Consider the following 62,839-nt stretch of genomic DNA (forward strand, 5'->3'; position numbering starts at 1 on the left):
CAGCAGAAATCGAGACTCATCAGACCAGGCAACGTTTTTCCAATCTTCTACTGTCCAATTTCGATGAGCTTGTGCAAATTGTAGCCTCAGTTTCCTTAGCTGAAAGGAGTGGCACCCGGTGTGGTCTTCTGCTGCTGTAGCCCATCTGCCTCAAAGTTCGACGTACTGTGCGTTCAGAGATGCTCTTCTGCCTACCTTGGTTGTAACGGGTGGCGATTTGCGTCACTGTTGCTTTTCTATCAGCTCGAACCAGTCTGCCCATTCTCCTCTGACCTCTGGCATCAACAAGGCATTTCCGCCCACAGAACTGCCGCTCACTGGATGTTTTTTCTTTTTCGGACCATTCTCTGTAAACCCTAGAGATGGTTGTGCGTGAAAATCCCAGTAGATCAGCAGTTTCTGAAATACTTAGACCAGCCCTTCTGGCACCAACAACCATGCCACGTTCAAAGGCAGTCAAATCACCTTTCTTCCCCATACTGATGCTCGGTTTGAACTGCAGGAGATTGTCTTGACCATGTCTACATGCCTAAATGCACTGAGTTGTTGCCATGTGATTGGCTGATTAGAAATTAAGTGTTAACGAGCAGTTGGACAGGTGTACCTAATAAAGTGGCCGGTGAGTGTACAAACCTACACTGTCAGTATGTGTTTTTGAATAGAGCGCAACTTTATGTACTCACTTTTTTCATTTAATTTTTGACACAATAAGAGTTACATTTTAGTGGGATAGTGTAGGTGCAACTACTGTTTTTTTTACTTTTCACATTTTCTTTCAGTAAAGCTAACAATTAATGAATTATTAATAGACTATATACATTGTTAATGTGGTAAATGACTATGCTAACTGCAAATGTCTATTTTTTAGTGCAATATCTACATAGGTTTATATGGTCCACATCTAACAACGACCACTCCAGTACTTTAATGGTACATTGCTAACTGGCTAATGGATGATTAGAAAACCCTTGTTCAAGTATACTAGTACAGCTGAAAACTGTTTGGCTGATTAGAGAAGCTATAAAACTGACCTTCCTTTGAGCTGGTTGAGAATCTGAGAATCACATTTGTTTGTTCTATGAAACTCTCACAATGGCCAGAAAAAAGTACTTTCATGTAAAACTCGACAGTCTATTCTTGTTCTTAGAAATTATGGACATTCCATGCAACCAATTGCCAAGAAATTGAAGATTTCCTACAAAGGTGTGTACTACTTCCTTCACAGGCTCTAACCACAGTAGAAATAGAAGTGGGAGGCCCTGCTGCACAACAAAGTAACAAGAGTCTCTAGTTTGAGGTCTTCAACTGGCAGCTTTATTAAATAGTACTACCATGACAAGGCGACTCTAGGATGCTGGCCTTCAGGGTAGGGTGGAGGAAGATTGGAAAATAGTGTTATGGACAGACTAATCTAAGTTTGAAGTGTTTGGTTCACACGGAAAAACATTTGTGAGACGCAGAACAGCTCAAAAGATGCTGGAAGTTGCCTAACACCAACTGTCAAGCATCCCAGAGGTAATGTGATGGAGGTTGCTTTGGTGCTGGTAAAGTGGGAGATTTGTACAAGGTTTGAACAAGGAAGGCTATCACTCCATTTTGGAACACCATGCCAAACCCTGTGGACAGCACTTGAGTGAAGCCAATTTCATCCTACAACCAGACAATGGCCCAAAGCACACCTCCAAATTATGCATGAACTATTTAGAGAAGAAGCAGGCAGATGGTATTTTATCTGTAATGGAGTAGCAGTCCGGTCAGCAGATCTTAACCCCATTGGGCTATTGTGGGAGCAGCTTGACCGTGTGGTAAGCAAAAAGTGCCCATCAAGCCGATCCAACATAAGGGAGGGGCTTCTAAAAGCATGTGGTGAAATTTCTTCAGATTCTCGCATCAAATTAATAGAATGACAAAGGTCTGCAATGCTGTAATTGCTGCAAAGGGAGCATTCTTCAATGAAAGCAAAGTTTGAAGGAGAAAATTATAATTTCATATGAAAAAAAATATTTCCAACCTTGTCAATGTCTGGACTATATTTTCTATTCATTTTGCAACTCATTTTAAAAATAACAGTATGAGTTTTAATGAAAAAAATTAAATACTGATTCTATGTCCTCTAATATTCAGATATCTGGCAGGATAATAAGAGAAAAACTGTACCTTTGTTGCTCTTATTCAGAGCACACGAGTAGGAGTAATCTCCTGTTGCGATCTCACTTCTCTTGGGTGGCGTCCATCTTGCTGGAATCTTTGGTCTTGCAGGTGGTTCCGGTGTGGGTACAAGATCTCTCGACCCAGGTAATACACCTCTCCACTCCTGGTTCCGGGACCAAAGAAAAAGGAAGACCACAATAGTGCAACAGGGTTTTCAGACGTTAAACGTTTAATTATTATAAATACTCACAAAACTTGCATGTTAAAAAGGCCTTGTATATTAAAAGTTTTTGCATGCTCGGTGTCACGACTGAGCTCTATGATTCTACGGCTGCTATCCAGGCAAAATGCCAGAACTTTGTTGCAAGACCTGGAGATCAGGTTACGGCATAGAAAATAATGGCTCATATCCCTGCAATTAGTTATTGCTGGAGGGATGCTCATGAGTATTTACAAGGTAGATCTACCATATGCTCTTGGCCTCGGTTTGAGGAGAATGGTGGAAAGAGCCCACCGCATTGATTCTCTTCGACAACCGGAACCTGGTGAGAAGGTTGAAAATCACAAAGTCCTTTTCTTTGCTGATTTTTTGAAAGATGTCACACGTAGGCCTTCCTTATTTAGATATGCTCTTAATTATCTGTCTGCAATATACACTTCCAACTAGCCCACTCAAAATTGTTGTGTATCCCACTGTAGGATGGCTCACTTTTGAGACCGTCAGGAGGCACGTTCATTTTTGGAGAGTGCTCTGGAAGAATCTTTGCCATACTGTGATAGCAGCTCTGGTATTTTTACTCAGCTGGATAAGTCTGAGTTGTGAGGAAAAGGCATTAATCTACCAGGCACCAATAGATCAAAGACACCCCTGAGATGGCTGGCAGGTTATGATACAACTTGGAGATTTATAACTGTTTGATGTTCCTCCATTCGAAGCTGCCTGTTCCTGTGAGATACCAGTGTCACCTAGTGGATTTCTCTTGACAGACATTTGTGTTTGTCCCTTAGGGCTTAGTTAGCTGATATCTCTTTGTGGTCGCTTTATGTTTTTGTGATGGTTGCCACAAAAATCTTCCAGTCAGGGGCCTCATAATTCCTAGTATTGGCCCTGGTGGCGATAATATTTAAGATGTATATTGGGGGAGATTTATCATCAAGTTTCTGAGGTAAAAATGTTCAAGTTGCCCATGGAAACCAATCAGAGCTCAGCTTTCATTTTATAAACAGCTGTGGGAAAATGAAAGCTGAGCTCTGATTAGTTGCCATGGGCAACTAGAACAGTTCTGCTCAAAGAGACTTATCATACATTTACCTCATTGTGTGGTCTTAGTATTCTGCGTTGTACTCCAGTGGAAGGGCTCAAAACCTTAGATATAATCCTCTGTTTTCAGATCCTAATTTTAAATGCGTTGAAATTATCAGAAAAATACTATCAAATGTGAAGGATAGCCCTAGTGAAGCCCATAAAGGGATACAGTAATTAACACTGGCAGTTCCTATTATGTATCCCTGTTGCCCTTTTTCAAAATGGCGCGTATGGAGTGAGGGCGTAAGATACCCGGCTACATGCCTAGTCACTTCCGGTCCTATAGTGACGTTTAGTGTGCGCCGGAAATCGCTTATTGATACAGGGCTTTGCCGGGAGCAATTCACCGGGATACCGAAGAAGAAAGGGGATCAGACACAGAACACCATGATCACCTCGGCGGGTGAGTGGCGGATGCTGGACGGAGGGGGGAAGAGATGTTCAGGTCACAGAGTTCGGAGTTCCGTTCCGCTGACTCATTGTGCGGTGTGGCGGCCTCGGGTCATGTTGTTAGCTGTTCCCGTGTGCTGCGGACCGGGGGCAGGCTATTGTCTTAGGGCTTGGGGGCTACGTGACGAGGGCGGATCGGATGGTGGAGGCTGCGGGCACATGCTGAGTCACCCCCCGGGAAGGCCCGGCCTTCGGCTCATTGTACACAGCGGGTGGGGGGACTGGAGCTATACATCCATGATGTGATCTGTTACTTGTCCGCACATTCCCAGAGTATGACAATTGGAGTTTCAAATTTTTTTTGCTGTAATGGGACCAAGGGTTATCAATAAAGCTTCATTACAGACACTTTACAGCTGATTATTGCAATCTGGGACTATAATAAAGCTTCCAGAGAGCTTAACTGGAGGTCACAGGGGGCAGAGGGGTCCGTCTTTAACTAGGGGTCATCTGTAAGTGTGGTGTCCTTAAATATATCCGACTTACAGATGACCCCTAGTTACAATCGGACCTCTGGATGTTAGCAATTTACCATACTTTAGTCCCAGGCTACAATAAACAACTATAACAGTTAGAAACACATTTTTAAAATCCAATTGTCAGAGAGACCCAAAATAATTTGGCTGGGACTACAATTATAAAATATACAGTTCCGACTTGCATACAAATTCAACTTGAGAACAAACCTACAGAACCTATCTTGTACGTAACCCGGGGACTGCCTGTATACAGACCAAGTAAATGATCTGTCACATCAAATATCTGCTTACTCATGGCATGTCCCCATGTCTGTATTTCACCAATTGGGTTAACCCCCTTCCACACCCCATAGACATGTGAATTAACTTCAAGAGAGGACTGACAAGTTCTTCTTCAGATAAGATATTTTACAGTGTCTCCTATATTTACCTGAACCTCTCATTGTTTACCAACAATTATTTTTCACCATTTCTTTTTAAGTAAAGTATCCAACGTTATGATCCTTCTAAGGATGCACATAATTAAAAAAAACAGGAACCTATCGTTTTAAGTGAAATAAGTTTTCTGCAGTTTTTCATTATTTTTTTTCATCCATCCTAAGTGAAACCTTTTTAAGAGGTTGACTGCTTAAATTTGTAGGGAATGTTTTTTTTTTTTCTCATAGCTACTATTATTCTTTAGAATGCCAACAAATAGAAAATATTTTTTTTTGTTATAATCATAGAACTTTTTCCTACGCACATTATTAATGTTTAGGGGGTGTAAAAATAAAATATACTTACCCTGCTTTGACTCCATGTTTGTGTAGCTTGACCCACATTCACTTTGTCTACACTAGTGATTGCAGCTGATGTGCAGGGTATCTAGTAACTTCGGCAGCCAATCAGGCTGCATTCACACATGACACTTACTTTGGAAATGCTATTTTCACGTGCATTTTATTAAAATGCTTTATCTTGATCTGAGCGCTGTCTGTCGCTAGTCTTGAAACGCCAGGATCACCTAGAAAAGAAACTTTATAATTAGCAGCATGGAGCGAAAATTATGCACCCCCTAGCCAGCTCCCCCTCCCATGCTGGGAAAATGGGAGAGCGAGGAGACGTCACCTGAGAGGCGTTGGGAGAGGGTGGTGTGGGGGTGTGCACAATTAGCAGCCCCGGTGTGCTGGACATCTTGTGCCTACGCTCCGTGCTGTTAATTACAACTTTCTTTTCTAAGTGATCTTGTTTCAAAATGCATGCGATAACGTCACATGACAGCCTTGCTGTCATCCGCGATCCCAAGAACGCAAACCTACATTAGCGATGTCAGAGTTTCTTTAACTGTATCTGCTTTGAACACTGCTTGCAGGTCCATCACTATTTTTCCTCCAGCAAAAATTGTCCATGGAAACGCATGTGCGTTTGGGCCGAGGACCGCACCCTGTGCGCTAGCATTGCTTTATGAATGGACACCTAGCGCAACTTGTGACCGCGGCCTAATAGGGAAAAGATAGTAGGAAATGCCACACAGGACCTTATATCACAATGTAATATTGGAAATTGTGTAAAGAAATGCTTGTTACTGAAGGTCTAACCCAAACAAAGCAAAATATTTCTAACACGTACCATAGAGCGTTCATAGTCACTTTTATCTAAACATGCACCAAAATATCCCCTATCCTGCAGCTCAGCTTTCCTGTATGCCGAGTTGCTAGACAAGAAAAATGTGTGTTAGATGAATTATCAGTTTTCTGGGCACTGATTGACACTTTCCTTCCATTTTGTGTTATTGATTTGTAATGCTCCATTATTGTGTTACTTCTTGTATTTGTGGGTGTTGAGACTCTGCTAAACTCTTCTTCATTCTGACATGAAGTCATCTTTGCTTTGTTTTTCAACAGCTGGTATACTCTCCCTTCTCGATGAAGAGGAACCCCAGCTTAAGGTAAAGAAATCTTTTACAATCTGTTTTCTTGTTCGTTTGGGGTGGGGATAGTATTAAAGTGTTTTTTTTTTTTCTGGACGTAAAGATGACAAATAGAGGCCTTTGAACCTAATAAAGGATTACCCTTAATGCTTTGGTTGAAAGACTGCCTGGCTCCATGAGGATGTTTTTTGTGTGTGTATATAATTGTTGTTTTTATTATGACTAATAATAGAATGATTTATATAATCTTCCCCAATGCTATATAAGTGTTTGCAGTTCTGTGGAGATGGTAAGCCAAACTATTGACTCCTCAATTTCTGTAACTCCAACTCTAATTCCACCAAAAAGGTCACTGATTCCACATCCCAGTTTTTTCTGGATACCGTATCAGTTCTAAGATGGGTGCAGGCATTGCTTCCCAGTGTCTTATTCCTCTGATGTGTAGCGGAGGTGCTTCACTACTGAGCATGTACTTAAAGAACAACACACATTCATCTCAACTAAAAGCTTAGAGGGATGCGCAATCTGCAGCACATCCATACTGACAGTCAAATGAGCACCCCCGTATCTGCTGGAAGCATTCATTGCTGTAGGAGGCCGGGTAGTGGTAAATACAGCTGAGAAGTCCTGACTCATGACCCTGGTTGCATGCGCTGTGGTCTTGACTCGGAGCGCATCCTGGAGCAGTAAGTACTTGCCAGCTGTCTGTGCTGCTCCCGGGGAACCTCCTTTTTCTAGTGCAGCTCTGTGTTCTGATTCCGACACAGAACAGCGCAGCACATGGAGAAGAATAGGAACAAGGAAAGGGGAGGGATTTATTTGTCTCTACTCTGAGTGTTTCCAGTATGGCTCTGCTCTGAATGTAGTTTGGTTTCTTGGTTGGTATTTATTGCTGTACTGTGGCATTTATGGTTTCTATGGTGGCATTTTGTGCTGTAATATGGTGCAGCTCATACAACATTGATCAAACTTAGGACTCTAGGTATTTTATAGTAATGGAAATTTGATTTGCTTTTGTTTTATTTACTTTAGGAATTTGCTCTACACAAGTTGAATGCAGTAGTCAATGATTTCTGGGCAGAGATTTCAGAATCTGTGGATAAAATGTAAGTTTGACAAAATACATTGGGGGATATTTTACATGCATTTTATTTGAGGGTGAGAGTGACATGATACAAGACACCAGCCAAATTTACTATAACCTGTACCTGGATGCCGGTGCAGGCAATAACTGATACCTGTGTTGTGCCAGAATTACCGAGCATTTTAGTAATTCTGGTGTGCCATGGGCCTGCTGCAGCATTATTAAGCCTTACTAAATCTTCCCCATAGTTTCTATAACCACTTTATCCACTGAAATTCAATATGACATTTTGGCTTCTTTTTTCTTTCAGTGAAGTGCTATATGAAGATGAGTCTTTTAGAAGCAGGCAGTTTGCTGCCCTTGTGGCATCCAAAGTGTTTTACCACCTGGGAGCATTTGAAGAGTCCCTGAACTATGCCTTGGGTGCTGGAGATCTGTTTAATGTAAATGACAATTCTGAGTATGTGGAGACTATCATAGGTAAGTTAGGTTATAGGAAGACACTAGTGAGTTTACTTTCTCTTTGTACATATTAATTTTGGCGGTTGTTTCATTGTTTGCTGTAAGGATGTTCTCTCCTGAATAATCACTCAATCACTTTTGACCAGTCGATCCCATGATGGATAAACTGATCAGCAATTCATACCAAATCTATATATTCACTGTGAAGCAGTGCACATTGATAACCAGAATCAGGGTTTGTAAACCAAGCACACTGGCATACTGGTGTGTGTCCCCTGTGGAAGGTTCTTTAATCTTTTTATGACCTTGTTTTTAAGGGAAAAAAAAGCTTTAAAAAGTATGCAAATAAGCCTGAGGAGCTTCAGTCTCCATTAACACCTATGAAGCATGGAGCCCCTCAGACTCATTTGCATAATTTGAAAAGCTTTATTAAAAAAAAACAAAAAAAAACAGGGCGTAAGAAGTTAAAGAGAAGAACAGATCCTGCCATAGGGGGGACACGTCAGTATGTCAGTGTGCTTGGTTTATAATCATTGATTCTGGTGCTAGATTTTGTTTAATTTACACGTGGTGGATTTTCACTATAGATTTGAACTACTGTAATTGCAGATTTCTCTTTTGGGTTTGGGAAAATCTGTGTTTAGATTTTTTTGCACACATGTAGAATCGTAGATTATGTGCAACAATTTGGAAGTCCCAGGGTCTCAAGTGTGGCTTTATTGACCCAAACTCCCTGCAGCTTCTATCTCTATTATAATGAGAATCTGCGTTTAGTATGCATAGATGAACTGAACATATTTGTTAGTAATTCAGGTGCAAAATTTGGAATGTGCTTCTCTGAATTTTGCCTTGGATTGTGGAGAGGGGGCAAAATCACCGGCAACCAACCTGCTGTGTTTTACAGTCTCCACATAGAAAAGGGGATCTATACCTAAATTTCCACATGCTGCATTTAAAGCTACAGCAGGTAGGCCCCTCCCCAAAGCCTTTGAATTGTGTTGGTGTTAATGCTGCCTGAGGTTGCGTTTACACATGGCCTTTACATTGCGTTTTGAAACGTAATATAACAGCTGAGAGAAATTGATTGAGAGATTGCTTAGTTTGGCAGAAACTCTAAATACACCCGTTTTTGACCGTTGTTGTCAGTTTTTCCAATTATCTTAATAGATAAACAGGTTACAAGAATCCAAATGTATGGTAAACGGTCAATTTGTGTAGTTCTGTTAATTTAACAGGTCAAAGACATGAACTGAACAGGTGAATTTGATTTTGAGGGTTTCATTCACACGTTCAGCTTTTCAGATGCAGTTTTTGTTGTCCAAAGAGGGAGTGGAGTGAAAAAAGAGGAGCAGCTTCTCCCAATCAGGCCGGTGGCACACGTGGCGTTTTGAACCCGTTTTTGGGCTGTTATTAAGCAGTCCGTTAAAAAAAAGTATGCATTTTTTGAAAACGCATCCGTTTTTGACCGTCTTACCAATTATCTTAATTAAAAAACTGATTGCTTAAAAACGGCCTAAAACCGGGTTCATCTTCAATTCTAGAAGTGTAGGCAGCTGTAAAACAGATTAAAACCAGCCAAACACATTTTAAAAAGGTCCAAAAACACGACATTACCCTGAAGGGGAAACCGAAAGTTACCACGTTGCTTTTCAACGCACAATGCCAACGCTACGTGTGGACGCACCATTAGGCAGGAAAACACGTCAAAAGTTAGTGTATAAAGTAGAAATGTCTTTTATGGGATAACCCTTTTATCTTCTATTTAAAATCTTCTTGATTTTGATAGCAACAGTGCTGTATTATTGTGTTGGTTTTTAATTGTAATAGTTACTGCATAGTTTGATTATCTTATTTTATGACTTGTTAGATTGTCATACATTGCCACTTAATTGTTGGGTTTTTTTTTTGTAGCCAAATGCATTGACTATTATACCAAGCAGTGTGTAGAAAATGCAGACCTTCCAGAAGGTGAGAAGAAGCCAGTGGATGAGCGCCTCGAAGGGATTGTAAACAAGATGTTCCAACGCTGTCTGGATGACCACAAGTATAAGCAGGCAATAGGGATAGCTTTAGAGACACGAAGACTGGATGTTTTCCAGAAAACCATTTTAGAATCGGTGAGACCAATGTTTACTTCTCTGATTTTGTGTGGATTTGTTCACTTCTCGAATTTTGTGTGGTTCTGTTTTTTTTTTTTTTTTTTTTTTTTTTTGGAGGAGGGGGGGTGAAAGACAGACTTTGTTTTTAAATTTTTGTTTTCTCTCCCATTGCTTTAGAATGATGTCCCTGGGATGTTGGCCTACAGCTTAAAGGTCTGCATGTCTTTAATGCAAAACAAGCATTTTAGAAATGAAGTTCTCAGAGTCTTGGTTAAAATCTATATGAATTTGGAGAAACCGGACTTCATCAATGTGTGCCAGGTAACGCTACCACCATGTTCATTATATTTATATAATTTCTGGTGCAGCATGTTTTTACATTCAAAACTAATTTTTTTTTTTATTTCTGTTTTCAGTGCCTCATCTTTTTGGATGATCCACAAGCTGTTAGTGACATTTTAGAGAAGCTAGTGAAGGAGGATAACCTGCTCATGGCATATCAGATATGCTTTGATTTGTATGAGAGTGCTAGCCAGCAGTTTTTGTCTTCTGTAATTCAAAATCTCCGGACAGTCGGAGCCCCAATTCCATCAGTTCCGGGATCAACAAACACTGGCACAATACCAGGGGCTGCAAAAGACAGGTAGGTTTTACAGCTTTTTTTTTTTTATCCCAGAAAGACCTACCAATCAAGTCCTTACATCAGCAGGGATGGATGTCCTGTCGTCTAAACTTGGATCCACACTTTTGATGACACATAAATGGCTGTACTGGCCCAAATTATTAATAAACGAACAGATCGTTTAATATGTTGAGAATAGCAGGGTTTCTACACACTGGGCAGAGCTGGCGGCGCGTTCACATGATGCGTTACTTTTTTGATGCGTTTTTAACACATTCCGAAGGCTTCAGCCTTGATCACATGATAAGGTTACACTGCATTTCCACTGCATTTGCTAAAATGTTGCAGTAAGTGTCATAAGTCACTACACTATGGACTAAACTTTCTGAATCTGGCTCTTACAATAATTACAAATTAGTATAGAATATTCCAATCCATTTTGTCTTTTCTTTTTTACTCTAGACATATGTAATGGTGTAGCCTACAATGATGCCATATCATTGTGTTCTTTAGTATACCATTGTATACAGGTCCTCTGAAGACCACACAAGGCCACAGTTTTGACCACTGTTAGGTGAATTGAGCAGTAATGTGAACTGAGCACTGCCAAGAAGCTGTTTTCTGCTTGACCATTTCCTGATCTCAATCTTGACTTTTGAGGGCATGGGTTGGTGCAGCTGCTACAGTCATTGTGTAATGATGTGCATTGGAAGCACAAAGTCACCACAGGAGACAGGGAGTGCACTGTATTTGTACATAAAATTTCTTCTATTACCCCCCCCCCCCCAATAAATACCCCTTTAAGCATATATTAAGTAATGTGTTTGTATTCCAAAATAATATATAATTTCTTTTGATTCAGCTAATAATTATTACAGAACTTTGTTAAATTCTTCTGCTTTATGTTTTATCTTGCAGTGAAGCAATGGAGACTGAGGACAAACCCACAAGCACAACCGGCAGCAAATCAACAGACTCGGTTAGTTTTCCTGTATTAACCATTGTCAGGTCTGGAAAAGAATGAAAGAAATATTGTGCAGCCCCAACAGATAATCAGTGGCCATGCCATGAGTGAGACACTATGATCATCTAACATTGGTGGTCTGTATTAAAGATAGATGAATACTTTAAAGTGACCAGAAAACCCCTATGACCTTCTAATTCGCCCATCGTCTCTGGACATCGGTGAATTTTCTAAAGCTGCTGCAGTTAATGCCCCCCCCCCTTCCTCTTTTTTTTTTTTTTACGGGTTATACGAGGGTATAAAAAAAAAACCCATTGATGGACGGGATGGGGAGGGTTAAGAAAAATAAACATAGGCTTGGGCTCCAGTGCTACGATCTCTCTGGTCTGTGCCCCATGAAAAACAAGGGGCTGCACTCAGCTTCCGGACAGCCACGCTCACCCATCCCGCATAATACTACGCTGGGAATAGGGACGGTTGGGTGTGGCCATCCACCTTGGCTTCTATGCCCTTGTTTGTTTACATGGACCGCAGCGCTGGAGGACGCCGGGAGGTAAATGCATGCATTTGTTTTAAACTGCCCTGGCCACCAATGGATTTTTTTAATACCCACAGATAACCTTTTTTAAAATAAATTGCTACCATATTAACACTTGAATGATGTGATTCAGAAAACTTTTGCAAAGACATATGTGTACAGCTTGCACTATTCGGCTATGTGCACATACCTTATTAAATGACTATGATCAAGATATTGTTTGGTTACCCACTACTGTAGTTTGTCTAAATGTCAATTTTCCTACTCCTATTCTCTATAGAGTCCAGAACCAAAAGACCAGATTTCAAAAATGATAAAGATCCTAAGTGGTGAGATGGCGATAGAGTTGCACCTACAATTTTTGATCCGGAATAATAATACAGACTTAATGATTCTTAAAAACACTAAGGTTTGTATATATATTAGTAATACCTTGCTGCTTCACTATGTTTCACCAAATGTTCTTTGTGCAGTTTACTTATTTTGCTGCAGATTTTTTTTCTGATGATTATTTTTTTTCTTTAATATTTTATTACAACAAAACTGTCACTTTCAGTGTTGAAATATTTTGTCCCACACTTCTTAAGATACCAGACTTTTTACTTTAGACAAAAGTCATATCAATGATGAATCCCTGAAATGCCTTGTGACTACAGAAACACTCCTCAATAATGTGATCAGCCTATTAACTGTGGGACATTGATACTCACATTGATGGGGACATTGCACCCCATCTCTGTAGCTTAAAGGGAACTTGTCATCCCATTTTCACTAAAGATCGGTTGCAGGATCCCATCACACCTGCATTGCATATATCGCAAAGCATTCACATTACAATACAATTGTGTGTTTTTAACTTACTTGACTTCCTGACAAAATCATCTGTTTAGTTCCAGGGGTTGGGCTTTGGTTTGGATGCGTTTCACAAAACAACACAGGACTTGTCTGCTGCTCACTCCTCAGCTCGTCTTTATGCCCCTGTGAGCTCTGTTTGTGTGAAGGAGCACAAAAGTTTGAACTGAGGAGTGAGCAGCACAGACAAGTCACTTGTCAGATACCCCTAAATATATGTGTGACTTCTGTCTTGGAATGGATGAGCCACCTCCTAGAAAGTAGTATCACGGAGTGAACATTATTCAAAGTGATGTTTAAAAATCTAGATGTTTGGTGTTTCCACTTTTCTTGCTCAGTTTACCTTTTTAGGTCCTGACATGCATAAACAGTTTGACTGGTGAAGGTGTAAGGGCGGTGTATCCCTACCAAATGATGAAATAAAGGATGGAAACACCCAGCGCAGTTCTGTGCCCATATGGCTGTGATTAGTTTTGCCAGAAAAGTCAATACCATGCCTAGCAAATCTGTGGAGTGAAGCCTGCTATTGGAGTGGATAGAGCACACCAGCGTCTGGCCAGGATAAATCCAAAAAACAAATTGATTTGCTGTGGCACCTCAGTAATGAGATCACAATCTTCTTTTGAAGTAGTTTATTAGAAAAAAATGTAACAAACATTTCGATGGTTTAGGGAAAACTTATAAGTTCCAGCTTATTTCAAAGCCTTACTCATGGTATAAGAAAAAGAATGTTACACACTTACATATAAGTGTTTGCGTGGGTTTCAACCAGTCTTCCGGTTTCCTCCCGAACTCCAAAACATACTGGTAGGTTGATTTGATTGTGATCCCCATTAGAGACAGAGTCTGATTTGGCAAGCTCTGTGTAGCGCTGCGGAATCTGTAAGCGCTATATAATTAAAGGATTATAATAACTTGCACCCAACCAATTGTAATGAAGATGCATTTCACATCTGGATGCATATATAAGACATATATTACTTCAGGATACAAGACAAATTAAATAATCCAATGCAATAAATATATATTAAATAAATTCTTTTTAGAGCTAATACCGTTGGGATACCTTCATTTCAACTGCAAAATCCAGAATGCCTGTCTATTAAATAAAATCTTATCAAAATCCATCATAAGGCAGGTACATTCACTCATAGATGCAGGCGCTGTAACACTGGGAATCTATTTGTTATCCATGGCCTTATTCCTTCTAAAATCAACTTTTAAGATTATGCTAAGGAGTTTAAGGGACTCTGGTGGGTGTTTCCAGAGCCTCTCGGTGATGTCTTATTACAATGAGCAGAACATGTCTCATCCATCCCCCTGCGTTTTCTGCTTCTAGATAACAGAGTCAGCGGAAGGAGGGGAAGCCCAGGGGGTTAGGAGAGAGGTGCTCTGCTCATTGTAGCAGCCTGTGATGTTGCAGTACTGTGGGTGTCTGGAAACTCCCACCAGAGCCCAGCAGCATTATTTTGAAAGTTTAATTTAAAAATGAAGGAGGCCTTTGATTACAAATATAATAAGATTACCACAGTCTGGATTTCCTTTAACGATGAGCTTTCTCCTCCAATAACCCCCCCATCTTGGGCAATTTAAAGGAAATCTACCACAATGAAGGATTGTAAATCAGGCAAATTCATATGCATGTGTGCCCCCTCTGCCACGATCTGCTCTTCTTTTCGCTTCTTATGCAAGTTTTTTACGAAAAAAAAGCACCTGTACGTCATGGAGCTGTTAAGGATGTATCAGGAGCACTCACTGGGGCCTCTTCATGTAACCTTAACGGCTTCATGGCCGTATCCCCCCCTGCTTTATTACTACACCATTGCAGATTCATTCTAATAAAGGGGCGATTTCTATTACCTGTAATTTTTTTGGCATGGAGAGAGGTAATCACCAAATATGTGGAGGTGATTGGAGATTATGGATTCTGGTGTTGAATTGCCGGTACCCTAATAGTATGAACTCGGATAGATGGAGATATGGATGATGTATATATCACAACTGTTGATGTATTTTGCAGTGGATTATTTAACTAAATATCTAATATACACAGCCAGAAGTGACGTGCCTCTTCATTTCTATTGATCAGGTGTAAGTTTCCTTTGCAGGTTTTCCTTACACCAACCGCATGTTTGTTACATGGTTTTTTAATGGACTTCTGATAAATCAGACTTATCAGAGGTGCCAAAGGAAATCACTTTGTTTAGTATTTATTATCTTTTTTAAGTTTTGCTTTGCATTATTGTGGATTTGTTGTTTAAATACTATTAACTGTCTCTTATCATTATACAGGATTTTTAAAAATTTATTAAGACTATATTCACATGACCTTATCGGGGACATATATACGGGCGACATATAAATGCCCCCCATAGACGACAATGTGCGGTATGGCAGACGTGTGGCACTGTTCCGTAGCTGGGAGAAAGATAGGACATGTCCTATCTATCCCCGTAATACGGCGCAGTGCGCCATATATCAGTATGGAGGCGGGGGTCAGCTGCGCTCACCTCCTCCACCTCTCCCCAGTGCCTCCGTGTGCCTGCCGTGCTACGGTATGATGGGCACACATTGTGTGAATGTAGCCTAAGAGTTAAAGGGGTTGTCCGAGTTTTGAAAAAAAAAAACTATGTGGCTGGGAGCGGGCTGCCAAAAACAATAAAGATGTACTTGCCTTTTGGTGCCCTCCGGTATCCAGCTTCCGGCCGGACCCAACAACCTTCCGGCCCCCATACACAATGCTGTGTATAGGGACAGATAGGCGTACCCGACCACGGCCGAACGGAAGCTGAATGCAGCACTGCTCCGGCGGCCATGTTTGTTTACATGGCGCCCGGACCGGAGCGACAGCAGCGCTGGATACCGGAGGGCACCAAAAGGTAAGTACATCTTTATTGTTTTAGGCAGCCCGCTCCCGGCCACATATAGTTTTTTTCAAAACTCGGACAACCCTTTTAATGTAGTTGTATTTTGTTCACTAACCAATATTTATTTATTTATTTATTTTTATAAAGGATGCAGTGAGAAATTCGGTGTGTCATACGGCTACTGTCATAGCAAATTCTTTTATGCACTGTGGTACCACCAGCGATCAGTTTCTCAGGTAAGGCTCCATTTCTTACCTATATTTTTAAGACTGTAGTTGCACTGATGGCAAACACAGGCTTTGGACTAAAGTGCACTAGAAATAACCATGAAATACAGAAAGTGAAAGGTCCATGATCCACAGAACTAACATGACCATGTGCTACTAACCTTGTTTGGACTTTATTCACTAGACAATATCCCATGCCTAAAAAGAGTAACTGTAAAGTGTCCCCCCCCCCTCCCACAAATCAATAGCTCTTGGGATGTAAAACAATTTTGCCTATTATCTTTGTTACCTATATGCAGCAATTTTTTTGCTATACCCCTCAGATTATCAGAGTCCTGCAGTGGCTGCTTCCTCTGCTGACAATCCCTGGAGTTTGTAGTATAAACAAAATCTACAAACTCCTTATAGGGGAGGGGCTGCTGCTTCCTGCTCACAGAGGAGGATGTCATGTGACTATTCTCTCTGTGTATGTAGCATATGTAGAAGAGCTCAGAGGGTTCAAGACTGTGGATACAGATGTCTCCTGCACAGAATAGTGACGTACAAGATCTCCCATGTTACCTATCAGTCCCTCCATCCCAGTTTGTCATTCTACAGAACTTGTCCCCCTTTGTACCTCATGCTGCTCCCCTTCCCAACATTGTCATTGGCATTTTGTGCTCTGTGCAAAGAATCCATTAACATGTAGTGCTCTCACAGCACAGGCTATAGACTGCATGTAACTGGTTTACGTGTGGTTTTTTCCACTTATTACATGTTCCCTGCTTCTCCACCCACTTCACTTTTGGTGAGAAAGATTTTTGTCAAACCCTTTCAGAACAGAAAAGGCTATAACTTTGTAAAGAAAAGAGTGGCATCGTTCTGTTTGTTTTTAAAGGGGGAATCACATATAATTTTGTAAAATAATTATAACTTTACAGTTACACTTTAAGTTTTCCTACTTATGCTTAGAATAGGATAAGAGTGTTTGTTCACCGGAAGTCTAATTTCTGGGATCCTCACTAATCTGAAGAGTTAGAGCCACTGAGTGCCCCATGTGAATGGATTAGTGTTGCGTGTACTCAACCACTTGCTTTATTAACAACGTCACACCATTAAAAATTAACAAATGCCTTTTAGCAGAAACGGGTAAATGTCTAGATCAGCTATTTACGTGACTCAGCAAGTTCCATATAAAATCTTGCTTCATTGATAAATAAAATTTAAATATAAATGAGAGCCACATCCAAGTACCATATATACTTGAGTATATCCCAAAGCACCCAATTTTACCACAAGAACATTTATGAACTTGGGTATAAGACTAGGGTGGGAAATGCAGCCGTTGCTCTTTAATAAAATGTCCACAGCAGCCTCCACTCACGGAGTCACCACCCGTTGAGGTCTTAGTGGGGTGCACGGTTTGTGTGTGTGTGTACGTGGTAAGAGTGCCACAGCTTTGCCTCTGCCCGTGCTGCCAGAGACCCGAGGGCTAGAAGAGGGGAGAAGAGTGCGCTGAAGATAAAGTAGTTTGTTTATTTTTATATGGTAACCTGCATGAAGGTGGAAGCATCTTGAGTGTATAGCTAAATGTTGCTTAAATATATAATAAATCTTACATGAAGTGTTAGATTTTGATTAGTCTTGCATTGGTATTTGGTAACTGATTGTTTTTTCTGTTATTGGCAGAGATAACTTAGAGTGGTTGGCTAGAGCTACAAATTGGGCAAAGTTCACAGCAACAGCTAGTTTAGGAGTTATTCACAAGGTAAGTCACCCCAAGCCATTACCTATTTTCATCCTTTATAAACACCAGATTTGTGTTAATTTTACATTGATTTGTTTTCATTTTTCCCCAAAGGGTCATGAAAAGGAGGCTTTGCAGCTTATGGCAACTTATTTGCCCAAGGACACTTCCCCTGGCTCTGCATATCAGGAAGGAGGAGGTCTCTATGCTCTAGGGCTTATTCATGCCAACCACGGCGGTGATATCATTGACTACCTGCTTAACCAGCTGAAGAATGCCAGCAATGATGTAAGATTTATGTGATGGTCTGCACCATTAATGTCCTCGTGAGGAACTAAAATCTACTTCTAAAGTATTGTTTAATTGACCGACCTCGGTTTTATAACTGTTCTTTTCCTTAAGCCTTAATGGGGCAGGTGGATGTCATGAATGGAAACCATGTACAATTTACCTCATTGGAAATGTGTCAATCCTTAAATCAGTTTATCTACATGTGGAAAGCTTGTAAAGCTGTATTAAATCTTGGGTTTTATATGGCTTAGGCTACGTTCACACGATGTATGCCCGCCGTACCGTAGTACGGTGGACATACATCGGCGCTGCGGAGAGGAGCGCAGCTCACCCCCGCCCATCTCCATAGGAATATACAGCGCCATATTCTGTAGAAAGATGGGACATGTCCTATCTTGCTACAGAGTGGTACGGTGCCGCACGTGTGCTGCACCGTACCGCTCCTGTACAGGGCCGTGAGCCCATAGAAGTGCATGTGGAACGTATATACGTCGGCCTTATATACGCCCCCCATACGTTCGTGTGAATTTAGCCTTATCTAAATGCCTCTCCCTGGCCAATCCTATCCATGGCCAGTTTCTAGAGGCATTGATGTAACAGATTGTCTGCTCAGCCGCCAATCCCACAATGTTTCTGGGTCTGGTGGCTGAATCCAAATCTCTATTGCTGATTTTTCTTATTATATTCTTATTAAACCACTGCCTAATTTGTGCCAGCACTCCCCCCGCCTCTCCCCCCCCTCCTTGTGAATACAAGTGGGCGATGCAGCCATTCACTAAAATGTGATGCTCTGTAATGGACTTACAGGTTTCCTGTGTATGTGTGCTTGACCTGTGTAAATCTGGATTCTAATTCCCATTATTTTTTTTTTCCCCACTTTTTTACCTTAGAGGTTAACTCTTTATTTTTATTTTTATAAACAGATTGTGCGTCATGGTGGGTGCCTAGGTTTAGGCTTGGCAGCTATGGGAACAGCCCGTCAAGATGTTTATGACATTCTTAAAACAAATCTATACCAGGATGATGCTGTGACAGGTGTGAATAATTTAGTTTTCGTTATATGTTGTATACCATTGTTACTCTGTTATCTTCAGCTAAGTATATTGTACATGTAACCACTGTAGGGGAGGCGGCAGGCCTGGCACTCGGATTGGTGATGCTTGGATCTAAAAACGCCCAAGCCATAGAAGACATGGTTGGGTATGCCCAAGAGACACAACACGAGAAAATATTGCGAGGATTAGCAGTTGGCATTGCCCTGGTTATGTATGGGCGTATGGAGGAAGCTGACGCTCTCATTGAGAGTCTTTGCAGAGACAAGGTAAGTTATTTAAAAAAATTGCTAAGATAAGTTTATGCTCATGTTATAACATTTAAATATGTAATTTACTAGACACTACACAGTTTAAAGCTACTCATACTCAATAAATAAACCACCATACACATGCAGATTTATGACAAACTCGGTAGGTTCAAACAAAATGTATCTAATGTGTTCTGTCAAATTTAATATCCATATGAATTTATATAGCATGTTCTTGAAAGCACAAATTTGGAGAACTTGCTGAGCCGAGTATAAGCAGAGGTACCTAATTTTAACTAAAAAAAATGGGGAAATGTATTGATTTGAGCCTAGGGTGGGAAATGCATTGGTCAGACTCCAACTAGTATATAGCCAGCACCCTCTGCCCCCTCCCCCCCCCCCCCCCGACTTTTTTTTTTCTCAACGATAATTGGATTTTCTCAATTTCTTGGTGTCATAAGAACAAGAATTAATAATAAAGCTTCTTATTGAAAACCTTAATAATTCTTATTGTTGATCATTGCAGCTTGGGGCTAAAGTTCAGTATATTATCAGCATTCAGTGGTCCGTCTGTAAGTGGGGTGTACTTAAGTCAGGGACTGCCTGTACTTTGTAAAGGTTTTCTTGTAATGTGCTTTCCTGGTGTCTGGCCTGTTCTCATTCCTGTAGAATTTATTAGCCATGTCTGTCTTACCTCCCTGCTGTAGACAATTCTGGCTTCCAAGTGCTTCTGAGGTTGAAGCTCTGGCAGGAGACATCAATATTATTCTGAAATGAATTGAGCTGGATAGGCAGTGAAGTATAAGCTGTGTACAAAAATATGAGCTTCAGAGTTATTGTGCATAACACTTCACAAATTATCCACTCTTGGAAAAAATCTTTGTGTGCGGCAGCCTGACCTAACCTGTGTAGCATTGCGCTTGGATTTACTGAGCTTTTATTCCTTTGCTATAAATATGATCTGGAATGACTAAACATCCTGTTCTTTAGGACCCAATCTTGCGTCGCTCTGGCATGTACACTGTTGCAATGGCATATTGTGGCTCGGGAAACAACAAGGCTATTCGTCGTCTGCTCCATGTTGCGGTAAGTATGCTGTCACTATGTGTGGCTGTGTAATGTAACTTAGAAGAGAACATTACTAATACATCTTTCCTATCTAATGCCATTAGGTGAGTGATGTAAATGATGATGTAAGAAGAGCTGCTGTGGAGTCTCTTGGATTCATTCTGTTCAGGTCAGTAATTTTTCTAATTTGTCACTTGTATATGATAATGGTTTGAGAATTTTATAGAATTGTTGGCATGTTGTGCTTTTAAAAATGCTTATGTCTACAAATGGAGAATTGAAATTTTTTTTTTTTAATTAACTTTAGTCCCATCAAAATTAAGCATCATAAACCATGCTGTCACTTTTTTGCAGGATGCAGTCAAAAGACAAATTTTTTTGTTTAGAGCTCCCTTAAATGAGTTTTCCAAAATCCCTGTGTAAAACCATTGCTGCTTTCTTTTAAAAGCTGCTCCTATCCTGAACATGGTTACACTCATTTCATTACAGCTGGGCTACAATACCAGCACATCCATGGTCCGGTATTGCACTGTTTATGGTGGTGGGAGGGGGAAGCGGCCATACTTTTCAACCTCTGAATGATTCACATGTATAGTACAGACTGCACTGACCTCTAGGCTATGGCGTATGGTTTCTCTGTATGGTGTTAAAGTGCAGGCAGATACTTTGTTGAGAATTGTTGGTGAGTGTGCACTGCCTGGAACAAGCTCCGTATTGACTGAACTTGCTGACGGGAAGCTGGTGTTTATACAGCCGGTGACAGCTCTCCCGGGATGAGATACAGGCTGGGCTTGGCTTGGAATCCTGTAGAGGCTGCTTTGTTAATGGTGCATTTAGGCCATAGGTAACCCTTTCACTGCTTCTTTTCACTTTAGTGTTCGGTCTATCCTCTTCCTTCTAGAAATAGTGTATTACAGTGGCTGATGGTATTACTAATGCATGTGGAAGTACATCTCGTGTATACGTACATATGTTTATATGCTCCTAGTAGCATTACTGTACTCTAACATTTTCGGTGCACTTGTGCCACATGGCGGATTTGTTTGTTTTTGTGCACTGGAAAATAGGTAAAGGGTGGTGATTACATCCAATATTTATATTGGCAAATAGGGAAAGATATACTATATTTACTATATACTTGACTTCTCAAAGCAAGGGCTCCCCTGTTCCTTGCTTATGTAGTGTCACTTGGCTGCATCCTCCTGTTGTAGTTGTTGCAGAATTGTATTGGGACTTTTGTGGATTCTATTAAGATTGTCAACACCTAGAGAAGGCCTTGCAGAGACTGAGGGCAGTAGTGAAAAACATGGGAGATGTCTTCGTGTTGTAAAAACGTGAATTTTCTGTTACAGAATTGCGTGAATAAAATGCACTGCATATCACAGTACTAGCTAAGTAACCTGAGGCTTTACTAAATATCACCCACTCTCTGCAGAGAGGTGCAGATTAGGAGCGCAATTGTACGTCTGCTCATAGACAAAAGCAGGAACAGCAAATGCTCCAGATTATGTTGGCCACACCCTACATACCTTATTGCTACAGAATATATTTTTTTTTCCTTTTTTAATAGTTATTCTTAATGATAATTATTTATGGGCCTGGGTGTTTTAATACGTCACTTTTTACATTTCTGTAAAGCCTTCCTTAGGGTGCCGTCACACGTACCGCTAGCGATGCATTTGTAAAAGCAGCGCTAGCGGTAATTATAGGGTGCAGTCGCTCATTGCAGGTAAAACTGCCTCACAATCAGTTTTGAGGGTTTTTTAAGGTGCAGTTTTGTTAATTTCACAAGTGAAATACATAAACTGAATTTGATTTTGAAGGGGAAATCTGTTAAATGTCATTCACCTCTATTGGGGCACATTTACTTACCCGGTTCTACGTGTTCCTCGATCCGAAGTGTCCGAGTAGGATGCACTGTTCCCTGATTCACTTGCGCCTTGTGCCTGATATCCTGCATGTGTCGCTCCCCACTCAGGTCCGACGGAGGTATTCTTCCCGGTGCATGGCTTGCGACACAATTTTAAAGTTAAATCCCGTGCTTTGTCCGAATTAGTCGCGTCTTCCAACAGTGTGCCACACGATTTCTGTTGCATGAAAGCCGGTGCCGCTGCGCCAAAATCCGATTGCTTGCGACACAATCCCCTTCTAAATACCTTTCCCAGCGCAATTCCCAAAAACGCTGGAAAACTCGACGGAAATGCGGCCTCGGGACCCTTAGTAAAAAAGCCCCAATGTCTTTTACTTGTTAAAATAAGATGCTGCACCTCACTACCTCCAAAACTGATTGCAAAACTGTGACTGCAGCCTTACTAAGCCTTACCTGCCATCATAATAGAAAGTTACCCACATGGCCAAGAAGAAGAAATCAGCTTCACCTGGATGAATAACTGAGAGTGACCATGGACAGTGAAGGCATGGTCAAGCAATTTACCTGTCACCTTGTACTGAGGAATTGCATTTTTGCTTGGCATTTAGAGGAACATTGCAGCCTCTTCAATCTACCAGGCACAATAGGGGAGATCCAGCAACAAGTCAGTGACTTGACCAGTGCAGAGCTAGACATTGCAGTCCGAATTCACACGACTGCAGGGGGACGTATAAACGTCCCCCATAGGCCGGCAATGGCTGCACGGAACAGTACACGTGCGGCATTGTTCCGTGCCAGGTAAGAGAGAGAACATGTCCTATCTTATCCCGTATTATGGCGCCATAAATTCAGATTAAAACTGGCAGTGTGGCTGCACCCTCGGGCTGCGGTCATATGTCACGCTGTGTTTGCGTTTAACGCATGCATTTTCAAACCGCTAAAGAGGAGATTTGCCTAATTACATTGTTGTCACCATTGCATTTACATAACGCAAGCTTTAACATGTGTGTTAACAAAGCGTTAACAAATGCCTGTGTCAACATCACGTTAACTTTACATTAATGCATGCGTTAAGCAAACGCAATGTTGACAACAATGTAATTGGCCAAATCTCCTCTTCAGCTGTTTGAAAATGCAAGTGTTAAACACGAACAAAATGCAACGAGAGACCTCTGCCTCAGGCAGGAGCAGTATCTATGACTTGTACAAACTGTCTGATATTTACCACCCATACTAAGAATAGGTTATCAGCAAGTAGTGTAATAGCCATTTAAGATTTTACCGTAAATCTAACATGTCGATATGATAGAACGTGCCATAATTCTTTCCAAAAGTTTGATGTACCCTCACTGCCCACATGATCCAGCAGATGGAGCTATTCCGCCATTCCCTATACCCCTCTCTTTGCCGCTATAGGTTTGGTGAGATTGATTGTTCCCTCCAACCCTACATATACAGAGGGGAAATTCCATGCGCGTTTCTGTGTGTTTAATCTTGTGTACCGATCCTATGGCATTGCTGTTGACAGCTCTTGCTGCACCATACACAGCAGTAAATAGTCATGCTGTTCATGCATGCATTTATACTTTTATTTTCCATTACATCCCCTGGCAGTCTGTAACTATATATATAAAACTAGGCGCAATGCTGCATTTCTGGGCTTACATAGTGAAGGGTTTGCCAAAAAGCACAGAAATGCATCTAATATTGAGCTTAAATAGATATCTAGTTTATATATTTTTATATCCTGTATATAATGGCTACTCATTAATATAGCACTAGTCTGATAAAAAGAATAACTAATGATGTGCACTGTATTCTGTTGTTGGCTATCCTCTGTGTTTTGATGAGTGTGTGTGAGGAAGGTATAGAGCTACTGGGCTAATTGAAAGCAGTTAGCAGTATGATAGGACGACAGTGCCAGCCACATGAGTCACCCAATGCCAGCCATGTGCAGTCATTTAGGGCCAGCTGCTGTAATGGTAGAGAAATAACAGAGCCCGTAGACTAATTGCATTTCTGTAGTTTGCGAGAAAGGGTTCAGTACACTTCAGGCTTCCAAGGCGTTAAAGGTAAATTTCTTGGATTACAGGAAACGCAGGAATAATTGTTATCCCAAACTCGTCTTATGGCGTTCTTTAGAAGTAGATGTCTTTCTTAAAGTAAATAGAGAAACTTATTCCGTTCATACAGGGACTTCGTTTTTACTTGTCAGTGCAATGCAAAGATTACACAGTGGGACCTTTGCTATATGTTTAAAACGGCCCAGGATTTTTATGCAGTCTGCTCCATTAAAGGAAACCTACCATGAAGAATTTACCATAATCTGTAATTATCTGTAATATGTAAATTAACTGCAGAGGCTACTGGGCGTGTACTAACCTGGCCGGGCACTGGCAGCTAAGGCTAGTACCTGCCTCAGTAGCCTCTGCAGTTAAGTTTACATGTTCAAACACATTCATTTTAGTAATAAGTTAGGTTCCAGGACTATTAAATTACATATTAGGGCAGAGGCAGGCAGGAGGAATCTACCATCAGATCTGATAGTAGATTCCTCATGGTAGGTTTCCTTAACTCCCTTTGGGCCACCTGCTGACTTTTGACTTTAGACAGTTTTCTACTGCTTCTGTGAAATTGTCTTTTATGGGTCAATAAAATGTAATTTTAAAACTTAAAAAAAAATATATGTATTATAAATGACAAACAAGGCCTTTTTTAACCCCAAATAAAAATAGAAATAAAAAGTGTTTCAACTTTTTATTAAGTTTTGGATAGCTCTGTGTCCCAAAAAATCACAGCACAAAAAAAAAGTTATGGCCCTAAACCGCTGCATGCAAAAGTTCGCTATAAATGTTCTCTAGAGCCTTTTCAGGCCGCTTCACTAAGGGGTTAAGGTAGAATTATGGGCTGAGCCCTCTCCATAGCCAGTAAGTCTGTCTAAGTCTATTTTTATATATCAAAATATAATAACGTTTTTTCACTGCGTTTAACCCCTTAACGGAAAATAGAGCCCAAAGTCGAAAGGCACTTTTTTGCCATTCTGAAAAATCAATAAAAAGTGATCAAAAGGTCGGACAGTCCTAAAAATGGTAGCATTGAGAAATGTAATCAAAAGTCGCACAAAATGACACTTCCCACAGCTCCATGCTCCATACTCCATAATATGAAAAGGTTATAGAAAAAAAAAAATAATAATTTTGTACAGGAGGGTTTAATTTTTAATGTATGAAAACATTATAAATCCTGTACACATTTGGTATCCCTGTGATCGTACCGACCTTAAGAATAAAGTTAACATATCATTTGGGGCGCGCGGTGAAAGCCATAAAATCCAAGCCCACAAGAAAACGGCGCAAATGCGTGTTTTCACCATTTCTATCATTAGATAGAAACATTTTATCCACTGAATAAGTTATAAATGCGTTCTCAGCTACGACAACTTTTGAGACCTCCACTAAATAATAACAGTTCTGTGCTGATGCAAAGTGCTCAATCTGAGAAATCCATTCAGCACATGATTCCTTTTTCACTGACCAAGCACAGTTGTGTGGCACTGGCCTTAATCTATCATTTATTACATATTTTGTGGAAGGCATCAAGACAGGTTAGCCATTGCAGAATTGCATGCAGTTAACTTACATACCAGCTAATGGTAATTTACATTATCAGCATAATGAATAGCATTTATCCAAGCCCCGTGATGGGAACCTGCGGCAGAATCATTCCCCCTCTGCTCCAGCTAAATTGCAGCAGAAACCAATCACAGCAGTTCTCTACGACAGTTCGAATAGTTGTGGACATTCTGCACCGAATCTGACCCATCTGTGTTTGTCTTTCATTATCATCATAAAAAAGGACAATGGAATGAATAATAAAAAAAATACAGATCTGTCTTTGCAATGGACGACAGCGGCTCCAGAGAAACGCCTATTGACAATAATGGAATCCTCCATTATCCTCTGTTATAGTAGCAATCTCTAATTCCCTTGTGCCCCATGTGCCATGGCTGTGTGCCACAAGTATGCTTGACGCCCCATTCTCCTTGGAGCTGGTCTGGTAGGTGGCAGTGTGAAGTTGCCACCACTATTCATTCACCAGCTAATCAGGAGGACTCAAATGCAGAAACATATCTTGATGGCTGAGGTCCGTTTCTCCTGAAACTTTTATAGCTAACCCCCTTTTACACACCCTTCCTTTTGCGCGGTTGTCGTGACTACTTGTGTATTTGTCAGCTCACATGAAAGAGTAATGAATCAGTCCTTTAAGTAAATGCACCTATGTGATGGTCTAAGGAATTAAACATCAGTGCCTTCCAAATGCTCCAACAGGGATGCTGCATCCAAAAAAGGCTGGGTTATTGTTAGTGATAGATGAGCTGGGAGATAAAGCGTCAGTAAATCATTTTCTTACATAAATACGTCATTTACTGCATAGGGAATCCGAGGAGGTCGAAGAGACAGCAGCATTTCAAAAAGGAAATAAGTCAGGCGCGTTACATTGGAAAGTTACAGGACCTTGCACTATGGGGCTTGCAATCATATTATATGCAACACATAGCCAGACTCCTAGACTAATTGTGTAATTGTAGTCAGATTGGAATAAACCACAGACCTTCACTGGATTTTTCACATTGGTCTTTTTTTTTTTTTTTTTTTTTTTGAGGACTGTTGTTGTGCAGCTCCCATACACATACCATTGGTGGGTATAGATAATTTTAGTATAATTCATGTATGGTTCATACCATCACTGCATATTTTCATACAAGCATTTAGAATATGTATTGAGCCAAAAAAATGATAGCACCAAGTTATACTGCCCCTGAAGTGGTCTTTAACCATTGAACGTGCCGATTTGATAATGGTTTCTTGCGATGGGAAGTAATCGGGATGGAGCAGCCTTGAATTTGTTACTTTACACATGTTCTTGGTGTGTTTATTTGGTGCCGTTTCTATAACGAAAACATTTACACATTGTGGTGTGTGGGATTGAATCTGTTGAGCTTTCCTGGCTCCCTCCTGACATTCTGCACATAATTTTGTGAGGCAGGACAGGTGCATGTTCCCAGGAGCCGATATACATTCAGGCTGAAGAATATAGATTTTCTAATACCAGGGATATTCATATAGTATAGCTGCTCCTGTCTTTCCTAAACCACATCAGTTCATGTAATTGTTTTTATTAGGCAGGGACAACCTTTCCTAGCTATAGTGCCCTACCAATAGCTCAGAAAATCTAGCAATGTTATTATATGGCTTATTCCATTACAGTTCACACAGCCAGGAACATTCCTTTGTCAGAACTTTCTGGAATACTCTTCATATCATGTAACCATTTCCCCACTACACATCCCCATCTTGATGCATATCTCGGAGGACTGAAATTTGACACATGTAGTGCTGAATTAAAGGGGTATTCTCATCTGGGCATTGACATTTAATTGAATTCATGTGCCATATATGGATGCATTTTTTCAATTGGATGTTATTAGAAAAAAAATCTAACACTGAAAACAATTTGCCGTATATGTAGCCATGTTGTCCTTAGATACAACCACCTTTACTGGAGGGATTGTACAAAGAAACAAATAGTTTTTGCATGTGGAATGGTCAAGTGTCTGACAGCCATCCTGTAGTAGTAAATGCTAAATCCAGGTGGTCAGGCAGGGCTAAATTAAGAGTGGTTAGTGCATGTCTGGTGGTCATATCCAAGGACAGCTGTCTTGTTTCTAAGGAACAAAGTGGCTACATATATGGGAAATATCTTTACACATATAAACATATAAATGTGAATACCCCTGTAAGCAAATGCTTTAGCTCATGTTCTCTGTTAATTTCATGAGTCACCAGACTCTATAGGTATACACAGTTTTTTTTTTTGTTTTTTTTTTGTTTTTTTGGTGTCCTGATGAAAGCAAATGTTCATCTGCATAAGGCCGAAGACTACAGAGAGTCTGAATTGGATTAAGGTCTCATTTATGTTTCATTATGCTTCTGCTCCCTTTGATGTTAAAACAAAGTACTGCCACAGAGTAAAAATTTTTTAAATCTCTTAGTAAAAATTAAAGTATCTCCTCCTCTCCAGTAACATTGTCTCACAATATCGACACTCAGAATACAGATGCCACTTTAATGTTAAAACCAACCAGTATCGGTTTATTGTCTTTGTTAGTCTTTACAAACTAACAGCAACGAGTACAATCTGAACAGGCAGGGCCTTAAAAAAGTGACTGTGCATGAGAAGTCATCTGCATGTGACCTTGACCATTTGTAGACCATATACCCTATTTAAAGTCGCTCAAGTTTTTATTGCAGAGAGACACAAATTGTGTCCACTTTGTAACTGCTGCCATACTAAGCTCTGTCATCATGTAGGACATACCAGTATGTGTGGAAACTGAATGGAAAGAACTGAAGCAGTTTACCTATGTTGGATGCTTTATGGGTAGTGGCTAATGTACTGCTAGATTGTGCTGGCTCCTAAAACCAGACATTTTGTGTAAAATGATACTGGAATGTTATTGAACTCACAGCTTTCCAGAGTACTTTTATGAAAATGTTATTTCAAGCAATTGCAATTTGTAATGTCCGGCTGTATTTCTCAAATGTACATCCCAGTGATGCCAGCCGATAGCAGGTCCGAGGACTGTTAAGGTGTCCCATTTCTGTACTTCTACATATAAATATGTCCACACAGGCACTGTCATGACGCTAAGACTTTCCATGAAGGGGGAAAGCAAGGAGCAACTTATTGTGCATTTGTTTCCATACTTTGCAGTTTATAAATATTTTATGAAATGATATCTGATGAAGATAAGCATTGTATCTGCACATTTATACATAGCTCACTTGTTCTTCAGTCTTTCCAGCTTCGTTCTCAGTAAGTAGTAAGGTGTCGAGCAGGATAGCAGATGACTCGAGCTGAGAGTTCCGCAGCCTCAGCGGGCTCTGGTACATGACTGGGCTAATCCCATTTTTCACTCCATTTTTCATGATCAGCTTAGAATTTTCGGCCATTGAGTTCCGAAATGATATCCTACTAGAGCAGTTTCGAAGAATGCCCACTGGCCTCATGCCCCGAAAGTTGCAGGTGATGTAACGGCCAAAGGCATCTCTGAAGGTTTTGTTAAATAGAGTGTAAACTAAAGGATTTACCCCAGATGACACATACCCAACCCACACAAAAATCTCCATTAACATCTTGATAACTTCAGGGTCACAGTCTTTTGGATCACAGAGAACTGAAGCTACATTGGTAATAAAAAATGGACACCACATAAAAACAAACAGGAAAAAGACTATACCCAAGACTTTCGAGGCCCGTTGCTCATTAGTGATGGTCTGCATTGACTTCTTCCCCACACTGGATAGCCTTCGAATAGGCATTTCGTCACTGTTAATCTGCAGTACTCGTTCTCTTCTTTGGCCATCAAGCATTGCAACTTTCTCTGGAGAGGAGCCAGGTGCCATGTCCCTCTGGAAGACCGTTGATACTGTAGACCATGTGAGGCGCTGTGGAGGCTTGTTCTTAATAAGGTATGCCTTTTTCCTCAGCAAGTGAATGGTTAGGAAGTAAATGACCACCATAATAGCGAATGGTACAAAAAATGCAGCCATGGAGCCATAAATGATAAAATATTTGAAGTACTCGACCCGAACCACACAGGTGTTGTTTGTGTTTAGGATAGTGTTTGGGTCTAGGAGTCCTTGGATTGGAATGGGAACAGCGATTCCTGAAACAGAATGAAGATCATTTACTTCTTGTGTAAACTTCTATGAATTCTTGTCAAGCACTGCTCTGAAGATGTTTATTTCTGTTACTATCACACACTTCTCTTTGACATTTACAAACGTGTGAAGATTAGTGAACACAATAGAGTATCTTGAAGAGTATCAAGCTTTTGGTGGTAGTCCTGCTGCCAGAACTGCCCCAATCAAGGAGGGGGGTGCTAACATTTACCTTTAAAGGGAACCTATCACCACATTTTCACATGTATAGCTAGTGACATTTTCCTATAGAGCCCTATTAACTAACAGACACCCTTCTTTTAGCTTAAAATTGTTTCCTTCACATCCCCATAAATCAATTTTATCTTGTATTACCTGAAATCAGGGGGAATGTCTTCCTTGTTCAGCCCCTCTCATCTAATTCTCCCCTTGCTTTATGCCTCCTCACTATTTAATGATTCATGTCATGTGACAAGGGTGATGTCATCAAAGGTCCTGTCCCCTTTACATTTGCAAAATGTACCCTATGTATGTATCTGATTACATGAAATCAAAGCAGCACATTACTCAACTATTCCTGGCAGGGCCATAGAGAATGAATACAAGTGGTAGGGGGCATGTATATTTGGGACAACCCCTTTTACAGAAGTTGTATGTAGAAGCACAATTTTTTTTTATAAAGGGCCTAAAAAATAATTATTATATTAAAACCATAATCTGAACCTCACTCATTCCCACTAATATCATTCCAAAGCTTCCCGGCTACCTTGCTGGGCTATAGTTTGCACTAACTTTAGACACATAGGAAATCTCATCCAGCCAATGATTTTGAAGCCGTTCACTGCAGTGGTAGGTGATTGGCTATGTGATCATTTCCTGTACCTGGATACGGAGCAGGAAGTAGAGAACAGCGGAGTTCTGGGGTAGCATTCTTAGCCTTCTGTGACTAGGTTTTTACAGCATAAAAACCTTTTTGAAGCCTCCATTAGTTTCTTTAGCTCTATTTTCACAGGTTACTTAATTTCTTTAACTGATGTATAGCACTGAATCTGAAGATACCTCCCCACCATATAGCAGTGGAGAAGAGATTCCATCTTAAGCACATGGTTTAGTTACTGGTTAGTTACATGTTTCAGAAAATGTTGATTTCCTGTCCTACCATACAGCTGCTGCAGACCGATTACCAAAGCTTTATCATACAAGACCCAAGTAATCTGATCATTATGCACTGTAAGCTATTTCGGGCTAGAATAAATTAAAGGAAAGTGTTTCTGATCCGCAGTGTTGGGAAGCACAGGGATAGTTTTTCAGCATGTCCCAGTTATGCAGAGCACCTCCACAGCTGCAGGATTCAGAGGATCAGTGTGTTGTCATAGCTCTTCCAACTAGCTGGGGCTGTTGCCAGTTAGTCTACTTGCCCTGGATTAGGAGCGGAGGTGGTTCAGTGTCTGACATTTGTATAACCTCCAATTTTGCATAGAAGGTAGGCCTTTTAATGAAGTAGCAAGTAAAGCATATGTTCTTTGAACATAATATGTGTTATCTAACCTAGCTCTGCTTCTCCGTTGTCATCACTCAAAGAAGTCCGTAAAACTCCCATTTATGTGTTGTGTGTGTATACCCTTACATTAATGGCTTTATTCTTATGGTGCACTCACACTATGCATTTCAAAATGCATCATTAACAACTGCACTCAGTTTTAATTTTAATTTTTTTTTTTTACTATTTTATTGGTCAAAACGGTGCCATAAATATTTTACCTTTTTAATAAGTCTTCTACTTTTACCCCCAAACCACTTCAAAATGTACTGAACTGCAGCATGTGAACAGACCCCGATTTAGATTTCTGTGTGCGTTTAGATGCTGTATTCAAAAATTCTATTTGGGGGCAATGGGGAGAAGCTTGGCCACATTGCATATGCCTTTTCACAGAAACGCATGTTGGGGTGCAGCCACACGTGACTGGGGTGCAGCCACACGCAAATGTAGAAAGGCACCTCCCCATTGTGTTGGAATAGCGTTTTACAATTCAATTTAAAGGCGCCGTGTGACCCCCACCCCTAGGTTTACTTTGGCTTACCTGCTGATATTAGCCACACAACTGCAATCTTAATTAGCGTTTTGGCTCGGGTGTTGAATTGGCTGGCCTGGATAGGTTTCTTGATGGCAATGTAGCGATCTAAGGATATGGCACAAAGATGTATAATAGATGCTGTGGAAAAGAGGACATCCAAAAATAGCCAGATAGCACATAGGCATTGTGGTAGTGGCCAGACAGGCTCTGAAAAAGACAGAGAAAGTGGTCATTGTGTATTCCTGAATCCCTTTTCATTCATCTGATATAACTAGCAATAAGAATGCAATGAAAACTATTTGCTAGTAATGTGGAGTCTAATATGGAATGGAAAAGTCATAGAAGTCTTACCGAAATATAACTGATTTATGTTTGGGAGAAATAACTTGTTGTTCATAGTATCTTATGTCTGTCTAGTTATTTATTGCCGCACATCCTACTTGTATATAATTGGATCATCAGATAGATTTCCGTATATTCTACAGGCTGTTAAATAGAGGTAAAGCAGGACTTCAAATTCTCACACATAGTTTGTCAACCAGTTTTTAGTTAGAGAATCAGTAGCTCCCCTCCCCTCTTTTAACACTACATGGTCCAGTTTCGGTTTTATTACAGATTTACAACCACAATTTTTATCGAAACTTTTTCAGTGTCGCTTGGACATTTTAGAGCTGAGTAATGTCAGGAGTATTCATAAGCAGAGGCACTACAAGTGCCATCATGGCTGTATCCAATACAGAAGCATTGTCTCTTAATGCAGTCCATGAGCAATAGGGCAGAGGATCCGGTGATGAAAAAAGGCTTGCTAAATATGTGCCTGTGTTTTCATAGGTGATCAGGATGGCGTTACCTAGCATGCAAATTTATATAGGCATAGTGGAGAGCACTAACCATGTGATGCTTCTCTAACATATAGGTGGAAAAGAATGGTTAGTGGGGGGGTTAAATGTCGCCAATAGGTTTTTATTGCAGGGTCGTCCCAAACCAACCATTTATCACCTATCCTTAGGTACTAAGGTTGAAAATAAATTTTCTAGGTTAAGGAATATCCATTTACCCAAGTGCACCAACTATTACAGTGGTTGTTTCCCCTTATTGGCAAATAATGTACAGCTGTTTCGATTGTTATTTTTAATGTACATTTTTTCTTAGTCAAGCTATCAGGCATAATATATTTTCAATTATTCTGAAGAATAAGAATACATTTTATTCTGCATTAATGATTTCTATCCCCTCTGTGTATTTCTATTACTGTGTGGATTCCAAGTGGCACACTTTCATGAGAGTCAGGCAGAGGAATCTGTGTTGTAGAGGAATAAATGTTTGCATTAACATGGCATTTGTACTTATTATAGCTTTGAGCTGATGGCACGTCCATTGATGTAAGTGTGCTGCTTTATACAATAACAGGGGCCGGTGATGGATTCTTTTTAATCACTGCTGCAAGTTTTCCAGTGCTCACGGTTACAAGGACTAGGCACGCTCTGTGGAGGAACCCGCTGCTTATTTTAGTAAGCTAGAATGCCTGGTGCCTGATATTCTCTATGCTGGAGGGAGGCTAGCGTTTTCATTAGTTACTTGAAATGTATCATTTATTTTATTTTGCTGAGTAACATTCGATGATATTATGTGGCCTAACATGGACGCAGCTTTCAACAGTTTCCTCTTTCTGACAGGATCATAAACCATCTCATTTTAAGAAACGTAAAGCCCATTTGTCTTTCTCCCTTTTGAAGTTGTGAAAGCAGAATTCCATTTTTCTTACACTGTGTAAAGTATAGGGACTGCTCGGGCGTATATGTAGTAGCTAAGTTATTCTATAGGAGTTCTGCTGCTTCTCCGTGATGTAAACATGTGCCGGGTTACTGTAAGTATTTTAATGTCTATTTGTGATGATAAAAAACGGCAGCTCTATTAACCACATTTTTTAAATTTATTACATTGAAGGTGAGAAAACTATAGTTATGTTGCCAATAGAGTTAAATATACAGTATGTTTTTTTTTTTTTAATATTCATCTGAAACTTAACTCACTTTACGGAAAGTCAAGTGTGTTATAAACTTGTAGTGCGCGCCTTCCATACTGATCAACTTTCCCTATATCATCTCCCGAGACCCTGTGAATGTGTCACTTCTGAATTCTCAGTAGTTATTTTTATTAACCCTTTTAGCTAGAGAAAACACTTGTCACTTTTAGTCTTATGGGAACAGGTAAACTCGCAATCTAAATAACTGTGTTTAGGTGCAATATCCTCTCTATATAGAGAATACCTCCTTGATGGTAGGGATATTGAAAGGATTCACATTGGTTCATACTCACTGAATAAAATGGTGAGGAGTGCGATTGGCATCACAAATATCCCAACCAGCAGATCTGCCACAGCCAGTGACATAAGAAAGTAGTTGGTAGCATTCTGAAGTTTCTTCTCTAGTGATATTGCCAAGATGACCAGAATGTTTCCTCCAATTGTAGGCACGATGAGCATAAGGGTTAGGAGTGCCAGCCAGCACTTTGGAGGCGTAGTGTCTGTCTTGGTATCATTTAAAGGCTGAGAAGTATAGGAATCATTGAACTCTGGCATCTCGTGCCAGAGGACAGAGTTGTGGAGGATTCCAGGTAAACTGGGGTATGTTATAACCTCCTCAAGCATGTCCCATTCACTTTGCTTTTTAGCTAATGCAGTCCATATGACTTGTATCCATTATTGTCGCTCTTTAGGTCTCCAGGTATTTTGCTTGTGTGAATGTCCGTGATGTTGGTTTAATCCCGGTAACAAAAATAAAATTTGGTCAGTCCGTAAAAGTGTTTCCCAGGTGGTACAGATGGTTTACGTCCACTTGTGTCTTTCTGTAATCGCCAGTCTTTGCAATTCTTCCTCCGGCCCCACCGGGAGTGTGGGAGGTGTTTTCTTAACCCCTTAGATGCCAAAGGTGTTGCTTGTTGTAGCCAGTAATCACAGGGTATAAAACTGTCAAACCTCTTGTTGGTGGCCGTCTAGACAGGACAGGAACAGTATTTAACATATATTGTATATCTCCATGAAGCTTTTTGAAATATCAATATCCGTGTTTTAATATCATTTAAATGCCATGGTCAGCCCTTGTAATGAGGCAGATGAGGGATTTGTTTCATTTAAACCCATCTGTTTGACCAAGCTTGCTTGTGTGATGTTAATACCCATTCTGGAGGGGGGAGCATCTGCTGATAACCTAACTCTTCATTATGATTTAACCTTAGCATTGATCTCCCCCCAACCCAATTAATCTGTTGTGTGCCCTTGTGTACACCTATGCGTCCGATCCACATTACAGTGAATTTTGGTACTCTCTAAGTTTGTACTCACCATTTAGATGTGTCCTGATAACTTTGCTGGTATTGTGCACAGTTCTTGCTCCATCATTCTGTCATTCAGATCCTAGATTGACATTTACCCCCTTCAAGGCACAGTATATATGTGATTGCTCACAAGTACGATCGCCTGGTCCTTTTCCATGGATACAGTTGATCCCAGGACTTGCACCACATGTCTGTGACCCAGGGATACATAGTTGCTCTACAAGCACTATGTGACTGTAATGCATCTGCTCTTCTGACTCGAAGAAGTCAGTCTCCTTAAGAGAATCTAGTGGAGGTTTAGAGCTGGAGGTCAGCCAGGAGCCAGACTCCTTCTTGATTTTCTTTTCTCCCCTCCTTTCTTTCCATTCTGTCCCTCCCACCCAGTCCAGCTGCACCCTTGGGGGCTTCACTGCCAGTTACTGACAGGCAGACCCCCAACATCATTTGTATGGCCAGCGGGCCTTTAACACGTTATATACCAGAGAATAGATTACAGGACCCAGTCCTCTAATTGAGAACATACTTTATGAATGAAGTCTATTTATTTCTTTAAGGTTCCATTGTTTAGCAGTGTTTTTATCCCTTTTTGAAGGAAATAACTATACATATAAGATAGTGTATTCTTAGTGAAGTGTGGTGCTCTGCAATCTCTTTCCTAAATGGCAGCTGATTGTAAGTGTGCAGTGTGTATTATATAAATGATTCTCTGCTTTCCATGAGCTGAAATGTGAGAAGTCAAATTGTTATGTGATTACTGGGGTCGGCACCTTTTGGTTCCTCATACACAGCAAGATTCATATGGACCAAACAGAGTCTGGAGAATTTCATGTTCAGATATTGTATACACAGGACACGGATGTGCCTATACCCCTCTAATCACAATTCCTTTTTCTCTATCCTCATGGTGGGGAGTGTCTCCTTAGCATTAACCCCTTGGTGACCTACATAATCCCTACAAAATGTGTGCATGCCTGCCTGTATATTCCTAATTTTGTAGAACGTCGTAGGTTTCTACCGAATTCTTAGTATGACCCTTATCCATTTGAAATGTATAGATCACAGCAGATTAGAACAAAATGATATACTACTATGATTGCTTCCCAATTTCAGTTCAAATTATTAAACAAAAAAGCCTTCCTTCCCCCCTCCCCCAAAGATTGTCTTCCTCCTCTCTACTTAGGGTGATGCCATACCTGTTTTTTTTGGTCCATTTTGGAGCATGCGTTTTCAATCTGTTTTAAAAATTATGCAGTTTTAAAACTCATCAGTTTTTGACCGTTTACCATGCGTTTCACTGCTTCGAATGCTTTAAAATGGACCAAAAACTCCACTTGTGACATAACCCTGATGAACATTAGGTTTGGGGAGGACTTTAAAGACCTTGGCTGGTCATGCACTTCAGATTGTGGTCTGTGGTAAATTAAAAATTACCCTAATTAGACATTTAAAGGAAATCCAACATCACAATTAAGCATTATAAAGCTTACTCAAATATCCTGGCACAGTGACACTGGTAATCTTCTTATATTTGTTATCCATGGCCTCCTTCCTTGTAAAAACAACTTTTAAAAATTTCGAATGAGCTGGAAGTGCTCTAAGGGGCATTACCAGAGACTTTTCACTGGGCGAGAGCCCCTCCCTCTGTGTGAAATTACATCAGGCAGAGTGAGGGGGGTACTCCTGCAGTGTAACAGCCTATAAAGCAGTGGTTCTCAACCTGTGGGTCGGGACCCCAGCGGGGGTCGAACGACCAAAACCGGGGGTCGCCTAAAGCCATCGGAGCTGAAATTTTACTGTGTTTTTACTGCGAGTTGCATGGTTTGGGGTCACCACAGCATGGAACTGTATTGCGGGGTCACAGCATTAGAAAGGTTGAGAACCACTGCTATAAAGCTACAGCACGGAGGGGGCTCTGATAATCTTCCCCCATAGCCCTTCAGGCTCATTGGCATATTTTTCCAAAAGTTCTTTTTGGAAGGAAGGAGGCCATGGACAACAGATGTAAGATTTATTGTTTCTTGTAAATGTATATAATTTTTGTTAGAAATTGCTGTAACCCCCCCGCCCCCGCCTCCCCCCCCCCCTGTGTGTTACTGCACGCGCCCCTGTACTTTTTGAGAGAAGACACATGTAGGCAGCTCGGATAGTTAAAAATACTCCAAAAATGAACCACAAAAATTGCATATGCCCAGGGGATTGTGTGAATACCTATGGAGTGAATGAGTGTTCAGATAACAGCTGTTTTTGCTATTTAAGCCACCGTATGGTAGTCGGTGTGTATTCATGTACATATGATGTATGCAGATTTTGATTTATTTTACGATCCTTTTAATTCTGCTCTGACTGTTTGTACCCCATATCATAGGCTTGCAGTCTTATGTTTGCTGTAAGGGTCTGCACACTTCTGACCCCCGCTGAGCACTCTTCCTGGCTTGAGCTGACACTGTATATTTTCATTGTACAGTTGTGAACACAAACACAATCAGCGTCCTAATAACGTATTGCATTCTATCAGACGTTGGGTGGTTATGAGAGGGGTGTAACCTCCGCAGGAATCCAGGGGAATTAGTGAGAGTTGGGAAGTGTTGAAATGTTTCTTCAGAGGCTCACAGTGCGGTCTGTTACAGAAGTACTCCGGTATTCTTCAGGCGAGGTGTGTGAAGACTGTTTATTCAATGTCTATTAATGCAGAAATGTTAGATGGAAAATGGTGAAATGTACCAATATCCATCATACCAAGTCTGGAAACATGCATTTATTGTATGTAATACTATTAAAATTCCCAAAACCTCAATGCTGTGTTAACACATTAAGTTTGTTAATGTATTGTAAATGTAATTTACTTGTGTTAACATTAAGTATACATAATTATTAAGCAATGGGAATGATGTGAACACTCTTGAAGCACTAAATTATTCCTTTACTTGTGTGAATCATGAGTAAAGGGGGTAAAGGTAGCATTGAAAGTATATATCCATAATTACTAAATGTTTTGTACATAGCTAAAAGGCTGTATCTGTGCATCAGCTTGTTTTGGAACTATTGCTATATATGGGCTTTGGAAGGAGCGCTAGGCTTTACTGACGATGCACTAGTAACCTTTGACACTCATACCACTGCTGAACTTTTATACTGAAAAGTTTGTGAAAATGTAAAGCTTTTCTATAGGAATTTCGGATGCTCTTGTCATGTGGATGCTACAAAGCCCTTGATACCAGCATAGACAATACACAATATTGCACAAAGACTTTCTTGCCGACTGGTATAGTGTGAATAATTGCCATCAGCACCATCTAATTCAGATATTTGTATGATCGTGCCTAGAGATAGCTGTGAGTTAGTGGGCAAGAATAGTCCTAACCAAGAATAATCTAAAGAACTTTAAATAGATATGACTAGTGCTACTAAATCTTAAAACCTGCTTAGCTCTTTCTGCTCTATAACATGCTGCCTGCAGAAAGGCCTGCACATGCATTAGGACGGGGGTCGGGAACCTATGGCTCACAAGCTAGAGGTGGGTTTTTTTTATAGCTGCATCTGGCTTGTTAGCCATAGGTTCTTTTAATAAATGGCGCTGTGTGCCTCTAAGAAAAATGCAGTGCTGATCACTGGACAAAGGCAGCGATGTTATTGCTGTTTGCTTCTTTTGTGAGACAGTCATCTGGGTAATAGAGAGGAGTGAACACCGGCATTTCCTAAGCAAGAACCGCTTCAGTGGTGCGGGGATAATAGAACTTGTGGGAGGGATGAGAAGCCGACTGCAGGGAGAGCAGGTAGCTGAGTATTGGCTGCTCACCCATCCCTCCTCATAGGAAATGGCGCTTCCCAGCTATACGTGTGGGGAAAGATGGAGCATGCTCTGTCCTCTTCCCCATGTATGGAAAGCTACGGTACCACACGGGTGCGGCATGGTACCGCCGCCTGGTTGCCATAACCGCTGTGTGAATGCAGCCTAAACTTTTATGGACGTGTACAGAATTTCCTGGTACTACTATGCCTGTGCAGGCTATATTCACTTGCAGCATGGATGCACAGAGGGCCCGTCTCTGCATGTAAAATTACTTTAAAGAAACTGTATAACACAGTGGCACACATTTACTAAGAACAGTGCAAACTGCATCTAGTGCAGAGTGCCCCAGATTCGGGATTTGTGGCTCATGTATTCATGGATCTGGTGCCCTCTGCACTGGCCTGACTCGGAGCAGCTTTTAAAATTTTTTGTGCACCTTTAATATTGGGCGTCCAACAAATTTGTTGGACTTTGCATGAAAATGTGACGCACGTTCCTACTGAGCCCCAGGACCCCCCCTTCCCTTCAGTGCAGATACTTGTGTTTGGTGGACGGTAGAGACTGCGCCATAAAACAGTTGCGCCAACACAAATGTGGCTCAGGCACTTCTTAATTACCCGCACAAGCAGTTTGTACATACACAGTACAATATTACCAGTGTTTACTGACATCCAAGAGCTACAAAAAAAATAATCTACAATTTTATTTGGTGGTCGCACAGAACTCAGTGGGTAGAATAGTACAGCTTGCCGAGTTATTCTGGATGCAGGAAGCATTGCACAGATCCTTATCTTTTAGTATAGTATGTAAACATACATTATGTTGTATATGTTTCTGCTGGTTGTTGTTGTGTGAGGAAGATTTTCTACAGATATATGTATGTATTTAGTATTTTTTTTTTTTTTTTTTTTTTAAATAGAGTGTTTTCATGTGTCATTGATAGCAGAAACTGGCCATGGGTGTTGCGTTTTTAGAGAGAATTTGTTAGGACTGTCTTCACATTTAATCAAGTATCAATCTTGGGGAAAAAGTAATAAATTTGCATGTTGATACTAAAAAGACACAGAAAAGGACTGTCGCCACTCTTTGCTTGGTTTACATTCTTGCACAATGCTGCTGTGTGAAGCTGCTGGGTATTTCATTTTTCATAGTAAACAACCCTAGATGTAGCCTCTGCTGCCTGCTATGTTACATGATAACCAGAATTAGAGCAACCTCCTTCTTTCTACTCTCTGTGTATATACTTGTGGTGCAGTGTTCTTGTTAGGTTATGGGGAAACTGGTTTTCTATCACATTTTTTAATGTCAACTTTTCTGTTCAACTTAGCATCATTATCTACATTTGCTTTTTGTGTAAATCTACATAAAAAATAAGTTTTTTTTAGATTGCTAATAATTCACTTTTCCAGCCAGCATAATAATGTGATCTCAATGGGAGAGGCTTAGGAATACATGTGTGCATTAAGTTTTGATTAAAGGCTTTGTGCAGTCAGTTACAGCGGCCTTCAAGATAATCCATGTCTTTTCCTTATGTTGTGTCGCTAATAGCCACTACTTTCTGTAGAATGTTTTATTTTTCTCCAGGATTAGCAACAGCAATATTCTTTACTAGTGGATGTAAAGTTTTTTTTTTTAATTTTCCAAAAAAGTGTGGTAGAGATATCCTAGTGATTACGGACATGGCCTGGATTTAGCTTGGTTCATTTCTAGTGAATGGGGCAGAGCTGCATTGACATGTATAGGCAGTTTGTTTCACTGTAAGATCCCAGGTAAGTTAAAAAAAAAAAGGAACTTCTATATTTTACCTGTTTTTCCCTCATTTTGCAGAACACCAGAGCAATGCCCCAGTGTAGTGTCACTGCTATCTGAGAGCTACAATCCTCACGTGCGGTATGGAGCTGCCATGGCTCTTGGCATCTGCTGTTCCGGCACTGGAAACAAGGTAAAAAATATGCTCTATATTATCTTTTCACCACTCTTGTCTGTGTTGTGCTCTGACATTCATACATCAATTACAGGAAGCCATTAACCTTCTGGAACCCATGACAAATGATCCTGTGAACTATGTACGTCAAGGTGCTCTCATCTCTTCAGCCCTGATCATGATCCAACAGACTGAAGTAACTTGTCCAAAAGTGAGTGAAGGTTTTCTAGTCCTAATGCAGTTTTAGGCACAATTATACGTCAAATTGGTAAACCGGGTTTTAACATGCTACATGTATGTCAACAATTTGATTTAAAGGCTATTTCTATCGATATGTAGCCTTAAAGGTGTTTTCTGGGGAAATTTATTTATTTTTTTTTTTTTTACACAACAGCTTATACTTGGCTCAATATCCGATCAGTCAATGCCTTACACCTGCATCGACCAGCCTAGTGGGCCTAGTCTATTATAGACCTATTGACATTGAATAGGAGCAGTTGTTGGGCATCGTCTCCAGTGTCTGATCTGCTGCAATGCACAGTATCGGCAGTGAATTGAGTTATATTGAAGCTTATTGAGATGATGAAGCAGTACAAAATAACACGCAGTTGGAGGATTTCATCCCACATTAGATTAGTCCATGTTTTTTATCCTGCGACTTTAGGTCTTTTTTTTTTTTTTGCTGTTGTGCAGTATAGATTTCCCATATCAATGTATACTTAAGAAAACTGGGATTTCCAGTAATAATGCAATCTGCAGTGGGTGTAGTAGTGGTGGGAGTGGTATGTATTTCCTCACCATATTGACAGCCACAATGAATGGTAATATGGTGAGGAAATACATACCACTCCCACCACTACTACACCCACTGCAGATTTTATTATTACTGGAAATCCCAGTTTTCTGAGCAGTAATATTGCTATACTATACCATTCATTGTGGCTCACTGGCCTGTATCAGAAGTAGATAGTCGATAACGGTACAGGCACTGAACCCTTTTACTTTCCCGCTTTATAAATATTACATCAGTCTTGCCATCTAAGCCTGAACCAGTAAATTTCTTCCTAGTGAATGTCTGCGTAACTCCCCATGTTCTTCCTCGTACACAGATTGTCTCCCCACTTTGGTATGCAGCTCTCTCCAGTGTGTTCCGTCTGGGAGAACTCCACACCGAATTCAAATAAACAGTCTATAAAGGAGATAATAAAGTCTGTGTCCACAGTTGGATCCAGGCACAGAGCAGAACCTTTACAGTGACTCAAAACTTTTCCTGGAACCCCCTCAATCCCCAAATACATGAGCAACTAGCGTAAGACATAAATTGTCTCTCGTCTGCTTTGGCTTATCATAAATGTGCCGCAATCCTGTATTGATTTCTATAAAAGCCATCATTCATTGATGATTTTCCTACTATCAGCTCAAAGCTGGGATCCACCAGCAGTTCAGGGGTTAGCCCAGAAGACTTTAGACCACACTTTTTCTTGTCCCTGTTCCGGTACAAGGCATGTGCATGCCGGTGCCCATGTCCGGTATTCTGAACATTGCCCTTCCAACAGGCGCCAGCGGAGCATTAGGTCTGTAGAGCATCTGCCTCATCGTAGTCCTGCTTCCTCGAGATATGATTATATCTCAGAATATATTATCTGCCTGTCACATTTTAAATGAGGGTGGCACTATCGCCTCCGTAGACAGATAAAAAAAAAAAATAGTCGTTTATTAAAATTTGAATATTTGTTCCTCAAATCGCAGTAAATCATATTGGGTTGAAATATGTAATTTATACAAATGTAGAAATATTACCGACCCCATGCTGTTTTTCAGGTCAGTCAATTCCGTCAGTTGTATTCCAAGGTGATAAATGACAAACATGACGATGTCATGGCAAAGTTTGGCGCCATTCTGGCACAGGGAATCCTTGATGCAGGTATGCTGTAACACAGATGCAGATATTTTATCTTTGGCTAAAGTGTGATGGAATGAGCCGTCTGACCTAGAGCGGTTGATGAGCTGAACAGAGATTCTTGGTACCCAAGGGGTTATATTTGTTGGAAGAATGTCACTATATAAATTGCTTCTTTCTAGAAGTCAGCAGATAATGGTTTTCTAATGACATTAGATGACTGCACCTGGCCTCATGGCGGTAATGACCCTGCCTGCTGCCCTCTTCACCCCATGCTGACGGGAGAAGTCCTGGCTTGAGACCTTCTTTTAACCACTCAGCTGCCTCTTCCCTGGAAATGTGAAGCATTGTAATGGCCGGTTACCAAAAGGAATTTTGATGCTAATTTTTTCATTTCCATTGTGCAGGAGGACACAATGTGACCATCTCTCTGCAGTCTCGCACTGGTCATACTCACATGCCATCTGTGGTTGGAGTCCTAGTCTTCACTCAATTCTGGTTCTGGTTCCCGCTTTCACATTTTTTGTCTTTATCCTTTACCCCAACCTGTGTGATTGGACTAAATAAGGATCTTAAGGTGAGTAGCTAACACTTTGTGATCTGTTTGATGCATCTTGCTAGACATAGTAGGCACTTTCTTCCTTTATACCATGTCTTTTGGAGTCTTACAAAATGTATTTAAGATTCTTTTTAAAACAAATCTTGTACAAAGCATATTTGTTTTTGTCACAGTTTGATCCTCGATTGTGGCACATCTAGCTTGGTAAATGGGTCCAGATAAAATATTTCTAGCAGGGTTGTCTTTTTTCCAGAGATTTGAATGGGTTACAATAATTGTAGCATCACAAGTCCCCATAACTTAAAAGAAAAATGCATAATCCTCTTACAGACCTTATGATGCAGGATCACTCACCGCTCATTAGCAGCTCATAGTAATGATAGACAGGACTGTTAATGAGATTTATTAACTCTTCCCTACTCCAGAGCTCCTATTATGCTTCTCTGTTCTGCTGAACTGTTTCTAATAATTTAGAAAAAACCTAACGGGTTAAAATTGGGAACAATTTTATACTTGGACTGGTATTATAGGTGCTGACATCCACTGCATTGCCTTTAAGATGCTGAAGCCACTGAATCCTTTATTCCAACGTTCCACCTACCATCTACCACCAGGATCATGGATTGTAAACCAAGCACACTGACTACTGGTGGCAGGATCTGCCCTTCTTTAAGCTTTCTATACTCTTGTATATTAAAAAAAAAAAAAAAACTTAAAGTATGCAAATGAGCCTGTGAGGGCTTATGTGACCCTGAACATTTGCATAATTTTAAAAGCCTTTAAAAAAAAAAAAAAACACAGGACATGGGAAGCTAAAAGAAGCTCCGATCCTGTCAGAAGGGGAACACATCAGTATGTCAGTAGGCCTGGTTTACAATCCTTCATACTGGTTGTAGATTTCCATTAACTTCATATGGTCTTGCTTTTGCTGTAACCCAATTAAAAAATGGACTTCATTCTTCCAAGTTCCCTATATTTTAAGATTTAAATAATATGAATGAAGAACAAGTATAGACAAATGTGATCCCATTCTTCTCCAAAAGTGCTAGCACTACTTTAAATAAATGTCAACATATTTGTCTGCCCAGATGCAAATTTTCCTTAGTGGCCTTGCTTCTTGCCTCAGTGCAGGGTGTATCGAGCGCCTGGAATATGCTAGTGCTGTTATTGGAGCAGAGGAGTGGGGTTCAGGAGAGAAGACCAGGCTACTGACATTTGATTGCTCAGTCATCATTATGCCATTTTCCTAGTTAGACAAGATGATGTTGGTTTGCAATATTATAGGGGTTTTTTACACATTTATTAACCATATATGCCTAGTTGTGGTAACGCTTAATTTGCCTTAAGAGTCACCAGAAAGGTAGGAAAATGTGAAGTTGGGAACTGCCAAAATCCTCCAGATTTTAATTGCCGATATGTTTTATTTTTTTCTTTTAACGTTGATCCAGTTTTTTTTCTTTCTCTTTTTAGATGCCAAAAGTTCAGTATCGATCGAATTGTAAACCTTCAACATTTGCTTACCCAGCCCCTCTAGAGGTGCCCAAGGAGAAGGAAAAAGAGAAGGTGGGTATTTTTAATGCCATAAAGTGAATAGATTACAAGTCCAACTGCATTGTCTGGAGAGTATGAGAGAGTGAGCTGAGGGATCCCCAGAATTCCCAACCATAGAAGGGAATACAGCAACTTCATTTTTTTTTCATTGGCTGTAATGCTGCCATCTTGAAATTCAGATATTTCTAGTCATGAACTTATTACTTTATGTTCCTTCAGGTCTCCACTGCTGTGTTATCCATTACAGCCAAAGCAAAGAAGAAGGAAAAAGAGAAGGAGAAGAAAGAAGAAGAGAAAATGGAAGTGGTACGTTTGTTTAATATCACTCATGGGTACTTGCCTACATTATGTGTAATAACCATGATACTTTTAAATGAGGAGTATCATGGATGACTCTACATGGGTGGCATTGGTGAAACCTCGCCATAAAGTGCTGTTGTCACAGAACCTGCCACTAACCCCTTCTTGTTTAAATTAAAAGATTTAAGAAATAATAAGTTCAAATCGCCCCTATCTAAACAAACATAATCATAAACTTGTTGGGTATCGCTCCTGATCTTTTAATATCTAAAAATAATCCCATGTGTGTTCCATACAAATTTGAAGAAAAAAAATGGAGGTCATACAGGTCACCAAATTAGTATTGGTGAAAATGTCATCTGGCCCTGCAAAAATGACACATTACTCATCACCTTATAGCGAAGTGTGAAAAATAGAATATGGAGATATGTATAAAACATTTGCAAGAAAATGGCATAAATGTGATATTTCATAAAATGTAATTGCATTTGGAATATTTTTCCAGCTTGCTGATAATTTGCACGGAATATTAAATGGCGCCACTAGGAAGTACCAAAAAAGCCATAAATCTTTGTAAAATAATGAATAAAAGAACTGAATAAACAATCAATCTCCATGATCAAGTCAACAGAAGTCCTGCTTATATGCAGGGTGACTGCTCATCTTTTCACTTTTGTGGTAGAAAAGTGGTGTACCGAGCACATATTCTGAAATTGGTAACATGTTTCTGTATATCCCCTGGGGTCAATGAAGGATGTGGTATAGTTTATCGTGAATATACCACATGGGAATCCGATAGCTGTAAGCACATCAGGGAACTAATTAGGTATCTTTCCTGTCATGGATATGAACATATTAAGCTAGTTGCTGTGTTTTTACCACAGTACTATGTGATGCATGCCATTAGCTTTTATAGGAGTTGTCTGTGCCGTTGGCCTCATTTGTTGCCATCATAAAGGAAGTTGGAGCAACTGCTCAAATGGCTTCAGCTGTATGCTTAAATACTGTGACTCTACCAAAACAGTCTTGAAGAAATTTACATCCGCACATATAAATTGTATATTACATGTTCATTTATTTCTAGGATGAGACTGAGAAAAAGGAAGAGAAAAAAAAGGAACCAGAACCAAACTTCCAGCTCCTTGAGAACCCTGCTCGGGTAATGCCAGCTCAACTCAAAGTACTCACCATGCCAGAGGGCTCCAGATACCAACCCTTTAAACCAGTGAGTACAGTTTAAATGTCCAGCTTTGTGGGCAATGTGCTAAAGTTATATTGAAGAACACACAAAAGAACATGAGGAGTTATGGGAATGTCTGCAGCTGCCATCAGAGAGAGCTGACTGCAGACAGATTTCCACAGCTCCACTTTTCTTACAGATTTACTACTGCAGTAAAGATTCTGCTGGCTTGTGCCTGATTACAACTGGTGATTCTGGAGCAGAGTGGTTGACAAAAAAAGTGTATATAATGTGTGTGTGTATAATATATATGTATATATGTATGTAGATGTATATGTATGTATATGTGTGTGTATATATATATATATATATATATATATATATATCTCTTTTTAATTCTTGTCCATCTTATGGATCACATTTATTAATATGGTTCTTCTAGAGAAATGTCTGTCTGCTTAAATTTTTTTTGAACAACCACATAATTCAGCTCCCAGACAAGTGCTACTTCTGGTTGTCAACTGCACATCAGTTTTGGGCTCCTTGCACACAAACATAATGGGGAACGATATCCACCATTTACAGCCAGATATCGGACCCTATTGATATCCTTATGGCCACTGGTCACAGTGCCGTAAGCACCCCTACTCACCGTGCCATGAGCGTGCATGGAAGAATACAGTACATGTCCTATAATTCACCGTACTACTGCCCCGGCTGCTCGCTTCTCTATGGAGAAGGGAGGGGTGAGCAGCGCTGCATGCTCACCCGGCCAAACCTACATTTGTGTGCATGTAGCCTTATACACTAAATTACATTAAACAGCCCAAGATGTATCAGCTTTCTTTTATAATGTTCATTTTTTGTGTATGACCATTGGTTGTCTCCTGTGCTTTGAGTCTGTGTGTACAGTTATTATTTATTTCTCCACAGCTATCAATTGGTGGCATCATAATCCTCAGAGATACTAGTGAAGAAGAAGAGCAGTTGGTGGAACCTGTTGCTGCACATGGTCCAAAAATTGAGGAGGAAGAGCAAGAGCCAGAACCCCCAGAGCCATTTGAATATATTGATGACTAAAAGTGCAGGTACAAAGATTTCTGCTGCATATAATATCTGTCCAATGCAGCTACATTTGGTCAGAGGCATGCTGTAATAATATAATGTACAATATATGACATACAGTCCGTAGATATAACAAGCATGGTATATCCAAGAAAAGATTAAATGATTGGCACTCACCGCTTTTCATTATCTTCGAAATTGAGGTTTATGTATATGCTCCATTCATCTTCTGTGTTATAGGACATCCTTGGTAATGGGAATGTGTCATCAAAAAAATAAAATGAGTTGAGTTTTCCAATGAACCTTTTACCCACATGATAGGGGAGAAGTGTGTGAGGACTGGTACTCCCACCACTAGGTCTATATCTGTTCACAAGAGCAGGAATAGCTAAGTCACCTGTGTATTGATTGGCAAAGCTGTGAATTAGGTTTTTATTGGAAATCTTACAGTAGTTTTTTCATGTTAATGCCATGATAGTAAATATTGTGTGATAGTAATGGACTGCCAGTGATCTCTTATGAATTTGTGTCCTGGTCTTTAATTACCGTAAAAATGCTTATAGGGTTTGTCCACTTTAAGCACATTACAGCAAACAATTACAATTATTTAGTGTAACAAAGTTTTTTAAAATTTTTTTAATTTTTACTTTCTGTATGAATTCTTCATGGATTTCCAGATCTCTGCATGCTGTCTTCTTGTTGTCATGCAACATGAAGCTTCATTGTTTACTTCCTGTAGATAAACATTGGTCCATGGTCATCTGATGTCACACAGATGCATGGCTTATTATCATAACTCATTTGTTTATAGCCGTGCACCTGTGTGACATCACATGACATGAACTGGTGTTTATCTACAGGAAGTTAACAATGACAGCAAGCAGAGATCTAGAAAATTATGAAGAATTGATACAAAAAGTTTATTGGAAAATGTTATAAGTTATTATTATTATACAAACAATATATACAATTTGCTGGAATGTGCTTAAAGTGTACAACCCCTTTAATGGAGCCGAGTAGAGGGCAGACAATGGATTTATAATGGTTGATAAAGTATTTTGGAGTCCCTATATTACTAAACTATTAACACTGTATATATTTTGTTTTGTAGGTTTGCTTTAATTTAATGTCAGATGTCGGGATGAATGCCGCACGCAGCAGAATCACCTTGGCTGTCTGTTATTTCTCTGCACCTCATTCCTATTCCATGAAGTGCACAAGCCCAAATTATGTGTTACTGACCAGTGGTCTCTTTTCAAATAAAATCTAGAAAACGTCAACCCTTGTTTTGTGCTAACTGTTTAACATGCAAAACAAATGTATCCTTATTTAGGACGCGCTCACATGTTGCATTGGAAACACTTTACTACAGCTGAGGAGAGGTGATTTGCCGAATTACATTACTGTTAACATTTGTATTTACAAAACGTGATGTAAACAGGATGTTAACGTATGTAGGTGAGGGACCGATTCTCAGTACTCAAACCCCTGGGACTTGGAAAATCTAAAGACGCAGGTATTCTTTAATAAACAGTAAGTTATCTTTACAACTACACACAAGCACCTATGTGGACATTGATGTTTATCAGTTGAACCGCCAATAGCAACCAACAAACAGAAGATGGCTGCTGGAGTTGGGAGCCCTTCCTACTAATCCCACATGAAACATTTCCAGTAATGGTGGAGAAAGGATAAGGCATGTTTACTTTTGTGGAAAGAAAACAGTGCTGCTCGTGTCTGGCAATGGTTTTCAGCCATTCAGTATGCTTGAAATACAGTGTGTATGGGGAATCGGCCAAACAAGAATGCAGGTTTCAGCCAGAAAGGTGGTAATAAATATATAGCGGCAACATATTTTGCAGCGTTTTTAAGATCATTGTTTTATCTGACCATGTTATTGCTTTAAAATATCTTATTAGTACAATGAAGGCCCAGTTCGCAAGATGATGAAGAGCTGCAATGGTCCAATCATTCTTTAAAAGGGATAAAATAATTAACAAGTCACCAGCCCCTATCTACATTTACTGAATCAAGGGTGCATCGGTTTGCAAAGTAACCTGTTAAACAGTATTGAATAGTGACTGATTATATAGATGGGAGGGGCAAAAAAGCTTGAAAGTTACATGCGGTTCCTAACTTTGTTAGTGCATGTTTGAAACTTTGGTGGTTGGATATTAGTCTGAAAGTACAGGGTAGGGCATTCCAGAGAATAGGTGAAGCTCAGAAGTAGTCCTGGAGACAAGTGGGAGGTTGGAAATAAAGATAATCTTTAGATCACTGGAAGAGCATGGGTTAGGCGACAAAGATGATGGAATATCGATAGAGAGGTGCAACACTGTACGCAATTCATTTGAACTGAATTATGAAGGTAACTGGTCGCCAGTGCAGTGATGGAACAGAGTGGAGGCATCTGTGTAGCATCTGGATTTAAAGGGGTATTCCAGGAATCAGCATAATTCATATATAAATGGGTACTTAAAATATAAGCTAATATGTAATTAGTTATTTAAAATTTTTCTCCCCTTAGCAGAAAATGCTGATGACATAGACTGTAATGAAGAATTAAAATGCTACTGGCCCTTTAATCAGTCCGTTAATGTCCTCTGCGCGGTCTGTTACAGGACAGAAGATGGCTGCTGGTCACATGTCCACATCACATGTCCTGTACCTGCCTGGGCAGGTCATGTGATCACCACTACGTTTGGCTGTAGTCGGTTGGTTGCAGTGCATCCAGTATGGCCAGTGTTGTGGTGATGGCAGTTACACATCATTATTATGGTAACAGAGCAAGAAAACCTGTTACATCATCACTGGGAGCACAGCATAAAAGGGAGGAGGAGTTACTGAGAACTAAAGGATCATGGAACTTGTAGTTTCCAGTGGCGGCCATCTTAGTGATAACTCCACCTACTTTAGAGAGGCCATAAATTTTGTAAATCATAAAATCAAACTATGTAAGCTCCATTTTGTGACTAATGACATTAAGTATTGTTGTATTCATTTATTTATATCATCATGGGTTTTTGTCAGGCGTTCATATTCCCGGAATACCCCTTTAAAGATAAGTTTCCTTCTGTGTTCTGTGGCTACCGTGCATAGATAAGGTCAGATTCTAGAAATGTACATGCAGGAGTGTGCAAGTAATTGTATATAGGGTGCAAATGAGAGGCAAGAGTCGAGAACCACCCCAAGACGTCGGGCCTGGATTTATTGGTTAGCAGGCAGTGGAAAGACCAGAACTTCATAATAAAGTTGTCTCAGGGAGTGATAGAACGTGATTTTGGAGACACCAGAGACTAGTGTTGTGCATTACGGGAGAGGTGGTGGTATGTGGTAAGTATATAGCTGGGTATCGTTGGCAGGAAGATGGTACTGAAAACCAAATGGTTTGTCCAATGGAGGCAGGGGAGAAAAGAGAAGAGGACCCTAGGACAGAGGCCTGATCAGCGGCGTAACTAGGAGAGGCTGGGCCTCATAGCAGATTTCTGCACACATACATAGAGTATACTGTGAGACACTGAAGGGGTTAACTGTGGATGGGCGGTATGTTTCCCCTAGGTTTTGCTATTATGCAAGGCCTTAGTGCTGAGGTTGTGTTGTCCAGCACCTTGGACACAGGTGGTGGGAGCAGCCTAATCAGTATGCATAAAGTGGCTGAGCAGAGCTGATAGTGTTGTCTCTCAGAAAAGGAGGCTGGAGAGCACACCTCTGTGCCTGGAGCAGCAAAGTGTTTTTTTGTTAGTGGTGAGTTAGAGAATCACTGTATAGTTAGCACCCTGACGGGTAGGATATTATTTGTTTTGATGCCTGAATGTGAAGGCTGTTTTATTTTGTTCCTATTGCAATAAACGCAGGCTAAACATGTTTTGGACTGTACCTTGGTGTCACTGTCTTGAACTGCATCACAGCACCCCGCTACCACGGTCTCTACTGGACCAAATCTCCCACATATGGTGCTTCGGATTGCGGGCAGTTCAAAAGACACACACCTGAAAGGCTCGCTACATCCTGCAACATTGCAGGGCCTGGGTGAAAGCAGCAGGCAAATTGCAGGATAAAGCCAAGATGGAGGACTTTATTAAATACCTGCAAGAAGAGTCCCAGGCTAATCGGCAGCAGCAGCAAACCATGCTCCAGCAGCAGCAGGAAGAGTCCCAGGCTAATCGACAGCTGCAGCAAGCCATGCTCCAGCAGCAGGAGGAGAGGTCCCGTCAGCAGCAAGCCATATTCCAGCAGCAGGAGGAGAGATCCCGTCAGCAGCAAGCCATGTTCCAGCAGCAGGAGGAGACGTCCCGCCAGCAGCAAGCCATGTTCCAGCAGCAGGAGGAGAGGTCCGGAGCCATGTTCCAGCTGATGATGGAAAAGTTTTCTGGCATTATGGCAGCACCACAAGCAACAACTACTGAGGGGTCCCATACTGGTTTGCAAGGGTACCCGGTTGTCCAGCGTTCCGCACGGGCTGCAGTACAAAAGGCTTTACAAAAAATGACCGCGACCGACGACGTGGAGGCGTATCTCACTGTGTTCGAGCGAGTAGCTGAGCGAGAGGAGTTACCAGCTGAGCAGTGGGCAGATGTCCTGGCACCGTTCCTGACAGGCGAGTCGCAGAAGGCTTACTACGACCTGAGTGAAACAGAGGCCCGTGAGTACCCCCAGCTAAAGGCGGAGATTCTGGCTCGTCTTGGGGTCACCATTCAAGTTCGTTCCAGCCGGGTCCACCAGTGGGCATACTCAGAAAAACTACCCCCACGCTCCCAAATGCATGACCTGATCCATCTTGTCCAGAAGTGGCTACAACCAGAGGACTGCACCCCAGCACAGATGGTAGAGAGAGTGGTTCTTGACAAGTTCATCCGTTCTCTGCCCTCTCGGCTCCAGCGATGGGTTGGACAGGCCGTTCCCACAAATGCTGAGGAACTTGTGTCCCTAGTAGAGAGATATCGGGCTACGGAGGATCTTCTACTTCCCTCTCCCACACGAAGCAGTGCCAGTGACAAGGTCACCAAACCATCTGGTAAGACTGCTACTGCAGAAATGGGGAGACAGGTCAGGTTGGGAGGGGGTTCATTGGGGGGCTCGGATACCCAGAAACCCAACGAGGCTCGTGACAGATGTCATAGCCGTATCCAGTGCTGGCGATGCCATGAAATGGGCCATATTGCTGCCAACTGTCCCCTGTCAGTGGAGCCAATGGACTGCAACCAGACCCGGCGAATGTCCCTGTTTGCCCGGCCAGTTCTGGCAGCCGAGTCGGTCACTGATGCAGAACCCCAAGTGTGTATGGTCACAATCGGTGGTCACACGGTGGAAGCCCTGCTAGACTCAGGGAGTCAGGTCACACTGGTGCGGGGAACTTTGGTTGATCCTGGACTGTACAGTGGGCGTAAAGTGGGAGTGTTATGTATACATGGGGACACTCGCGAATATCCCACTGCCGTCATCAACCTACATACACCTTGTGGTGCTATCACCCATGAAGTGGGGGTGGTGGGGACCCTGTTTCATGAGGCTATTATCGGCAGAGACTTACCGGTGTTTTGGGACCTCTGGAGACGAAGACCCACCTCAGGTACTGTTGCAGATAATGGACATCACGTGTGTCCGGCCTTGGCCCCTGAACCCTTTGAGGCCAATGTACCCACACCAGCAGTAGGGGTGACCCCATGTGATGAATTCTCTCCCCTAGAGGTCCTAGCTGGTGAGGTCGAGGGCCACGAGGAGGTGGCCGACATGCCGGACCTTGAGATTTCCCGTGAAAGTTTTGGGGCTGCACAGCTACAGGACCCTACCTTGTTTAAAGCACGGGAGAATGTTAAGGTGATAAATGGGGTACTCCAAATACCAGGGGCTGACAAAATGTACCCCCGAATGGTGATTGTTGGGGAACTGTTGTACAGGGTCGACCAGATACGGGGTGAGGAGGTTGAGCAACTTGTAGTACCCCAATCTCACCGTAGGCTGGTGCTAGATTTGGCCCACAAACATGTGCTGGGAGGGCACTTAGGTGCTGAGAAGACCCGAGAGAGGATCCTGCAGAGATTTTTCTGGCCCGGGGTGTGGGAGGAGGTAAACCGGTATTGTAGCTCCTGCCCTGAGTGTCAACTTACTGCCCCGGTGTCCCACTTCAGGAGTCCTTTGGTCCCGCTACCAATCATAGAGGTGCCATTTGAACGGATTGCAATGGATCTGGTTGGCCCCATAGTCAAATCCTCAAGGGGGCACCAATACATCTTGGTTATCCTGGACTACGCTACGCGGTATCCCGAGGCGATTCCATTAAGGAACACCTCCTCCAAAAATATTGCTAGGGAGCTGTTCCAGGTATTCTCACTCACAGGCCTCCCCAAGGAAATCTTGACTGACCAGGGTACCCCATTCATGTCTAGGGTGATGAAGAAGATGTGTAAGTTACTGCAGGTTAAACAGCTCCGCACCTCTGTGTATCATCCTCAGACAGATGGCCTGGTTGAGAGGTTTAACAAGACCTTGAAAGGGATGCTAAAGCGGGTGGTCAGCAAAGATGGGAAGGACTGGGATTGTTTGTTGCCCTATTTGATGTTTGCCATACGTGAAGTTCCCCAGTCCTCCACGGCTTTCTCACCCTTTGAGCTGTTATATGGCCGTTCCCCACGTGGGCTTTTGGATGTAGCCAAGGAGACCTGGGAACAGGAGAGGACCCCCCACCGTAGTGTGATAGAACACGTCTCCCTTATGCAGGACCGCATAGCGGCGGTAATGCCCCTTGTAAAGGAGCACATGACAATGGCACAAGAGGCCCAGTCTAGGGTCTACAATAGGTCAGCCAGACTCAGGACCTTTAACCCAGGCGACAGAGTGCTAGTTCTGGTGCCCACCGTTGAGAGCAAGTTCTTGGCAAAATGGCAAGGACCATATGAGGTCATGCAGAAAGTGGGGGAGGTTAGGTTCTTCTCCACCCTTGACCTGACGAAAGGGTATTGGCAGGTACCCCTTACTGACAGGGCCAAAGAGAAGACCGCTTTTGTTACCCCTGATGGGCTTTTTCAGTACGTGGTACTCCCCTTTGGGCTACATGGGGCTCCCGCCACATTCCAGAGGTTAATGGATCTCGTGCTAAAACCTCACCGGAGATATGCCTCGGCCTATCTGGATGACATCATAGTTTATAGTAACGATTGGGAGAGTCACCTGGCCAAGGTGCAAGCAGTGGTAGACTCCCTGAGGGCAGCAGGGTTAACAGCGAACCCCCAAAAATGTGCACTGGGTCTGGAAGAGGCCCGTTACCTGGGGTACCGTATTGGGCGAGGTGTCATCAAACCCCAAGTAAATAAAGTAGAGGCGATCCAGCAGTGGCCACGACCTATGAGCAAGAAGCAAGTGAGGGCTTTCCTAGGCATAGTGGGCTATTATCGCCGATTTATCCCCGATTTTGCTACCATAGCGGCACCCCTGACTGACCTGACCAAGGGTAGCAGGGCGGTGATGGTAAAGTGGAGTGAAGAGGCTGAGGGGGCGTTTCAGCGACTTAAGACTGTTTTGTGCGAGGGACCGGTACTGATCACCCCTAACTTCACCAAGACCTTTATTGTGCAGACTGACGCTTCTGACGTGGGCTTAGGGGCTGTCCTGTCCCAAGTAGTAGAGGGTGAGGAACATCCCGTGACATTCCTGAGCCGCAAGCTCACACCTCCGGAGAAGAACTATAGCATAGTTGAGAGGGAGTGCTTGGCGATAAAATGGGCTCTGGAATCCCTGAGGTATTACTTGGTAGGGCGACAGTTTACACTGGTGACCGATCACTCTCCCCTCACCTGGATGAGTCAGGCCAAAGAGAGGAACGCCAGGGTCACAAGGTGGTTCCTAATGTTGCAGAATTTCAAATTCACGGTGGAACATCGAGCAGGAAAGCTGCATGGGAATGCCGATGCCCTGTCTCGTACCCACTGTCTGATGGCCAAAAGTGTTCGCCCCACAGGGTCAAACAGAGGGGGAGGGTATGTGAGACACTGAAGGGGTTAACTGTGGATGGGCGGTATGTTTCCCCTAGGTTTTGCTATTATGCAAGGCCTTAGTGCTGAGGTTGTGTTGTCCAGCACCTTGGACACAGGTGGTGGGAGCAGCCTAATCAGTATGCATAAAGTGGCTGAGCAGAGCTGATAGTGTTGTCTCTCAGAAAAGGAGGCTGGAGAGCACACAGCCCTGACCTCTGTGCCTGGAGCAGCAAAGTGTTTTTTTGTTAGTGGTGAGTTAGAGAATCACTGTATAGTTAGCACCCTGACGGGTAGGATATTATTTGTTTTGATGCCTGAATGTGAAGGCTGTTTTATTTTGTTCCTATTGCAATAAACGCAGGCTAGACCTGTTTAGGACTGTACCTTGGTGTCACTGTCTTGAACTGCATCACAGCACCCCGCTACCACGGTCTCTACTGGGCCAAATCTCCCACAATACGCACGCCATACATTATGTACACAGACAGGGTATATATACATACAGTACATACTGCATACAGTAAATACACACATATATACAGCATATATACACATACACACATGCGCGCACACACATTGCATATAGTCACACATACAATAAATACACATATATACCATATACAGTAAATGCACACAAACAGCATATATATATCTCCATCTATGCATGTTCAGGATATGGGTCACTGGACATCATGTGACCTCAGCCAAGATAAAGAGGGACTGAAAGAGTTGGGCGGGCCAGGCTGGACTGCAACATTTAATAAATAATATATTATGGCTGTGCCATGCCTCTGGGTCCATTAACATGGTAGGTAGGCTGCTACAGCAGTTGTTACACCATTGGGCCGGAGGAACCCCCAGACCGGAAGAGGAGAGAGATCCAGAAAAGGAGACACAGTGCGGATAGATTAATGAGAAGAAAACAAAGAGAGTAAGGTGTCCTTCAGGCCAATGGTGGTCAACAGATCCAGAAAAATGAGAAAATAAGCACCTTTTGGGTTTTACATTGAGGGGAGGATCACTTGTGACTTTACAGTAGTTTTAATAGTGTGCAGAATGCAGCACCAGGTTGTAAGGAGGTGAAGAGAGATAATGGGTTGGACGAGAATAGAACAGGTGTTCCTGGAGTTTGAAGGGTCGAAAAAGAGACTGTACCCATCAGCAGCATTGATTGGTTCCAGGGATTTTTTTGGTATTTTCTCTCTCAAAAGTAATAGGGTTACAATAGGATTTTTGAAATAGGATGGAAAGACACCAGAAGAAAAAGGTTAAAAAAAAGTAAAATTAAGTGACTGGGACTATATGAAGTAGTGTGGTGTGCTGAATTAAGGAACATACAAACATCTTCCTCTAATTGGGTCATACAAAATAGTTTAGCACCACTAAGTATTGCAGATGTTTTACTGTTTCTAATGCTTTTATTAATAATGGCCCTGTGGCAGCACGGTGGCTCAGTATTTAGCACTACAGTCTTGCAGCGCTGGGGTCCTGGGTTCAAGTCCCATCCTGCTCAACATCTGCAGAGAGTTTGTATGGTCTCTCTGTTTGCGTTGGGGTCCTCCAGTTTCCTCCCACACTCCAAAACATACTGGTTGGTTATTTAGATTATGTTCCCCATGGGGACAGGGACTGATATGGAAAGCTTTGTGTAGCGCTGCAGAATCTGTACGTGCTATATTAATAGAGTCCCCTGACTCTAAATATTCTTCAGGAAATAGAGTAAAAAGGCTATTTCAAAAAGTGACTTCTAATTTTTGTTTCACTATAGCAGTAAACGTTATCTAGTTACCTAATATGGAATAAGTAATGTGACTTCTTCAGTCATGCTCGCGCTTCTGTTTACTTGTATATGCCCATGTTACTGATAGAATACAGCACTGTGTTCACCTACGTAGCTCCCCTAAATGAAGTTTATCTTTGCGAATTTTGCACAGATTCCTCATTTAGTTCTTCTTAAACTTCCAGATACAGAGGGAAAATTGTTTACGTAATGGTTTTCTGGTACATTCCTAGAGCCGGTGGTGTGAGGACAGATTTTGAACATTGCCGTTTCCTGTGTTCTGGATAGGAGAGAGTTACCAGAAAGGATACTTGAGCAAGCCTGATGCACAGGAAACTCCATGGATAAGAAGATCAAGATCAAATAAATTGAATAAACCCAATTAAGATCTAACACATTGAAATGTTGATGGTGTAAAGAACAGCTTGTACGTAATACATGCCAATAAAACACTGTCCTAAGTTCCCATGACAGGCATCCTATGCTCTCTGATCTCTAAATGTCAAGACAAACTTGACAAAAGCCAGTGAGCAATTGAACTTATGGAGCATTACAATTTGGAAAAGGGTTTAACAACAAAGCCATAAAGGAATACTACTGCTAAAAAACAAACTAATAGCTGCTGTATGTGGATGAATAGTGTCAATTCTCAAAAGTCTACATTTGGGCAATTATTGGTAACAAATGTTTTAGTTCCCAATAATTGACATAGTGTGAATGTACTAAGTGGCACATTTCTTATATTAGAAGCACCATTGGATATCACTATATGACAAGTGCTTGATAGCGGTTTTCATACTAAAGTAGAAATGTAAAGAAACATATACAATGGGGTGAATGTAAAATAGGGGTCGTGCGTAGATGCTCCTGACATTTCTATAATCTGCTTCCATCGCTGATGTCTAATCATCCTGAAAGGCAAATGCTAAGCAGAATGGAGCACTGCTATCCGGTATGCAGGGCTGAAGCAGATGTGCTGGACTAGTGTAGAGTCTCATTAAAAGGGGATTTCATATCGCCACATTAAATGAAGACTGTGACTGCTGAGGGTTATTACTTTTCCAGGAAATAAAAAGTTGGCTTGGGGGTACAAAACTGAATATTTATCTAGTATGAGGCCTGGGCATGGATGCTACCCCCCTTTTCCATTCAAAGTTTGATCAAAAATATTCTGTGAAACCTTTAGGAATCACCAAACACTGGGTTTCCTCCTTTCTGATGATTTACCATTCTGATTGATATACCTTCTTCCTGGAGAATGTGGTGCCCGTTTAAGAGGGTTTTTAAAAAAAAAAAAAAAAATCATCCATCACTGTTGTCTTCCTCGGTACGTAGAAACAGTAGTGACCGCACACCATGTATGGGTGGTGCTCAATGTAGGATTCTCAGTCCATCCATAATCCACATAGAGAACATGGCACACACCAAACTGGTTTTCTTTAATTTTTTTATTTTTAGCGTTTTCAACGTATAATTCACACAGTGGAGCCTTCACCGTAGAAATTGAACAAAAGTTATATAATTCTATACAGATCAGAGGTAATATACGAGGTTTCGGTCATCACGACCTTTGTCAAGCATGATCTGGCAATGTCTGCAGTAGTAGGTAGGAGAGTGGTGAGGCTGTCTTCCTCGGTGTCCAGACCTTTTGGAGTTCCCCAGCTCACTAGTGTGCCCTCTGATGGATTTCTTCCTTTTATCCCCTTAACCCCATAGCGCAATAAGAAGTACCCTTATGTCTTGTTGTGCATGGGGGAGTATGAAGAAGGCTTCACGGGGTGAGCCCTCTTCATATTCACCGGGCGAAGGCTTGCCATGAGCCGAAGCACTCGTCGGGGACGCAGTCATCACCGGACATTGGGAATTCTTTATACTGTATACCCTGGTAAGGACTGGCATTCAGCCCCTCAGTAGCGCATTACTTTTATGCACGGCGGTTCTCCCGCCCATCACCCATTAAAAGCTTACCCTAGCTTTGGGTGTTACTCCAGTATGTTTAGTGTACCAGTCCCATTACTATCGCCCCTCCATCTAAAACAGCCTAACCTGCAACATCTGCAGACCTCTGAAGAAGAACACGACCCTATGGATGAGGGTCAGTTTGAAAGCGAAGGACAGGGGCGGCATCTTGAGAACATCCCACTGAGATCCCCCCAACTCCCACAGCCTGGGGAATTTGTTCCTGGAATCCCGTTTATCCTCCGGTCCCAAGCTACGGAAGATGAGCTAAGTGCAACCCCTACTCTTGCCCGCTACGCTGCACCTTCCCCAGAATGGGCGTCATCGCCTGAGCACTTCGGCACAGACGAAATGGCGGTCAAGAGACCACCGGTATCAGAACCACTCTGGCACACTCATCTTCAGAATCTCCCTACCAAAGAGGACTTTAAATCTTTAATTGCTGAAGTGAAGGAGGCTTTCAGATCTGAAATTTCGGAGATACGGCGTGACATACAGGGCATGACGCAGAAAATTGACCACCTAGAAGCTGGACAGGCGGACTCAAGGCGCCAGATTGCACATACGCAACATACCCTGCACTCTCATTCTGTCACACTACAAGACATGGCCAGACACCTGGAAGACCTCGACAACAGAGGAAGGCGTAATAATATAAGGGTGAGGGGCCTATCGGAGGTGGAAGGTAAAGAAGATGTCCGTGCCACACTTCAAGCGCTTTTCTCGACACTATTGGGGGAGCCGGAAACGCAAGTAAAGCTTGACAGAGCTCATAGAGCATTGAGGCCTAAAGTAATGGGAGGAAATCCGAGGGACGTGGTCTGCGTACATGACTTTGAATTAAAGGAGCGCCTCATGTTTGCGGTGCGGAAGAAAAAGAATTTTGCTTTCAATGGGGATAACATACAGCTTTATCAGGATCTCTCTGGGATCACCCTTCAGAAGAGACGGATTTTACGGCCGCTGCTGGACATTTTACGTCAACACGACATTTCCTATCGCTGGAACTTTCCTTTTGCCCTGTCGGCCACTAAAGATGGAATAACGGCAACGCTCTCAACGATGGAGGAGCTGCAGGAATTCTGCGACATCTGGAACATCCCGACTCGACGACTGGGGGGACCTTCCCCCCCAGATGCGACAAACGCAGAATAAGACCCAGCTGCAACAGAAGAGACGAAGGCCGCGAACCAGAGCTCCATCCCAGGACTCTTATGATTAGAGAGGAACATCTGCTGAACATATATCCTTTATAGTTATTATACTTGTTTGAAGGGGGTCTTATGTTTGCCCATATTTGCATTGATTTGGGGTACCCTTCCCCTCCTTTGTGAATTCAGATGTAATTTGCACAAGGGCACCGGGGTTAGTGTCTCGATAGTTAGAGATATATCTCAGTTTCTATTTTGGTGTAGAACTACACTTGATGCTTTTTTCTTTTTTCCTCTATTAGGTTCTATTGCCACGTTTTTCCCCACAGAGTGGGTCTACTCCGGATCCCGCCCTCTGACCCTGGCATAGGGTTGATACAGGAGGTGGTGAAACCGGTTCAGCTGACTATACTCCCCCATCTTAGGGGTAGACCAGCTGAATAGACCTGCACTAGGGCCAGGAGATTCTCCTCTCCCTGGTTATAGTATAAGGAATTTATCCTTGTTTTCTTATTACCCCCCCCCCCTTTTTTTTTCTCTCTCTCGGGGGGGGGGGGTTTTGTTGTTTTTTCTTTTTTATCTGTCTTGACTGTTTGTCTTGTGGAGTGCAAGGTTTGTCCTTTCCCCTGTCGCCCCCCCCTGTTGCCTCTGCGGGTTTCTCTGACGCTCTAGGCTTCTGTACACTGACACCCTTTAGTACAGTCACTCTAGGGCTTTAGGGAGAAAAGGCCACACTTAGCCTCTCCTACCTCCCTCTCCCCCCTCCTAACACAGAACTTGTCCAGTTACATCCTATTCAGGGGAGACAGTGTACCTTGCCCAAGAGTATTGGTTAGCTAACTCACCATGGTTCAGCTTTTGACACTCAATGTAAAGGGGCTCAACTCAGCTCGCAAGCGACGTCTCACGCTTAATGAGCTAAAGAGGAGTAGAGCAGATGTGGTGTTCTTGCAGGAGACACACTATGATACGACGGGGAACTTTAATTTTGCTAAGCACCTTTACCCGGTATCTTATATGGCATCTACAGAGAACAAAAAAGCAGGAGTGGCGATCCTGTTCTCCACCTCGTGCCCCATAGTGCCTGAGACAGTAACTGCGGATCCCATGGGCCGCTTTCTCATTATTCAGGGCAAAATGTTCGGCTCGCCTGTGATTTTATGCAATATTTACGCCCCCAATTCATCGCAGGTCCGCTTCATTACCAAGGTCCTGAATAAAATAGCCAGACTCCCAGCAGCACCCCTACTGATAGGAGGGGACTTCAATGTAATCTTCTCAGAAAATATGGACCGGCTGGCTATCGACCCCAATCCCGCCACTAGATCACAGAGCACTATTTCAGCGGCTTTCCGTAGAGTCATCAGGAGGTTTGCTTTATATGATTTGTGGAGAGTGGGCAACCCGGGCGACCGCTCATTTAATTTCTACTCTGCACCACATGGCACCCATACTCGTATAGATTACTGGTTTGGAGACATCCAATTCTTGCGAATGATGCATTCCGCAGAGGTGGGAGACATATCGTGGTCAGACCATGCGCCAGTCCTATTACAGCTTAGTGAGGGCCATACCACAACGAGGGCATGTCATTGGCGTTTAAATGAATCCCTTCTTAAGAAACCCCTGATCAAGGAGGAGTTAAATGGAGCACTACGAGAATATTTTCAGCTTAATGAGGATTCAATCCCCTCTATCCCTATGATATGGGAAGCTCACAAGGCGGTCTTCAGAGGCCATTGTATAGAACAGGGAACCAGATTGAAAAGAAACAGGGTCCATCTGGAAAAGGAATTGAGAAAGGAGATTGGTAAGCAAGAGGCAGCCCTATTAGCCAAACCCACTAGGAGGAGACTCCAACAGTTAATTGAGGTTAGGGAGCAGTTGCGAGAGGTTCAGACTCAAGAGGTAGAGAAATTACTAGTGTTTACTAGGCAACGGTATTACGAACAGGCCAATAAGCACCATTCTCTCCTAGCGAGACAATTGAGAGAGAAGAGAGAGCACCAAACTCCCCATGTTATACGGGATCCCCGGGGAGATCTATTACATGACCCGAGAGCGATTGCCTCTCGCTTCCAAGAATTTTATGCCAAACTGTATTCCCTGCCAAATACTCTACCCCTGGATGAGGGCCTTAGAAAAACGCTGCTCTCGGACTTCTTGAGCTCCTGCTCCCTACCGGGACTCCCCTCAGAGGCCATCGAGACGCTCAACTCAGAGTTAACGTCGGATGAGATAGAGGAGGTGATCAAAGAAATGCCAAATGGGAAATCCCCGGGCCCAGATGGGCTCACATATCTTTAC

At 41.7% G+C, this 62,839-nt stretch overlaps 2 protein-coding genes across 3 annotated transcripts; one reads left to right on the plus strand and one right to left on the minus strand.

Annotated features, from left to right (window-relative positions):
- The first annotated feature begins 3,705 nt into the window (after positions 1 to 3,705).
- PSMD1 (proteasome 26S subunit, non-ATPase 1) lies at positions 3,706 to 48,952 on the plus strand. The gene is made up of 25 exons (XM_072142444.1): positions 3,706 to 3,860; positions 6,270 to 6,313; positions 7,328 to 7,401; positions 7,690 to 7,859; positions 9,753 to 9,958; positions 10,118 to 10,261; positions 10,357 to 10,583; positions 11,481 to 11,541; positions 12,345 to 12,473; positions 15,931 to 16,019; positions 17,679 to 17,757; positions 17,851 to 18,024; positions 18,951 to 19,062; positions 19,152 to 19,348; positions 20,321 to 20,416; positions 20,503 to 20,567; positions 41,021 to 41,135; positions 41,212 to 41,328; positions 42,939 to 43,041; positions 43,425 to 43,594; positions 45,047 to 45,139; positions 45,347 to 45,433; positions 46,512 to 46,652; positions 47,541 to 47,695; positions 48,784 to 48,952. The coding sequence occupies exons 1-24, from the start codon at positions 3,845 to 3,847 to the stop codon at positions 47,685 to 47,687; spliced, it is 2,856 nt and encodes a 951-aa protein (XP_071998545.1). The 5' UTR covers positions 3,706 to 3,844; the 3' UTR covers positions 47,688 to 47,695; positions 48,784 to 48,952.
- Positions 28,381 to 35,703, minus strand: HTR2B (5-hydroxytryptamine receptor 2B). Of its 2 annotated transcripts, XM_072142446.1 has the most exons (4): positions 35,411 to 35,703; positions 34,387 to 35,061; positions 32,074 to 32,274; positions 28,381 to 29,997 (listed from the first exon to the last, which is right to left on the minus strand). In XM_072142446.1, exons 2-4 carry the CDS (start codon positions 34,715 to 34,717, stop codon positions 29,099 to 29,101), a joined length of 1,431 nt encoding a protein of 476 aa, XP_071998547.1. In that variant the 5' UTR covers positions 34,718 to 35,061; positions 35,411 to 35,703; the 3' UTR covers positions 28,381 to 29,098. The 2 variants fall into 2 exon arrangements, with proteins under 2 accessions (XP_071998547.1, XP_071998548.1); XM_072142447.1 differs by lacking the exon at positions 35,411 to 35,703 and having other exon boundaries at positions 34,387 to 35,137.
- Positions 48,953 to 62,839: the final 13,887 nt, after the last annotated feature.

The sequence above is a fragment of the Engystomops pustulosus genome, chromosome 3 (assembly GCF_040894005.1).
Source record: "Engystomops pustulosus chromosome 3, aEngPut4.maternal, whole genome shotgun sequence".
NCBI lineage: Eukaryota > Metazoa > Chordata > Amphibia > Anura > Leptodactylidae > Engystomops > Engystomops pustulosus.

Bases quoted from the DNA above. Each gene is read 5' to 3' on its own strand.
- PSMD1 (XM_072142444.1), top strand. The intron at 17,758-17,850 runs GTAAGTCACCCC...TTTTCCCCAAAG, and splicing joins GTTTAGGAGTTATTCACAAG to GGTCATGAAAAGGAGGCTTT. The intron at 45,140-45,346 runs GTGGGTATTTTT...ATGTTCCTTCAG, and splicing joins AGGAGAAGGAAAAAGAGAAG to GTCTCCACTGCTGTGTTATC.
- HTR2B (XM_072142446.1), bottom strand. From the start codon at position 34,717: ATGCTTGAGGAGGTTATAACATACCCCAGTTTACCTGGAATCCTCCAC. The intron at 32,275-34,386 runs GTGAGTATGAAC...TGTCTTTTTCAG, and splicing joins ACTCCTCACCATTTTATTCA to AGCCTGTCTGGCCACTACCA. The intron at 29,998-32,073 runs GTAAGCCAAAGT...ATTCTGTTTCAG, and splicing joins TGTGTGGCTAATATCAGCAG to GAATCGCTGTTCCCATTCCA.